This window comes from Mauremys mutica, chromosome 7 (genome assembly GCF_020497125.1).
Source record: "Mauremys mutica isolate MM-2020 ecotype Southern chromosome 7, ASM2049712v1, whole genome shotgun sequence".
Lineage (NCBI taxonomy): Eukaryota > Metazoa > Chordata > Testudines > Geoemydidae > Mauremys > Mauremys mutica.
In genome coordinates, this window is record NC_059078.1 from 119,324,880 (window position 1) to 119,396,968 (window position 72,089).

Genomic DNA, 72,089 nt, shown 5'->3' on the forward strand with positions numbered 1-72,089 from the left:
TCTGACAAGAAATTTAGGACTACTTTTTGGAAGCTATCAGAAACAACCAGGATCTGATTCTCTTGCACTGTGTAGTTTTTTAAATCTGTGCAAAGTGGATGAAAAACACTGTTATTCTGATTTGGTAGCACTTTATACCCACTTTGCACAGTCCAAGGCAGTGGATACTCCAACCTTCAGATCGTAATGTAGTAGCAATCCCTTCCATGGATATTTAGCTCAGACTAGGACAAAGGGAGGCTGTGTCTCTAATCCAGGACCTACAAATCCAGAAAGAATTACTGGTACAGGATCTATTTGTGTTTAGCAACCTCAATAAACATTCACTAAACCCAAGTTCTTTCTCCTCTCTGCCATTTGTCTTGAATTTCATGTGATCGTTCTATTTTCAATATAAATCCAGCTTTCAGGACTATTAAGTCATTATAAACAAATATAAACATCATACCACACACTTTTTTCATGCAGTTCTGATTTAGAAGCAAAATTACCATAAACCAGCCAATGTTTCAGCAACATTTGCTTTAGGGATTAAACAATTGCATCACTGACTCAAGTAATAATTTGTTATTAAAATTAGCACATGGGTGATATTACTCCATCCAGGTGATACCAGATTTCTCATGGTTCCTCAAATACATAAAATCATCAGTAAGCAGTTATGCCATTCTATTAAAAACACAACCATTCCCAATGCATTTTTCTCTAAAAGTCTGAACACACTAAGTGATTATTTTTAATCAGTTACCTCATCAATAATTGTCTATTATAGCTAGTGTGCCACGAATGGCCTTATTTTCAGAAGTATTAAGCAAATCAGTGGGAGCTCTGAGTGCTCAACATCTGTGAAAATTGGGCCATAAATTGTCTCTTGCTATATATTTGTATCAAGCCAAGCACGATGGAGCTGGCCCTGATCTTGGTTAGGCCTCAAGCCAGTACTGTAAAACTACTACTAATAAATGTGTGTGTGTGGATTAGTGTTGGAATGGGGAGTGCTGGAATTTGGGCTGGAATGAGGTGTTGGAGAGGCTGGTGTGTGTGTGTGTGTGAGAGATTGGAGGTGCAGTGAGGGGTCAATGGGGAGCTGGAGGATTGGAGGAACTGAGGTGTGTGTAGGGTGGTGGAGGTGCAGTGACAGGGGCAGGGGTCAATGCAGGGCTGGAGGACTGGAGATGCTGGCGTGTGTGGGGTGGGATTGGAAGTGCAGTGATAGGCGGGGTTAATGCGGGGCTGAAGGATTGGAGGGGCCTGAGGCACGTGTTGTGGGTTGAGGTGCAGTGACAGGCGAGCTCAATGCGGGACTGTGGGGTTGAAGGTGTTGGGGTGGGGAGGTTGGAGGTGCTGGGGGGATTGGAAGTGCAGTGACAGGCGGGGGTCAGTGTGGGGCTGGGGGGTTGGAGCTGCAGAGAGAGGCAGGGTCAGTGCGGGGCTGGAGGTACAGAGTCAGGCGGGCTCAGTGTGGGGCTGGTGGGGTTGGAAGTGCAGTAACAGGCGGGGGTCAGTGCGGGGCTGGAGATCCTGGGTCTGCCTAGGGGGCAGAGTTAGAGGAGGGGTGTCTCTGTGTATGTGTGGGGGTGATGCTGCAAGGAGGGGCTGGGGTACCTGGGGGTGCGGGGTTAGAGGAGGGTGTCCGTGTGTGGGGAGTTGATGCTGCAGGGAGGGGCTGGGGGGAGGGTTAGACTAGAGGAGGGTGTCCCTGTGTGTGGGGGGGTTGATGCTGCTGGGGGTGCCGGGGGGGGCGGGGTTAGAGGTCGGTGTCCCGGGGAGGGGGGGGTTGATGCTGCAGGGAGGGGCTGGGGGTTCCTGGGGGGCGGGGTTAGAGGAGGGTGTCCGTGTGTGGGGGGTTGATGCTGCAGGGAGGGGCTGGGGGGCGGGGTTAGACTAGAGGAGGGTGTCCCGGGGAGGGGGGTTGATGCTGCAGGGAGGGGTGCTAGGGGTTCCTGGGGGGCGGGGTTAGAGGCGAGTGTCCCAGGGAGGGGCTGGGGGTGCCTGGGGGGACGGGGTTAGAGGAGGGTGTCCCGGGGAGGGGGGTTGATGCTGCAGGGAGGGGCTGGGGGGCGGGGTTAGACTAGAGGAGGGTGTCCCTGTGTGGGGGGGTTGATGCTGCTGGGGGTTCCTGGGGGGCGGGGTTAGAGGTGGGTGTCCCGGGGAGGGGGGTTGATGCTGCAGGGAGGGGCTAGGGGTGCCTGGGGGCGGGGTTAGAGGAGGGTGTCCCGGGGAGGGGGGTTGATGCTGCAGGGAGGGGCTAGGAGTGCCTGGGGGCGGGGTTAGAGGTGGGTGTCCCGGGGAGGGGGGTTGATGCTGCAGGGAGGGGCTGGGGGTGACTGGGGGGCGGGGTTAGAGGAGGGGGAGGGGCCGGCGTGCGCTCCGCACCATGGAGACGGGCGCTCAGGAATTGCGTCAGGCCCGCGCCCCCGCCGCCAGTCCTCGTGCCAGGCTCTGACAGAGTCTCTGGCGCGGCCGCCGCCGGGAGCGTGCGCAGGAGCCGGGGCCCAGACCCGTGAGTCGCGGGGCGGGGGAGGCTGGGAGCCGGAGTCGGCGAGCTGCAAGCTGCAAGGCGGGCGGTGTGTGCGGGGCCCCGCTGCAGGGTGAGGGGGAAGGTTTCTAAACCGGCAGGAGGGGGCGGGGTAATAACGGGGGCGCAGAGGTAGTAGTGTGGGGGTCCCGGGGAGGATGGTGGAGGTAGTTGGAGGGAGGGTGCAGAGGGACTGGTGGGGGTGTGGCACAAGGGAATAGTGTGGGGGGTTGCAGAGGTGGGGGCAGGGTGACACAAGGGAATAGTGTGGGGGGTTGCAGAGGTGGGGGGCAGTGTGGCACAAGGGAATAGTGTGGGGGGTTGCAGAGGTGGGGGCAGTGTGGCACAAGGGAATAGTGTGGGGGGTTGCAGAGGTGGGGGCAGTGTGGCACAAGGGAATAGTGTGGGGGGTTGCAGAGGTGGGGGCAGTGTGGCACTAGGGAAAAGTTTGGGGGGTTGCAGAGGTGGGGGGCAGTGTGACACAAGGGAATAGTGTGGGGGGTTGCAGAGGTGGGGGCAGGGTGACACAAGGGAATAGTGTGGGGGGTTGCAGAGGTGGGGGCAGTGTGGCACAAGGGAATAGTGTGGGGGGTTGCAGAGGTGGGGGCAGTGTGGCACAAGGGAATAGTGTGGGGGGTTGCAGAGGTGGGGGGCAGTGTGGCACAAGGGAATAGTGGGCGGGGCTTGCAGAGGTGGGGGCAGTGTGGCACAAGGGAATAGTGTGGGGGGTTTGCATAGGTGGGGGCAGTGTGACACAAGGGAATAGTGTGGGGGGTTGCAGAGGTGGGGGGCAGTGTGGCACAAGGGAATAGTGTGGGGGGTTGCAGAGGTGGGGGCAGTGTGGCACAAGGGAATAGTGTGGGGGGTTGCAGAGGTGGGGGCAGGGTGACACAAGGGAATAGTGTGGGGGGTTGCAGAGGTGGGGGCAGGGTGACACAAGGGAATAGTGTGGGGGGTTGCAGAGGTGGGGGCAGGGTGACACAAGGGAATAATGTGGGGGGTTGCAGAGGTGGGGGCAGTGTGACACAAGGGAATAATGTGGGGGGTTGCAGAGGTGGGGGCAGTGTGGCACAAGGGAATAGTGTGGGTGGGGGCACGGATGATAGTGTGTAGTGGCTGTGGGGGATGCATGCTGGGGGTAGAGGCAGGGGGTATAGTGTGTGGGGTGGGGAGGGGTGAGTGGAGGTGGCACAGGGGTCCTAGTGTGGGGGTCCCAGGGAGGATGGGGGGAGGGTACAGAGGGAGTAACATGGGTGGGGTTGTGTGGTACAAGGGAATAGCGTGAGTGGGAGCATGGGGGATAGTGTGTGTGTAGTGGGTGTGGGGGATGCATGCTGGGGGTAGAGGCATGGAGGTATAGTGTGTAGGGTGCAGGGGAAGTTAGTGTGTATTGGAGGGGGGCGGTTATGGGTTGCTTCTGCCTTTCCTGTAGGGCTGGAATGGGATGAAGCATTCAGTGAGCTGCAGAGATTCAAGCTGTACTCCGTATTGAAGATTGGAATTAGATGCTAGGAGCCTTATTAAGATTGGTTTCTTTTTGCCCTCTCATGCACCTTTTTGCTCACTCCATTCCAGACTAATGGAGCCACAAACGTTTATTGCATCTTGTGATTCTGTCATAGCTGTTGCCCAACTCCACCTGAGCTTCAGTAGGACAGTGCAGTTTCATTGCCAGTATGGTCTGCTCTTCCTCTGACATTGCCTCTGTGTGAGCTCAGCGCAGTCCCCTTGGCAATGTGCCCCCCTATTGCTCAGGGACGTTCTACACCACATACTTGTGCTCAGCGTTTGTATTTTTATTTTTGGCAGATCATCTGAGTCTGCTGTGTATTTTTACGCCTTGCTGATTCACATTAGATTGACATATTTATTGAAGCTGGTTCAAGGCATAAGCTGTTCAATGGGGTTTAGGTGCTGGAAGAATTTTTTTTTCTCTGTAGATTTATGTATGAAATTTCCATTTCTTTTTATATCCAGTGTTTGACTTCAAGTGGTTGTGTGTGCACACAAATGTGGCCAAGGTGACCCAGAAGTGAATTAGGGGACATACCTTTCTGAATATGTATGAGCATCGTATTTGTATTTATGGGCTACTTAGCGTATTAGTGTGCTTAAGACCCAGTAAAGCAAAAGGCAAATAAAGTCCATGAACCTGCAATGATTTATTCATGTGTAACTTTTTGTACTCACAATGTGTAAAGTTAAGCATGTGAATAAATCTTTTCAGGATTGGGGCCAAAGGGCCTAATCCTGTAAAATGCCCAAGTTTAAAATTTTCATTGAAGTTGAGAATTTTGTGTGTGGAGTGATTGCAGGATGGGTCCAGGGTTGACTGGTTGTTTAGAATCATAGAAATGTAGGGCTTAAAGGGACTGCTAGACTTCATCTAGTCCATTTCCCTGTGCTGAGGCTGATTGATTGCCTGGGATGGAGATTAAATGAAGTAAAATTTTGGATTAGTGATTTTAGTCTTTGAGCCTGCAAACATTTATAGACAAGAATAAGCCCATTGAGTTCAGTGGAGAGTACTCCTATATGTATTTGCAGGATCTGGGCTTTAAAATATTTCTCTGTGGTAATAAATGAAAGAATCAGCCACTCTTATACATTTATATTCAATATATCCAGTATTATTTTATGAAATATAACTCACAGTTTGTAGTGAATACTACTACTTGATTTCAAAATGTCTGTCTTGTGCAAGTGTTCATTGTAACACTTCTTTTAATGCTTTTGACTTCTTGGCTTATTAATCTTTCATGGGGTGATATTAACTGAATTTATTATATTGATGAAGAAATAGTCTATTTAAAAAGTATTATCTTAATGCAGGCTTCTCCCATGCAACATGGACTTGTGTTGGATTTTTAATATTGTTTATTGCATGCCAGTAATGAGTTTGGAATTATACATGCACATATAGTATGAACCTTGCCCCAAGGAGTTTTAAATCTAGTTTGGACACTTAGTCTAGCTCAGACACATGGAATACACTGGCTGATGGTGCAAGGAGAAAACATTTCTGAAAGACTTTATGGAAGAAAGATGTCCCCCAGAGACAACTGATAAAAGAGGAATGTTGTATAGTATAAGAGGAGTGTGAGTAACTTCTAGAGCAGAGGTATCCTTTGGGTTAGTACAAGGCAATGTGGGCAAGGTGTTAATGGGTCTCTTCATCTAGACGTACTGAGCACGCTATTTTGTCCATTTACTGTGTTGGTACAGCTGCTTGTACCAAAACCCGAGAGAGTCAACCAGGAATTTTGCGAGAGATGCATTGATACAGGAAGCCAATTTATGATTAATTATTTAAAATTGTTAATTACCCTTCACAAAAATACACATTTTACCTTTTAGCCCATGGTCTTAAATTTGTCCTGTGTCATGGATGAGGCTGCTTTGTCCCTTGGAACAATAGATGTTTCCTATTTGTCCTCTTCAGTAGAATATGCTGTCACTAGATGTAAGCACTCTAGTGAAGAATGGGTAAGTAAAAATATGGACATCAGTCCTCAAGATTTGCTTTATTTTTCCTTAAAGTATAAAATGGAATTTTCTTTTCTTTTTTCTTTTCTTTTCGTGAGGAGTGAGGATAAGAATTTTATCTCCTATGTACATTACACAATTTCTTCCAGTACTTGGCTTAGACGTTGGTGATGAACCAAGAGTATAATGCTGTGGCAGAGGCCGGCATTGCTAGGCAGTAGAATGCCTTCATTTTGTCAGGCGTAGAAAGAAATGGTGTTAATGTCCTTAGAGCCTCATAGTATATTTATTAATAATTGGATATAGCTCTTGAAATGGTTTCTTAGAAGAGCTGGAGGGAGCTTGGTGGACATTAATAGAGAGGCTATTGCAGTTGTACAGGATGCTGTGGAAAAGGATTCAGGATTTGGAATATACAAAGTGGGTAGCGAACAGAGTAGGTTGGGAGGAGCATAAGGAGCAATATGGGTGTAGGAGAAGATGATGTAGCAATGTAGGCAGGGTGGAATTGTGCAGTTCTCTAAAGATGAGGAGTTTGAACGTGGAACTTGATACGGAAGAAGAGTTGGAAAATGGTCAGAGTTGAGAGAGAGGATGGGGGCAGGGGGCAGGCTGCAGCAATTGAGACAAGATCATGATAATGGGGATAATGGCATGCACAAGATGGAAAGGAAGGGAATTTGATAGAGAAAGTAGTAACAGGTTTTAGCAAGGGCCTAAATGTGAGGGTTTTGACATCAAGGTTTTGAGCTGGGATGGTGACCGTTTGGTTGTGGTATTGGTAATAGATGGGATTGGTGAAGGGACAGCATTTTGATGCTTATTTCGTTTCTGAAAAAATTTCTTTAGGGTAGGAACATTAGTCAATTCATGCTATTACCTGTTGAACATTTCAATTTTTAATATGAACTTCTGCCTTGCTTTTGACTTTCTGGTTGTTTCTGAATGATGTGGTTTTCTAGCTGAGTGTATGATAACCCATCTTTAGGATTTCTAACATTTATGCTGCTTTGAAGGTACTGGCTGCAGTCTGCTTTGCTCCCCTTTCATGTATCATTTTTAACATATTTGGGCTTATTTTGTTTTTTTCTCTTTTGGGTTATATGGCTGTCCTTTTATATCAATGTTATATCAGATGATTTTGTAATTCCATTGAGTACAATGGTCCTGAGCCAGCATCCACAGGCAAGTAATATTCCCATTGATTTCAGTGGGAATTATGCATGTTTAACCATGTCGCTACTGTAGTTAAGAATGCCATGGCATTGTTTTTCTAATTAATCATAAAAAAGAAAACAGCTTTCTTGTTATTGATTTCCTGTACTTGGGAATCTTTAAAAATCAGCATGAGGAGGTAGTTATTTTTGCATATTACTTTGCATGTGGTTGTTGAAACATAACCTATAAGGACTGTAGAGTTGAAGTTCTTATATAGTCAGTCATCTTACAATTTTACAAGGACATTGTCCGTCAAGTAATTAAAATTCAAATTTCCTTGCTTACATTATGAACATCCCTAAATTATTAAAATGAAATCTGATTTACTGTTCACTATACTTTCTGTTAACTTTTTACACTTCTCTCATTTCTGAACATGAAAATACACTGGTTAATTTCTCATCTGTTTCTAGTTAGCTTAATATCAGTTTCATTTTCAGCTTTGCAAGCATCAGTGCAATAATGCAGCGTTAGGGAAGTAAACAGTGCAGCAGAATATAGGGTGTTTTGTTTGTATTAGTTGGAATTTTAGAAAAAAAATTTATGGAAACATTTCTATTGGCCTTAGGTTTAAAAAAAATAAGTGGTGCCTGGTGGTAGCCTTAAAATCTTTAAATTCTCAATAGTGGATAATTGTGTCATTTTTTTGTGTGTCTTCACACTGAGGTGTGGTGTCGTTTTCCTAGGGAGAGTGCAATTCGAGGCCTACTGTCTTCCGATCTGCGACTTTAAAATGGAAAAAATGGAAGGAGACACTACTGAGCAGAAAAAGGCCATTTGTGGGGCGCTGTTGCTACATGTGTACTCCTCAAAGCCGGGTAAGAAGATTATGAACTGGATTATGTTTGACAATAAGAAGTAGAAACATGATTACAATGTATGGCTTTTCAATAGTTTCCTCACTTTCAAAATTAAGGTCACAATGTTGTTAATCTGTACAGGCAGGCTGATTGTTACTTCTCTTTTGTTTGCTTGATAGTTAAGATTACCTTTCCCAAAACATTATGATAACATTTGGAGATGAAAAAGACCTTTTGTGATGTCTTGTCTGACTTCCAGGGCAGAATTACCTGCACTAAATTCTGTTTGAGAGTTTGGTGAAAAACTCATTTGCTGTGCAAGATTATTTAAAATACATGTTGTTGATGTAAATTTAATACTCATGAAAGGTATTAATCTCCCAAAATGAAATTTTAATGTCTCCTCTGTATCCATAGAATGATTACAGTCTGGCCATTGGTCTTGAAAGCTTCTTGTATTCTCCAATATGCTTCTCCATTGACATGAAGGAACCACATGTAGGTTTGAGAAGACAATGGTGTTTTCAGACCCAGACAATTCTTGGCTTGTCTGCTTAACCATGGCAACAAGAAGTGCCAGTTAGAGTAGTTTTTGTGATTTTTTTTTTTTGTCAATTGGGAGCAGTATCAAGATGCTCAAGTAACAGATGGTCTGCAAGATGACTTTAAAGTGTTCAGCCAGACTTTTTAACTATAGTGAATGAGCTCCCTTTGAAGGTGTGATTGTGTGAAATGGCACATTTTTACTTGTCAGATATGTACTCTATCTTTATTTGATTGTATTTCATAGATTCACAGTGTTCAAGGCCAGAAGGGACCATTAGATTATCTGATTCTAGTCTGACCTCCTTACATTTTATCCAGCTATTACTGTAGTGAGGCCAGTAACTTGTATTTGTCTTTAATAAGTATTTGTTGACGTCAGTGACAAAAGAACACTTTTTCTTCTGTTGACTCCTATTTTCTGGTATTCTATAACACCCATTGCTTTCCCATTTAAGAGATTAGACCGGTTAAACCAGTTTGGATTAAACTAACCTTTCTTTTGTTTTTCTGTGGTTTTTCACTGATTTTCAGTGTTACCACAGTGTTACCACAGTGTTTTTTCAGTAAAAAGTGAGGGTTACTTATACCCATGCTCATTACATTTCCTGATCCTCATCCACTTCCAAGGGGGAGGCACTGTTGAGTTTTCTAGGTGCAGTAAAGTATCGTGGATGAACCGAATGTGCCTGGGCAAAGGTCTGGGAGATAGGGCCTCCTGAGTTTAAATCCCAGCGCTAGTACTGATTTATTCTGTAGTCAAGAACAAGTCACATAACACCTCTGCCACTTTATCTTCATATATGAAGAGGGAAAAACAATTTACATTATTATTAATGTGAAGGAATGACTCTTCTTATATAAGAGAGAAGCTTTCCAATTATTTCTTTTCTCTCCTTTTGTTTTGGTAGGATAAACTTTTCAATGCTAGTATTCCTTCTTTGGGCCTGCGCAATGTCATCTATATCAATGAAACACACACAAGGTAAGTTAAACTATTTCCAGCATAATTAATTACATTTTCTTTGTCTTTCTAACTTAGTGGATCTCTTGGCAGAGAAATCACCAAGAAAGATTTAACCTCTTCCTGAGGCATAGAATGCTTTCTTGGTATGCTTGAATCTGTGTGAATTTATAGCAACAATAAAACCTGTCTTTTTTTGGCACGCTGTTAACTACAGACTGTGTGTGTAAACTGGTTGTATACTTCAGAGCAGTCCCAAGGTTGTCTAGCTACATTGGCTGCATACAAGGAGTGTGAAGATGGCACCTAGTTTGCATAATGTAAAGCAGATTTCAATTTCCTTTGACCGTAAGACATTGGGGTGTGAGTCACAGTGTGCATGCCCCACAGATATTGATCTGAATGGCTAGGCACGCATCCCTGTATTAAAGATGAGAGCAGCAATAGATTAAAGGTGAAAGTGGCTGTTGCATCCTTGAGTTGACTGTGTGACTGCATGCTGCATTGTGGCATTTGCTTACACTTTGGCCACTGTTGGTATACATAGGATAATAGCAGTTATAGGTTGAGCCTGTCCTTCCATGATAGCAAAGTACAGCTCTTTGATACGTGTGTTTCAGGTATTTAACTGGATAATGCATTTTTGTTCCATTTTTATAGTTTTGTCTTAGGGTAATGATACTCTCATTTTGAAGTAAATGAAAAATGTTTCTGTGGCCTGCCTGCCTGCAAAGTTGATTCTCCTGATATCATAATTAACATAAGATTCTGTAGTATTCATTGTAGATTCAGAACAAACAGGGACAGGCTAGTAGACAAGGAAACGAGCCAAAAATGTCTGAGTGAAAGAAAGACAGTGTTGTGCTGTACTTGAGAGAGAGGATAGGCCTGGAGGTTAATACTGGAGACTATTGTCTATTGATATAATTGATTATTTTGTGTGTGTAATCAGTGGTCTACAATACTGAAAAATATCTGAAATTCCATTTAAAATAAAAAAAAAATTAGGTCAAATCCTTGAGTGGTCTCGATAGCTCAGGGTTATGTAATACAGGAATGTAAAACCAATTGATTCATTGAACCATTTTCCCGTAAACAACAAAATGTGTTTAACTCATAGTGTAGTTGTAGTGAACATGTAAATGATTTTTTTTGGGGTCCCATATTTAATCTCTCAATAACTTTCATACCACATTTGCTCATTTTCAAAATCAAAAAAGTGATTTTTCTAACTGCTAGTGAACAGTGACTGTATTCACTGATTTTAATGAATGTTTGTAGTTCAGCCTACCACTTTAAGTTCCTTTGGAACTCCTTAATGAATACCATCCAGTAACAACTTATTCCTTTATCATTTTATTTCAGCCCCTCTTCCTTTTGACAGTGTAGCATTTCCCTTGAATTTAGTATTCTACTGAAATGGAAATCTCAGCCAATCTGATTCGAAGGATGCTAGACAGTTACTGATTCCTAACTACAGTTTTTCCCACAGAAAATCCTTGTGCTCTAATTGGTTGCAGGTATCTAATTTACATAATATACAGTTTATCCCTATGTATACAGTATGCAATTTCCTCTACTGTCTGATGGCCATTTCCCATTTAGAGAGTAGAGATTTGTATGATTATTTATTTCTAAGCCTCATAGTGAATGTGCCAATATTTGACAGGCTTTTGTAATATTTCTGTTCTGATCTGTTGATGTACTCACAATTACTAAGTTGTTTGATAGCAACAAATTTCCCTTCTCAACTTTGCCCTTAAAATTAATTAGGATTGGGCATATGACTGGTCCAAAAATAATTGGTCAATTGACTTGTTAAATATTATCAATTAAGGTAAAAATGGTCAAATATTTTAAAGTGCTAATTTATTAGAACAGTAAGACAAAAGAGTAAGACTTTATGGTCTACAGTAGGCTTAGCATTATATATATATACCCACTCACTCTATGCCTAATTTTTTAAAAAAGGTTACTTGTGTTTCATATTTTTCTGAGTAAAAATAACTCAATGAAATGAAGTTCTAAAAAATTAAAGAATGGCACCATGATGCAATCAGAAATGTAGGCTGCTGATCAGGGCTTTCTTGGTGGAATATTTGACAATATTTGACCATGGTGAAATATGTGGTCAGTTGACATTATTTGACCAGTCAATTGACCATCTTGCCAAGCCTAAGATGAATTTAAAAAGGAAAAGCAATGAAAATGGGGTTGCCAAACAACTGAGAAAAAATGCTTTAAAAGATATAAAAAAAAACCCTTTAACCTATTTTCTTTTTTTCCTTGTCCACAGTTTAGCAAGGCTTTTATCTCCAAAATAACTGTTTGCAAATTCCTATAATTGTTATATGCCTGTTTGCATTGCATGTACATTAAAACAAAACAAAATACCTTGTTAAATATTATAGGAGGAGGTGGCAGGGACCTCTATCTTTAGGTTGCCTGACACTTTCCTTTATAAAAGGTTCTTGAAATCTGTTTTTGGAAGCTGGACCACATCCATATACTTTGGAACAGGATTTTGAAATTTGCTAGAGGAAAACTCTGGGGTCAGAGAAGTGCCTTTTCTTTATCCCATGAAATTCCATTCAGGTTTGACTGTGAGAAGCTTGTGAAAATCACCATTTCTATTCTACAGCAAAATTTGGGCACGATGGCAAATTTAAAAAGTGAACATGAATGGTCTAATTTGTGGCCTCTGTCTCGGTGGTGCCAGAGCACCAGAAACACTATGCGCTGGCAACCGCAGGAGCTGTCAGCCTTTCTGGTAGATAGTCAGAAGACTGGGTTGGACCCTGCGAACAACCCTCCCTCTCATAGCCGAGCACGTAGCCCCTGTGCTCACATCCTCCCTCTTTTTTGGGGGCACCACATCGGGAAGGAGTTCCCCCTATCACCTGGAAGGAAGTGGGGAAGAGAGAGGTTAGGATCCCCTTGACCCTGCCCCTTGTCCACCAGGATAACAGCCTTCTCCTGCTGCCATCTAGTTCAATCACTCTTGTAGCTCAAGTTGTGCTGCACTGCTGAAGGTGAAAGCTTCATATCCTGCTGACAGTGCATGAAGGGGTAGGATTATTACAGCTGCACATAATTTAATTTGTTTTTACCATTTTTCTTTATTTAAGAAAACCTACAACAATGAAAATCAAACCCCCACTTCTAGGACATTACATCCATGTCTGTGTAAAAGAACATTATGAAGTTGTAAAGGTGATTGCTTCTGAGTTAGGGAATGCTAGGTTAGGTTGCCCATGAACTTTAATTCTGCCTCTTGTACCTCATTAATATGATACAGTCTTTAATTATATGAATGCAGGATCCTTGTCTCATTCACTTCAGAGGAAAGATGGTGCCCATGGAGTGGATGAGGGCTGTGTAGTGAATGTGGCTGTTTGGAAGATCCCAGCCTCCAAGATGGGGCTAAATGAGTCAGGGAATTTCAGGAAGAGAGAGGATGATTTTGTGGTTAAGGAAGTTGAATGCCGCCTTAAAGACTGGATTCTGTCCCTTCCTCTGCTTATGTGTTGCTGGGCAACCTGCTTAACTGTCCACTAACTGTGTGTTTCTCATTTTTTTTTGGTGCCAAACTTGAGCTACCTGGAGCCTGATATGCAAAAGTGCTGAGCAGCTGATGATGATAGGAACTGTAGATTCTCAGCACTTGGGGGTTATTTGCATGTAGTGTTAATATATGGTAGTTGTTCTAGGAAGGAGAGATTTTTTGATCTGTGTGAAGGGAAAAGAATTAGGAGAATGGAGGAGGAGAGGAGAGGATCAGAAGGGCTAAAATAATGACTGTCCTGCAAATGCTCGCACATGTGAGGAGCCCAAATGACTACTTGTTGGGACTGCCAGTGCATGTAATTATGATGTGTATAAGTTTTGGCAGGATCAGGGCCAAGGTGCATAAAATGTAAGACGAGGCCTTTGAAAATTTTTGAGAGCAGAAAAGAGAGGCATGAGGTTTGTCTACACATGTGAAGGTTTAATTGCAGGATGGATAGACATATCTGTGCTAGTTTTACTCTAGGTAGTGGGATAACGGTAGTGGTGAGGATGCAGCACCATGGATCCTGGTGCGGACCTGCAGTCTGAATTCATACCAAGACTTCTTCGTGGGGCTGTAATGGAGCAGGCCTACCTGTGCTTGAATCACATCTTCAGCTGCAATTTGGATGTATCCAAATTGTGTGTTGTGTTATCCCTTGGACAATTCCGGCTAGGATTTTCAAAGGCACTTATGGGAGTTAAGTGCCCAAATTCTATTGAATTCTGGTTGAGGATTGACACCTGACTCAAGCAACTTTGAAAAATCTCAGCCTCGATCTTTTTATAAAAAGCTGACAAATGTTAGTTGGATTTATGCTGCTCACAGCAAGGTCACTGATTTGTTTAAAACTTGGCTCTGTGTGAATTGGGCAGACAGCCGAAATGTATGTAAGTTCTGAGATGTAACCAAGGAGAATACCAGTAGATATGTTCTTCTGTAGCAATTTTTTTATGATTGTGCGAAAATGTTGTGACGCCAATGTCCCATAAGTTTGTTGCTTTGGTTTGGGTTTCCTTCCCACGTAGCTTGTAATATGTATATATTTTGTCCGTAACACTGTTAATTTTCTGATGTATTAGAAAATACAGAAGCTATTTGGTAGCTGTTCAAAGAATTTTACCTACTTTTGTAACCTTTTATTGGATGTATGTGAATGTTTGACAATAAAATTATTCTTTTACAAGTTGACAATGTTTTGGGGACACATTTTGATAATTAACTTTCTTATGTTGTAGGTACAGAGGGTGGCTGGCAAGACGGCTCTGTTATGTTCTTTTTGTGCAAGAACGAGATGTGCATAAGAGTATGTTTGCCAGCAATGTGACAGAAAATGTGTTGAACAGCAGCAGGTAAGATGTGCTAAATAAGCCAACATTGTGTTTTTGTGTCTGTTTCCAGTTTCATGCATAATATTACCTTTTAATCAAAAATTGTTACAGAATGACAACACAGCAAATTCAGAAAGCTAGAATATTTAGAATAATAGATGGAACAGTATCTGTATTACAGCCCATTCCTCAAATTTAAGCCAGATAACTTTTGTATAGAATAGTTATGGGAGGGTGGGGTTTTTACATTTCAGCCTCCATATCTTTGGAGTGACTGCTGGAACAGATACAATAAACTTAATATTAAGGGCTTGTCTGCATGGGACATTAGTGCATAGCAAGCTGGTGTGCTATAGGTTCACGTTAACATCCCGTGTGGACAAGCCCTGAGTATAATAAACTATTATGGAGCCCTTTGCAGCTTTTGGTACCAGGTTCATAGTAGAGCTATATAACTAGGGCCCTATCAAATTCACGGTCCATTACGGTCAATTTCACAGCCATAGGATTTGAAAATTGGTAAATTTTACATTTTCAGATGTTTAAATCTGAAATTTCACAGTGTTGTAACTGTGGGGGTCTGGACCCAAAAGGGGATTGGGGTCTGTGTCACAAACCTGTTGTAGGGGGCTCATGGGATTGCCACCCTCACTTCTGTGCTGCCTTCCAAGCTGGACTCAGAAGGCAGCAACTGTGGAGCTTCCTATAGCCGCAGAAGGTTCCCAGAGGTGGAGGTGGGTCTGATCTCCCCCATGCTGCTGGGAGTGGCATAGCCAGGGGCTCCTAGCTGCTAGTCCTGGCTGCCCTGGGGAGGGACAAGACTTGCTCTTCCTCTGCACGGCTGCTCTTGGTGCCTCTCCTGCTTGCAGAAAGCTCTGCAACACCCCCTTTCACTTCTTGCCCACATTGCTCCGTAGAGGGAGGGATTACTGTACAGGGTGCACCCCCCCACTTCCAGATGCAATTATTAGCTTGTTTCAATAAAATAAAGGACACATGAACTTGACAGGATTTATTGATTGACACTTTACAGCAGCAAATAACACTCAGGGCTCAACTCCCTGATTGGTAGATACAGGCATCTGAGACACTTTAGTATGGTAGTGAGCTCAACTGGTAGCTTCAAACTTGAGAACCACAGCCTTAAGATCTCTCTCTCTCACTCTCACACACACACGTACATACGTACGTTCTGGTTTCAAATGTCATTTATTGAATGTCAGCATGGAGCATCTAGCAACAGTGTCTTTCTTCATTCCCTGTCTCTGTACTGAACACCTGCCTGTGTTTAGACACTGCTCTCTCTGCATCCCTGGAGTTCGTTGGAATTGTCAGACAGTGCCAAGCCTGCCTTGCAAGATGGGGGATTCTGCCTTCCACTGAGTTCCAAAACTGTAGCACAGGCAAACTACAGTCCAGGTCTTTCACAATAGTTTTGTGAGCAGGCATCTCCAGCTTACTGTTCATATCAAAGCCAGGGATTGCATTAAGCAAGGTTAAATCCACCAACAACAGGTGTGTTTGTGCATGGTCAAAAATATACACTGCTTTTAGGAACCCTGCTGCAAGTTGTTGAAACTTTTGAGCCATTTTTGCTACATCACTTGACTCTTCCCCATAGCAGTAGTTATTGTCTGAGCTTCTTTGCTATTTAAGAAAACACCTGCTGAGCACTGGCATTTAACTCAGCATTGTCAGAGTAATTTTCGTTTGCCTGTGCTTTAGCCCAGAACAGTACATCCATTACTTTGTTGTACGCTTGGTGGATTGTGACATGTTGAGATTCAAACCAAGTGATTAAGTTCATGAGTCCTATGGCATTCTTGGCAACGAACTGAACTTCCTCATTCAGCTGAGCATCATTTAGAAGGGTTGACAGTTCTGTTAAAACCTACATTTTTGGTGTAAGTGTCAGCTCTTCTGAGACTAACTCAGAGGAGTACTTCAGGTGAGCTGTATGGTTTTGTACAGCCCAAAACCAGGAGTTCCAACGAGTCATTACTGGCTCTTGGGGCAGTGCAATTCTTTGTTGCCCAATTTCAGTCATTTCAGTTGTGTTTGCAATGTGCTGCCTTTATCAAAGTTTGCAGCTAGGGCAGTGTTTGAAGATTTTTTTAATGTAGCTGACCAGTTTCTCAGCTTTACCAAACTCACATCTCCACAGCTCCCAGACAAGAGAGATTATATGTGCATTACCTCTAATATGGGCAGTATTTGGCATTAGACATTGGAGAACCAATCTGAAAGATTTTGTCATGTAAGTTGCATTGGTGGGAGGGATAGCTCAGTGGTTTGAGCTATTGGCCTGCTAAACCCAGGGTTGTGAGTTCAGTCCTTGAGGGGGCCACTTAGCGATCTGGGGCAAAATCAGTACTTGGTCTTGCTAGTGAAGGCAGGGGGCTGGACTCAGTGACCTTTTGGGATCCCTTCCAGTTCTATGAGAGAGAGAGAGAGAGATACCTAACAGATACAGTGCAAACTTTGACAAAGTATTTTAAGACAGTTTTAATTATCGCTTGGGAAACTGTAGTTTAGTTCAAAGCATCCAAATAAATGCAGTCAGCCAACATTGTTGTTAGCTTTCCTGTCAGTATATCTTTGGCCTTGTCAGAAATAAAATCAAACCAAACATGCAGTACCTAGTTGTCTTGCTCATCTGTGGACTCATCCAAAATAATTGCAAAAGACTCTTTGGATGGTAGTCCTGTCATAGCTTATTTGCACTTTGTAAGCAACCGACATTTTGTACGTTCCGTTGAATGAACTCACGCAGCTTTGGGTGATTGTGTTTATCCAATGGCATATTAACACTTGCAAATGCATCCACCTAAATGTCAAGTCTTGGAGCTCTCTGTCACCTTCTTAAAAAGAGAAGAAATGTGTTTTTTTTTTAATTTTTTGTTTACCAGTAATGCACTATCTGCAGCCCTCTTTCTGCTTTGATGGGTTTCTGAGTCTGTGGTGCTGAACCATTGCCCGGCATGTGTGATCCAACGAAACATTGCAGCTTGTACAAAATAGTTTGTCACCATCAGCATGTAGAATTTGGTCTCCAAATCCTTTCACAGGATCCGCTGCAGTAATCACTTTTGAGGTTTTTGTTTTACTTTGGACAATCAATTTACAGTAATTGCACATGGCTTTTTATAGACAGTCAATTGAGATCACTACACTGCAAAACCTCCCCAGTGTTCATTTCTTCCAGTCAGTGAGTTGAGCCCTGTGTGTGATTTGCTGCTCTAAAGTGTCAATGTCCCCTCCCCAGGCAGCTGCAAAGGGAGGGGGACAGGAAGCAAGTGGGGTGGAGGTGGTGTGGAGCTCTCTGCATTTGGGAGAGATGCTCTTTCCCTGCAGGGCTGTTCTTGGGTAAGTGCTGTCCTGCCCCCTCAGCCCTGCCTGGACTAGCAGCTAGGAGCTGGGGTGCTCCCAGCAGCACAGGGAAGATCGGACCCAACTCTGTCCCAGAGCGTCCTGCAGCAGGGGGAGGCACCCGAGGTGGGTCTGGTCTCTTCCCTCTCCCCTCCTCCCCCGAGTAGCTGTGCAAGGGATGGCTGAGTCTCATAGACTTTAAGGTCAGAAGGGACCATTATGATCATCTAGTCTGACCTCCTGCACAATGCAGGCCACAGAATCTCACCCACCCACTCCTGTAACAAACCCCTAACCTATGTCTGAGTTATTGAAGTCCTTAAATTGTGGTTTGAAGACCTCAAGCTGCAGAGTATCCTCCAGTCCTGTCCCTCCCCAGCCCAACTGGAGCTAGGAACCTTGTTGGCTGCGGGGGTCCTAGCATCAGGGGGAAATTGGATTTCATGGGGAAGGGCTTATTTCATGGTCTGTGGCGCGTTTTTTTTACGGCCGTGAAATTGGTAGGGCCCTATTTATAGCTTTCCAGCTAATAATGAATGATCAGCTGAGATGATCGTAAGCTGAAAAATTTAAAAATAATAGGAAAGTGGCATTTCACATAACAGTCTGGAGCAATCTAGATCAAAGTTCATAATGTGTCAGATATTCTTAGTGTAACTGGAATGAAGGCTTGTAAAAGGGGAAACGTTCATTGTATTCTAATCCCCAAGAACTACTTTCATGGAATTTGTTCTGAATTTTTGGGAAGGATCTTTTAGAGATAATTCTCTTCGGTCTCCGATAATATACTCCAAATGAAAGATCAAGCTAATTGTTAACTCAGGATTTGTTCCCCTCTAGTACTATAACTGGATTAAAAAGAAGCAAAAGAAACTCTACACCACATTCACTCTTTCAGTCCAATTCTGCAAAAGGCTTAGCATGTTTTACTCCCCTTGAAATCAGTGGGAGTGCTCAGCACTTTCCAGGGTTGGGCCGTACCTGAGAAATTTTTTTGAAGTACAAGACAGGTTGTTGGGTGATTAGTGTTCTGTTGCCACAGATTTGCTGTGTGATCTTGGACAAGTACGGAAGCTCACTTAGTTCCTTAATCTCTTGCTTCATTTCCCCCTTCTCCCCCCCCCCCCCCATTAAAGCGAACCTATTTCACTGATTTTTGTGAAGTTTGATTAATATTTGTAAAGCACTTTGGGAACCTAACATGGCACGTGCTCTAGAAGTGTAAACTATTAACTGCATGAATCTTTCAGTTAAGATAAGTGGAGTTTGCTAAATCAGTAAAAACGAAAAATAGAAATATTGTCTTTTTATTTAATTACAGATTTTTTAAAAAAATCTCTGCACAAAACAAGAGGCAACCATAATAGGCCCTACTTCTTCTATCAAGAGGTGGATCTACAGTTTATGCGCTCAGTCTGTAGTAGCTTTTTGAGCTAATGTTTATAGTTGGATTCCTAATTCACTCAGTTTCTGAGCCGACTTCCATAATATCCAGGAATACTTGCACAAATTTAAGGAATGCTTTGATCAGCCATTGATCTGAGAGCTCTCAGACCCTTGCTTATAAAATTTTATATTCCATAGATGTGTTGTTAGAATGGAGAAACTTATTAAAGGCCAGCACTTGCCATACTCTGTCAAGAGTTAACTTTGATAGCCAGTGATATTTGCCTCTGTATTTATAACTTTTAATATGTATCTGCAAATCATTGACCAGCTGATACCAGTTTACCTGTGGATTGGTCCATTTCATTTTACAAGTATTTAACCAAAACTTAGATGACCATTGAATTTCAGTGTATGGCAAATGAAACACAAAGCATGTTGATCTACGTTTCCTTTCATCTTCAAACTTACTATGATAGTTATACCATAGATTTGCCCTAGTTCATTCCTTCTAGCAACTGTCAATAAGCTGTACTCATTTGTTACAGAACTGTCTTGTGTTTTATTTTTAAAATCAGAGTGCAGAAAGCCATTGTAGAGGAGGCTTCTGTATTAAGTGCTGCAGGTACTCAGCCAGACCTCAAGGCCATCAGCAAAGTGAAGAAAAAAGCTAGAAGGATTCTCCAAGAAATGGTAGCAAACATCTCACCTGCTTTGATCAGGTAATAAAAATAGTTCACCAAACTATGGTTATGTTTCCCTAGCATCGGGGGAAGGATCCCCAGTCTTTGCCCTTATACATGAGCACAGCAGTCACTTCCTGCCTAAGATTACTATTTTAATGCTGACCCTAATGCCACCCCAAAACACGAGGGTTATAGGTTTTAGCCTTAAAAATGAAGTGTAATCATACTCTCATATTTGAACACGAAGAATCTGTGGGCTTTCAAGTTGCAAATAGTATGATAAAATATACTTTTTTTTTTTCTGAATTAAGCTGCTTGCTATCAGCCCAAAGGTACCCTCTATTGTTTTTGCCTAAATCAGCTTAAGCATCTTGCTGCAGTAACTTACCATCATTAGTCCATTTAACAATATTTTTCTTTAGTTATGAATCTTAAGATAGGAATGGTCAAATTTCATGCTTCAGTGTGCAAGCTGATCACTAGAGATGTTAGGAAGGAATTCTCCCTGATTATGCCCACAACAACTCCACTGACCAGCTGGTGTTGCAAACTCTACATCTCTGTGTGACAGTATTGGTTATAAAAGCAATACAACAGGAAGGCCACTTTGAATGAAACTTAAACTTCTCTTGGGTTTAACATTTTTCACCCTTAGGTTGACTGGTTGGGTGTTACTGAAATTATTTAACAGCTTCTTTTGGAACATTCAGATCCACAAAGGCCAATTGGAGATGGTCAAAGCAGCCACCAAGGTAAGAAAATTACATAAACTCTTAAGACATGGGGAAACTTCTGATGGTTTTTTCACTGTAAATCAGGAGTGACTCCATTGAAGTCAATGAAGTTATACCAGTCTAAATGACATCAGAATCAGGCCCCAGTTCAGATCCTATTCTGTACAGCAGCCCCATTTCTATTAGATAATCCTAGATACACCTCTACCCCGATATAACGCTGTCCTTGGGAGCCAAAAAATATTACCATGTTATAGGTGAAACAGCGTTACATTGAACTTGCTTTGATCTGCTGAAGCGCACAGCCCTGCCCCCCCCGAGCACTGCTTTACTGCATTATATCCGAATTCGTGTTATATTGGACTGTGTTATATCGGGGTAGAGGTGTACTATAGATATTTGTGCTCTTTCCGCTGTGTGTTCTCATCACTCTAAAAGACCAAGCCAAGTTCTGGTTTTGTTTCAAGTTTCAGGATCATTTTTTAGTGTTATGTCTGATGTGACCCACTGTAGAATGTTTTCCTTCTCCTCCCCCAGGCTGATACAGCTGCAGGCTAATATATGTATAAAAAGTTTAGTAATTTATTTAGACTTCACGGAATAACCTGGTCTTCATACTTGTTTGCAAAGTGCCTCACCTACTGCTTGCTTATTTATTTAAATTTATTATAAGCATCCTTTCAAGTTCTGCCAGTCTCCTTACCCCTCCCATTTCACAATATCCTGAAATTTCTACACCTTTCATGCAGAATTTACCATAGAAAGGTGCTATATGACCCATTGCACTGAAATGAGAGAGAGGCACCATTGATTTCTAAGGAACTTTACTGAGAGTATTTGGAGACTTTGTGCAACATTGCATAGTTAGTATGCAGTGACAATAAAATTGTAGTTTTTTTCTTTATGTAATCAGTTACCCTGTTAGCATTTTGGAGTATAATGCCTGGGAAAATTGCTATAGATAAAGTTAAGTTACCTTTTTACAAAACAAGTCAACAACCTGTTTACAATGACAGTGGAAAATTTTGGCACATCTCAAATAATTGTCTTGTACTTGCATTATACTGTAAGTCTGAAAAACCTGCTAATGTTGTTCTACTGCTCCCTGCAATGCCTACAGTTCAAACATTGCTAGTGGAATTGCCTAGTCTGTTCTCACTGCCAAAGCAAATAAGTGGAGAAGTGTAAACTGAAATTCCTTCAGTTTTACTAATCTAAGGTGTTACTCGGTAAAGAAATTTTAGAAGACAAAATTCTTCGAGAGGTGTCCCTGTGGGTGCTCCACTCCAGGTGTAGGTGCATCCCTGCGCCTTTGCTCGGAGAATTTTACAGCAGTGCCCGTATGGGTCGTGCACGCGCAATGCCTGGCTCACACGCTGTTGTCTGTTGAAGTGTCGCGTGCACGACCCGAATTCCTCTGGCCTGAGACGGAACTCCACAGTCCTGTTCATATCTAGTTTTTAATCAGGTTAGTAAATAGTTATTTAGTGTAAGCCAGTTTATATAATTGGTATTTTAGTGCCAAGTTTCATTTCTTTCTTTATTCCTCTCTGCGCCCCCCTCTTCCCCCCTTTTTTTTTTCTTTCAACCCATAGTTAGATACTAGCCACTTTTATGCCAGGCTCACCAGGTTTCCAACGGTGTACCTCATGTAGAGAGGCAACGTAGAGACAATGTGTTCGCTGTCTGGGTGAATTTCAAGTTCCCTGGAAGTGTGCCCATTGCAGCAAACTTAAAGCCAGGGCACGAAGAGACAGGGACCTGAGGCTGAAACTCATACTCATGGAGAAGTTCCTGAGACCGGCCTCCGACCCAGGACAACAGCCCCCTAGGTCAGCGGCTCCTTCATTACCTAGGTCCCCAAAATAACACTTTCTGTATTGTCTCATAGAGTGCAGACCAGTAAAAAACGGTCACCAATGAGCTCACTCTCATCAGTGCTGACAGCACTTCTGGCACCGTCCGCAAGATGACTTCCATCGGCACCGTCTACCCCGGTACTGAGGCTAATGGCTTCAAGTTGTCAGGCTCCACCACAGCACCGCTGGCGCCTCTTACGGAGATGGCACTGGCGACCGCTCCTGCCTCGGCGCAGCAACCTAAAACCTCCAGAACCACAGTGCCAACATCAGCGTAACTGGCACCCACGCAGCCCTCCGTACTGACGGTGCAGATAACACTTCTCATGGCACCCACACCATCGGTGCCACTCCTTTTTCTCTATCATAGGGATTTGTCTCATCCATTCCACAGTCTCCTCTCTTTGGTACCGACATTTCCCCGAGCCCATCAGTTCTACATCAGCACCTATCTCCAATTCCATTGTGATTCTCCAGTGATGAGGGCGATGAGGCTGAAGGGGTATTCTCCCCTCACCACTCTTCCCTTGTCAGAACACCCATGACTGCTACACCACAGTCATCCTATGACCATGACATGCCTCCCTGGATGGGACCTCTCATGCCCTATCCAGGCCATTGGTCTTATTGGAGCCCTTGGTGGACATATAGAAGACATCACAGCAGAGACCCTACTCCTCATAGGGAAGCATCTAAATCCTGCCTCCACCTTCATACAGGGCAGAGGAGGACATATGGGGGACCCCATGGCAGAGCAGGCAGTAGATACTACCTCGGACACCTTGCCACCCACTAATTCCTCCTCTTCTCCTGATGAAGCTATAATTCCTCCACTACCTATGATAGCTGATGATTTTTCTCAGTTTCAGGACCTGTTTAAAAGAGTGGCTGACGAACTTAAGATCGCCTTTGAGGAGGTGTTGGAAACTGAGCATGAAATAACCGACATCTTACAAACTTCTTCCTCCTCTAAAATAGCACTCCCCATCAATGCTACTATCGTGGACCTGATAAAAACAGTTTGGCAAACACTATCTACCTGTAAAAGGGCTGATCAAAAATACTACATCCCATCTAAGGGATCCAGATTTTTATTTACACATCCAATTCCTAATTCACTGGTGGTAGAGGTGGCCAACCGAAGGGGCAAGCAACAACATTTCAGATCTACCCCTTGGGACAAGGACAGCAAGAGGCTAGACCTCTTCCGACAAAAAGTCTCTGCTTCCTCTACTCTCCAATTCAGAGTGTCCAACAATTCGACCTAGTATGACCATAAGAACTATGCTAAGTTTAATGATTTTATTGATGTCATTCTGGCGGCGAAGAGACAACCGTTCAAATAATTAGTCTCTGAAGGCCAAACCATTGCTAGATGCTGCTGACACTGCAGCCAGATCCAGAGCCATAGTCATGCGGAGGGTGTCGCGGTTCACATCTTCCACGTTCCCTTGTGAAATACAGAATACAGTGGAGGACCTCCCATTAGATGGAGAGAAGCTGTTCGCTGCTAAGACCGACGAGGTTCTTCACACTATGAAGGAATCGCGAGCCACACTCTGGTCCCTTGGCATCCATGCCCCTGCTACAAGGAGAAGACAATACAGGTATCAACCATACCAACACCCCAGATATGCTTCTTATACTCGGCAGAGACCATACAAGCAGCAACAACAACAGCTGTGAAGACAAAGCCCACAACGTCATCACCCACCACCAGCAGTGGCGTCTCAGCCTTCTTCCTCCAATAAACAAATTTGAAGCTTTAGTTGAAGGCCTAGAAGACCTCTCACCGGTTCCAACGCACGGTACTATCATCTATCTCTTTGGAGACTGTTTACGCCCCTTCTACATCAAGTGGGCAGCTATTACCACTGACCCTAGAAGTCATCCACTTGGGCTATACATCACTTTCCTTTCCATACTCCCCACTCACCCCTTCAGGGACCCCTCTCACGAACGACTGTTGCACCAAGAGGTAGAACATTTCCTCCAATTGGCGGCAGTAGAGTTGGTCCCCAAACAACACAAGGGAAAAGGATTTTACTCCCACTACTTTTTAATGCAAAAGAAAAGCAGGGACAATGACCCATCCTTGACCTCAGGTGATTAAACAAGTCCATAAGGAAGCAAAGATTTTGGATGGTCACTCTAACAACTATAATATCAGCGCTGGAACAGGGGGACTGGTTTTCAGCCCTTGACCTCCAAGATGCCTATTTTCATGTGGTGATATACCCCGCTCACAGGCGGTTTCTCAGATTTACGTTAGGCATGGACCACTACCAATACAAGGTGCTACCCTTTGGCCAGTCAACAGCACCCCATGTCTTTTCCAAGATCCTTGCAGTGGCAACAGCGCATCTGAGGAAGCAAGGAGTAATTATATTCTCTTACCTGGACGATTGTCTCCTCAAGGCGCTCACTCGATTGGAAGCCGTTCACTCCACGCAAATGGCAATAAGCTGTTTCCACAGCCTTGGCCTACAAATAAACACACGGAAATCAACGATAGAACCAACAGTTGGTATTCTTCAGTGCCTATCTCGATTCCACAACAGTGAGGGCATCGCTCCCGCGGGATAGATTCGACTCCATACAAACAATCATAGCCACAGTGCGCAGCAGCCCACAAACCCCGGCTCACGAATGCATACAACTTTTGGGCCAAATAGCAGCATGCACACTTGTGGTCAAACATGCATGTTTGCACATGCATTGCCTGCAGGGATGGCTATCAACTGTGTACAAACCAAACAAGCACAACATGAACATTCTCTTAACAGTGCCCCCATAAGATCAAGAAATCATTAACCCGGTGGACTCACCCACATAACCTGTGCTCGGGGATCCTGTTTACACAGGACCCCCTGTCACAATTGCTCACAACAGATGCCTTCCTCGTGGGGTAGGGAGCACACATGCAACATCGCACAGCTCAGGGGCTATGGTCCACAACAGAGACCGGGTTACCCACATCTCCTGGAACTTCACGCTGTGCGCAATGCCTGCCTCCACTTCCTACCATTCATACAAAACCAACACGTAGAGTGATGGCCAACAACATCGCTTGTATGTTTTATATAAACAGACGAGGGGAGCCAGATCCCATTCACTCTGCACTGAGGCTATCAAGCTCTGGAATCTGTGCATCCATCACAATATCGACATTTCCGCTGCATATCTACCTGGCTGCGAGAACACCATGACAGATGATCTCAGCAGATGGTTTCCTCACGACCATGAATGGGAACAGAGCAACCTAGTACTTCAACATGTATTCCAACAGTGGGGTCACCCACGTATAGACCGTTTTGCCACAGCCAGCAACAGCAAATGTCCCCTATTCTGTTCTAGAGCAGTCCTGGGGAAACACTCTCGGGGAGATACATTCTTAATCAACTGGATCGCAGACCTTCTATATGTTTCCACTGATGTATGACCCTGGCAAGCAGTGCTATATAGAAAATAAGGACCGACAGAGCCAGAGTCATCCTAATAGCCTCATCTGGCTAATAGCCTTCAGACATTTTAATCCGGCCCTCGAGCTCTCGCTGGGGAGTGGGGTCTGGGTCTTGCCCTGCTCCTGCGCTCCGGTCAGGGAGCGGGGTTGGGGGCTTGCCCTGCTCTGCATGTGCCATGGCTTTACTTGGCTCCCGGATGCAGCGGCATGTCCCCCCTTCTGGCTCCTATGTGTAGGGGCAGCCAATGGTGCCCCCACCTCAAGCACCGTCCCCACAGCTGCCATTGGCCAGGAATCACGGATGGGGGTGCAGGCTTCTGCGGATGGGGCAGAGTTGCCTGGCTGCACCTCCGCATAGGAGCTGGAGGGGGGACATGCAGCTGCTTCCAGGAGCTGCTTGGGGTAAGTGCCACCCAGAGCCTGCACCCCAACCCCCTGCCCCAGCCCTGATCCCCCTCCCGCCCTCCAAACCCCTCGGTCCCAGCCTGGAGCCCCACCCCAGAGCCTGCATCCCCATCCGGAGCCCTCACCCCCTCCCACACCCTAACCCCCAGTTTCATGAGCATTCAGGGCCCGCCATACAATTTTCATACCCAGCCATGTCCCTCGGGCTAAAAAGTTTGACCATCCCTCTAATAGCCCCTACATGGCCGAGATAGCCATGGTATCCCTTCTTGACAGGCATGTCAGGACAACCCCGATCACTCTTCCCCTCCACCCAGACCTACTTACACAACGGGAGGGACAATTGCAGCACTCCAACTTGCAATGCTACAGCTCAAGGTGTGGCTGCTTTATGGCTCTCTCATGACGAACTAACTTGCTCAGAACAGGTTGAACAGGTTCCTCCACAGTAGAAAGCTCTCCACGCGCTCCACTTACATACACAAGTGGAAGAGATTCATGACATGGTGCACCACAAAACAAGCATATGCTGCATCTGCTCCTCTCCTGTTGATACTACACTATCTCTTAGAATTTAACCAGCTGAGCCTTTCCATTAGCTCACTGAAGGTTTACTTAGCGGCAATCACTGCTTTCCATCAAAAGATTGATGACGCCTCAATCTTTGCTCACCCTATCACCAAACAATTCCTCAAAGGCATCCACACCCTCTGTCCGGACATGAGACCACCTACTACTTTGGGACTTAAATCTTGTGCTAACTGCCCTGACTTATCAACTGTTTGAACCTTTGGCAACTTGCTCCTTGTTACATCTATCCATGAAAGTTTCCTTTCTGGTTGCCATCACATCCATAAGACGTGTGGGGGAGATAGAGGCGCTTATGGCCAACCCCCTTTATACTATCTTTCTTAAGGACAAAGTTATGTTACGCACCCTGTGACGGGTTGGATCACAGAAAGCCCCTTGGGAACTGCCAACTGATGTGCCAAGACTACTTCTGCCCCTGCTTTCCCTGCCAGCCTGGGAATCCGGCACCCAGTCCTGTTGAGCCAGACATGCCAGTCTGCTCCAACAGAGAGACCCAGGGTCTGAACCATGTGCCCCAAAGCTGCAGACTTAACTGAAAGCAAACTACAGAAGTATTTTTGTCTTTAACACTCAGATGCCCAACTCCCAATGGGGTCTAAACCCCAAATAAATCCGTTTTACCCTGTATAAAGCGTATACAGGTAAACTGATAAATTGTTTGCCCTCTATAACACTGATAGAGAGCTATGCACAGCTGTTTGCCCCCTTCCCCCCCCCCCAGGTATTAATACATACTCGGAGTTAATTAACAAGTAAAAAGTGATTTTATTAAATACAGAAAGTAGGATTTAAGTGGTTCCAAGTAGTAGCAGACAGAACACAGTGAATTACCAAGTGAAATAAAATAGAACGCGCAAATCTAAGCCTAATACAGTAATACAACCGAGTACAGATAAAATCTCACCCTGAGAGATGTTTCAATAAGTTTCTTTCACAGACTGGACACCTTCCAGGTCTGGGCACAGTCCTTTCCCCTGGTACAGCCCTTGTTCCAGCTCAGGTGGTAGCTAGGGGATGCCTCATGATGGCTGCCTCCTCTGTTCTCTTCCACCCATTTATACATCTTTTGCATAAGGCGGGAATCCTTTGTCTCTCTGGGTTCCCATCCTTCCTTCTCAATGGAAAAGCACCAGGTTAAAGATGGATTCCAGTTCAGGTGACATGATCACATGTCACTGTAAGACTTCATTACCCACTTGCCAGCACACACACATACAGGAAGACTTACCAGTAAAACAGAGCCATCTAAAGACAATTGTCCTGATTAATGGGAGTCATCGAGAGTCCAAACCACCATTAATAGCTCACGCTTTGCATAATTACAATAGGCCCTCGGAGTTATATTTCATATTTCTAGTTTCAGATATGAGTGATACATTTGTACAAATAGGTTGACCATGCACAGTAGTTTATAAGCTTTGTAATGATACTTTACAAGAGACTTTTGCATGAAGTATATTTCAGTTACATTATATTTAAACTCATTAGCATATTTTCATAAAATCGTATAGAGTGAAACGTCATACACCTATCCTAAATTTTTACCCAAGGTGCACTCATCCTTCCACATTAATGAACCTCTGCAGCTCCCAACTTTCTTCCCCAAGCTACACGCGAATTCGTTCGAGGCAACTATGCACATGCTGGATGTTAGAAGGGCTTTGGCCTTTTATCTGGACAGAACTAAACCATTTCAGGCTACTCCTAAACTCTTCGTATCCATAGCGGAACGGTCCAAGGGAGCTCCCATATCCACACAGCGGCTCTCTAAATTGATATAAGGATGCATTTGACTATGTTATCAGCTAAAAGGCGCTCAGCTTCCAGCAACCATTAGGGTGCATTCCACGAGGTCCCTGTCAATGTCCACGGCGTTTCTAAACAATGTCCCATTGATAGACATTTGCAAGGCTGCCACCAGGGCATCCAAACACACTTTTGCCAAACATTATGCTGTCATGAAAGGCCGTAAAACAGAGACTCAACTTGGCCGAGTGGTACTTTCCGCTGTTGTATTTCCTATTCCGAAGCCCCTGCCATCCTAAAGGGCACTGCTTTACTGTCACCTGGAATGGAGCACCCTCAGGGACATCTCTTGAAGAAGAGAAGATTACTCACTTTGTGCAGTAACTGAGGTTCTTGGAGATGAGTGTCCCTGTGAGTGCTCCACTATGCATCCTCCTCCCTCTGCTTCGGAGCTGGATACAGGCTTTGAGGCGGAGATGGAACTGAGAAGTATGTGTCGGACACGCGACACTTCAACAGACAACAGTGCACAAGTGCGCGACCCATATGAGCACTGCTGTAAAACTCTCTCCGAGTGAAGGTGCAGGGATGCATCTACAGCTGGAGTGCAGCACCCACAGGGACACTCATCTCGAAGAACCTCAGTTACTTCACAAGGTGAGTAATCTTCTCTTTGCTCCAGAGTATCCCATTAATTTTGTTTCATCTTTTTTCTCCCTTCCCCGAATAGATGAATTTGCCTCTTATCTTCTTGCCTGTTCACAAATCTCACATCGACTATTTGCTCCTTACATTTGTGCTTTTCTGCCATAACATCAAAGCACCGTACATTGCTGCAGGGAATAACCTCAACATCCCCATCTTCAGGTAAGGATAATATGCTGAGCTAAACTATAACTTGCTCTAAAAAATAAAGCCAAAGGGGCATATGCTCAGTTGGTGTATATTGTCATAGCTCCACACTAGCTGAGGATCTGCCCCAAATGTTTAGGATTTGTGATAAGGGAATTTAGTCATTGTGGTCATACCTTGGAATTTACTTCGGTCCTATCTAGCTTTACTTTGGTCTTATTTGGTATTATTCAAGAGAGAGTCTTGCAAAATCCTTTAGAGACATTCTTTGTTAAGGAAATTGGAAAAGGAAGAATATTGTGTTGAAACTTAGTTACTGAGTCGTTCTGAGGAAGGGGTGTATGAAGAAATCCTGATAAATGGAGGATAGCACAAGTTTAAGAGCATTTGTTCCCCTTCATCTATGGAGACTCATTGGGATTTGGGGGAAATTGTGTATTCAGTTGGTGGCAGGCAACACAGAACTTTGAACACTGAGGGCTGTTTAAGTTATAAAGATGAGGGCTGCAGTATTTAAGTTATGTCAAGTGCTGAAAGATTGAGAACACTCACATAAGCTTTTGAAATTTGGCTGTAATGTGGGGACTAGAATTCTCGCAGAGCACTCCCTATCTGTCTATTTTCGGTATTTATATGGCTCCCATCACTATTGAATTTGAGCACCATAGAATTTGTAATGTATTTATCCTCTCAACATCCCTGTGAGGGAAGGCAGTGCTCTTAATCCCATTTGACAGGGTCACACAGGGAGTTTGGCAGAACAGGGAATTGAACCTGGGTCCTAGACTAGTGCCCTAACCACTTGAACATTCTTCCTCTCTTTCATTTGAGGGAGAATGGCTGAGATATGCATGTTGTTCTGCCTCATCTAATTTTTTCCTGAAGCTGTTGGCTGGTTTATACATTCCACTCTTCTCATATTTGACTAAAATCAGTGAATAGAATCATTTGTTGATTTGTAGCACATTGATCCGCAAGCTGGGAGGCTTTTTCATTCGGAGGAGGTTGGATGAGAACCCTAATGGACGTAAAGATGTCCTTTATAGAGCTTTGCTGTATGTGGTATGTATCTTTTCTTAATTTGCAAATATGCAATTTGAATCGTCACAGAGATGGGAAAATGTAAGTTTGTTCTCTGTAACTTCATTAATTTGAACAGCATTGCCTGATGAGAAAGTTAAATTGTTTATTATCTTGATTTTAGCGTGTGTGTGTGTATGTGTGTGTGTTACATTAGAGACAAAATGTAAATTCTGTGCTGAGTGAGGTCCTGAATCTATGAAGTGCATGAGAGTTGAGGGTATTCAGCACCTGTCAGGATCAAATTTTTCCCGTGTGAGTCTCTAATGGGGATATGAGATTGCCCTCAGTGTAAATTAACACTAAAATTAGGCCTACTGGGATAGTTTCTGATTTCACTTATATGAAGGTAAATCTAGAGCAGCAGTTCCCAAATTGTATTTGTTCATATACTTAATTGGTGTTTGAAGTACCACATGCGCACACTTTTCCACATTTGCTTTAGGCCTCAGTAGGTTTAATTTAAATATATTTTACCATAGAGTCTAGAAATATCTCTAAAGAAGCCTAAAATGTTCAATTATAATTAGGGCTGGCATGAAAGCAAGAATTTCATTTTGTGAAAAATGTTGAGGTTTTGCCATTTGTTTATATTCTGATGTGGCATGAAATCAAGACAGTTCAAAATTTTGTAATGAAAAAAGAGACCACTCTAGAATAGCCAGTAGCCCTACGGTTAGACCACACATCTGGGATCTGGAAAGCCTAAATTCAAGTTTCTAGCCTAAAAGGCAGAGTGCCCTAATACTAGATTATGCAATTCTGGGGTCTCTCATATTGATCAGAAACTTCATGATGGAAAACCTTCCTGGTGAAAGTTGAATTGAAACTGCTGTGTTTCCATGAAGTTTTGGTTTTGTCAAATCAGCATTTTCCATAAAAGGTTTAATCTAAAAGTTCCCAACCAGCTGTACTTATAACATCCTTTGTAAACATTTCAAGTTTTTAGACAGTGCATCAAAAAGAAACACAATGAGGCAGCCGTTATTTCTTTCATGTTAAACAATTAAATGTCATAAATGCTGTCTTGATATGCTATGATATGCCATTAACTACACTCAGTGGATTGACTCTTTTTAACTTGTCTAATCTAAATTTTAAACTCCTGCTAATTTTATCGGGATTATTATTGAACAGTAGCCAGAATTCACTTTGCTTCCTGTCTTACAAAATTTAAATTGAGAAAAATATGAAATATTTTGAGATGCTCTGGGAGAGAATAAGAGAAGCGCCATTACAAAGAAGGGTGCACGTGTGCAAAAGGGCAGAGGGCTCAGAGGGCAGATATAGAGAGATGTGGGGAGTCTTGGCTGCAATTGGAGGGGCTTCAGCCCCACGAAGCATCTTGCTCCTCAGCAGAATGCTGGGCATGCTGCACAGTGGCTCCACCTGCTGAGAGGAGGCTCAAATTATAGCCAGCTGCCTGTTGTCCTGGTGAACAGACAGGCAGCTCTCCTTAGTCCTGTAGCCAGGCTTTTATCCACTGCATCTGGCCAATAATCCTTCCTTCTCGACTTCCTGCAGCAGCTCCCTGCATGGGGGCCTTTTTATCTCACGCTCCCTGCAACTGTAGGTTTTGCAGTGGCTCTGCACTCAGGTGTCTTTTCAGATGAGAGAAGCTCTGGCACTGTGATATGGAACTTTGCAAAATCTCCCCAAGTAGCTCGAGCTGTATGGTTTGGTGCAAGCTGAAGGCAAAAAGCTACCCAGCAAAAAGCTACCCAGCTGTGCACCACCTGAGAGTACAGTTACCACAGCATTCAACACACTGCTAAATAAAGCTATTATGATGACATGGTAATAGAGTGTTACTCATCAAAATTGCTGAAAGTGTCCAGGAGAGTGTTTGTTTCTCAGGCATTGTAGGATGTACTGCAATGCATGGAATGACTTTTTTTTATTTGAAACCAAAATACTTTTTTAAAGCATTTTGGTACATCATTTCCAGCAAGCTCTCATGCCACCCTGCCATACATGTACAAAAGTTTGGGAACTCCTGAGAGTAACCCCTACTGACATTGTTGACATTTTGTTTGTTTGCTTGCTTATGTATGTGCAGATGTTGTGCTTGGCACTATTCAAGATACAAAAAGAAAGATGTACTTGCAATTTAGAAGATGGGCCATACTGGGAAATCCAGAGAAGAGAATAATTTAGTTGTCTTTAAAATATTTAATTATTATTAGGTTGCTTCTTTTTGGTTTTGCAGCTGGTGTGACCTTTTAAAGTCCGTGGCATTACTTTGTAAATACATTAGTGTAACTGATCAGAATTTGGTTGTGTAAAACACTAATTTCCTGTTATAATTCATGCAGATTTGTATTGATCTCCGCTCCAGTTTTGTAAAGAGGATTCTATTGCTGATAAGGAACAATGCCTTTCTATGTGGATATGTCTGTATCATTAGTTGTTTTTTTTTTTCTTTTACTCACTATCCCTTTAGCACATAGAGGAGTTGCTTAGACAGCAGCAGTTCTTAGAGATATTCCTGGAAGGCACACGTTCTCGGAGTGGAAAAACATCTTGTGCCAGAGCAGGTCTCTTATCTGTGGTGGTAGATGCTCTCTTCACAAATGCCACCCCTGACATACTAATTATACCTGTGGGAATCTCCTATGATCGCATCATTGAAGGTCACTATAACAATGAACAGCTGGTAAGGAGCAACTGAAAACTTATTGCCTTGCCTAGGGGATTTTCTGTTTGTTAAATAAAAATGTATCTAATTTTTGTGCTAGTGCTGCTGTACCATGAGTGCTTAAACTTTTTGTGTCAGATTTAAAAATGCAAAGTAATATGAATCATGAAAGTCCTTGACCTAGAAAGCTATCTTGACTTTTGAGTCTTGTATATCACTGGATACAAATTCATCACTTAGCAAATACAAATAATAAAAAGCCATATGATTCCCTAGGCTTTTGTCATGGCTCTACTCTTTGACTTTTAAAGCTGCATGTCAAAAGACTTGGATTTATTGTAACTGTGGTTATGCTTCCGTTAAATATCAATGAACTTTTAACTGCAAATGAACATTGGTTTTGCTTTTCAATGTTTTGCAGGGGAAGCCTAAGAAGAACGAAAGTCTTTGGAGCGTAGCCAGAGGAGTCTTCAGAATGCTGCGGAAGAATTACGGATGTGTCAGAGTAGACTTTGCACAACCATTTTCCTTAAAAGTAAGTTTCATATCCATAAAAACACTTTAAGTTCTTATGAATTCTTAGCTGCTTTAAAATGCAGGAAACCACAACTAAACTTTTGGCACAGAAGTACTGTTTTCAGCCTATCAATGCAATGAAGCTGTTTTTCCAAAAAATCACTGTTTGATACCCCTGAGAAGATTCATAGGGTGTCCATCCATGGTGTGAAGTCCAATACAGATGCGAGTGTTACAACATAATGTCAGACAGACTGGGTCATTGGACATAAAGCCAGCATCTTTCTTCCAGCAGTGATCAATAATAGCGGAAAGTAAAAATTCCCAATGAGGCATCTGATCAATTGTGTATTGGTGTACAAAAAAAAAAAATGGGGAAATATATTTCCTGTACAATAGTTGACTGTCAAATAGTTTTTTATTTTTAGGTCTTATTCAGCAATATGTATTAAAATGTACAGAATTTCAGTTTGAAAAACAAGGCTAATTTTGGCATCCCAGACATTGCCGCTCAACCTGGGTTTATAGAAAGTAGACACAGTCAAATTAATTGGATATCTTTTTGCTGAGATTGAGTTTGATAACGGAAATGATGTTGATGTAATATACATATACTACTGTAAGGTATTTGTGAGCATGTGGTGTAAGCTGAGTAGAGAGCTGTCTGTGAAAATTTACCCCAAATTATTTAAGGACCTTTGCTTGAAGGTAAATGTTTTTGCCGAACCAGTCTTTATAGGAACCAGAAGAAAAATAATGTCCTGAAGTCAGAGTAACTTAAGTGGTAACCTTTAAAGACAGAAGTTTTAGTTATTTGTTAAAAGCGTAGAATTCTTGTGGTCCAGTCATGTGCTGTACCTCCTGAGAAACACAACACAGAAGATACAGCCAAGAGGATGGGGGGCAAAGGTGGTTTTTAGACACCGTCCTGCTGCCTGGATTCTGGGAAGCAGTCTCCCCATTGTTGCCTGTAGTTTCACTGCCAGAATTTCTGTAGTGGTGTTCATCTGTGGAGATGCCCAGTATGCTAGAGTCTGTGAGGAGGGCAGTATAAGACTGTTAATGTCATCCATATGCTGCTCCTCCACTGGGGACTTGATATTGCTCCCATTCAAATCAATGGAAAAACTCCCATTCACTTTAACGGTGCAGGAGCTATCCCCAAGGCAGTTCCTGCCAAAGTGGTACAAGGGAATTTTTCTCTTGTGGCTTTTTTTTTTTTAATTGCAATATTTTCCCCAACTAAGAATTCTATTCAGAGGGAAAGCTTCTCCTCTACCTGATGCCAACTCCAGACAGAACCACCAATGCACCAGTGAAGAAACTGTAGTGATCTTCCCACTGTCTCATCTTTATTTTTTTATACTCACTCTTTCATGGTTGCTTCTTATTTATTTATTTATTTCTTTTTTGGATTGGTACAAATAAGATAGCAAAATTAGCTGTTGGATGCTACAATTAATGGGAAAATGTACAAATAAGTATTATATTTACAGGAATACCTAGACAGCCAAAGTCAAAAACCTATGCCTGCCATGCTATCTTTGGAGCAAGCTCTGTTACCAGCTATACTTCCTTCACGGTAGGATGTTTTTCTGGAACTTTTTTGGTAGTATTTTTGGATTAATATCTATTTCTAGTAGTGTCTGGTAGTTATGTCCTTATGAATAATTAAATTGTTTCCCATGTAACCCTTATGGAAAAATCCTGTAAAATAGAAAATTTAACTCTAGGATTTTTAAACTATCCTATACAATTCTAAGACATTGAAGAATATATCCCTGCTATAGAATCCTGTTCAAATAAACTATAGGAATGCTATCATTCTCTCTCAAATTCTGTATAGTTTTAGAATAATTTCAAGTGAACTTTATTGGTTTAAATAAATTTTAAATTCTATAAGAGTGTTGTACAAGGAAAGAAAATGACAATTTAAAAACATATCTTTTTTTAACTCTCCCACATAATCCAGTTATTATTTCTAATTACTCTAAGTTGAAAGGCACATATTCATTCACTCACTAACGATTTCTGATTCAGCACTATACAGTGACTGACAGGGCTATTGTCAGTGAGCGCCCGTCTGTTAATTACTTTTGCTCAAAATGTGAAACTGTGTTGTGGAGATATTCCTGAATTTTAGACTATTTTATATTTAATTTGAGTAATTTGCATGGCTTGTCTAAGCCTGTGTGGTACTAATTGGTTCCTGTAAAGAGAATTTGAGTAAGTCATTTGTCTTTAAAGCATTGTCATGCCATGCCATACCCTTGCTTTGATATGCAAAAGAGCTGGACTGAAAACTCTATTCTAAAAAGGTTTGCATAATATGTTTTTGTTGCTCTTATCATTAAAGGAAAGGGTTGTGGGACATGTCTGATGTAATGGAGAAGTCTGAATAGCCAAAGAACAAAGTGAATAACTCTGTGTTGCTTTTGTTAGAGGGTCTAGGAATATGTGTTTAACATGAAGAAAGAGTCTGGAATATGTTGAGAAAAGTAGTTAATGAGAACTTTGTGGGACTTGTACTGCTTAAAGACGTTTTTGTATCCTTGTTAGAATGTCTGATTTTTATTTGTGCATTATAGTTGATTTAATGTATGTAAATGATGATAATGTAGGTTAGTTTGACAAGACTTGGATGTTTTCACACCGTACGTTATTTTTATGCTTTCTTCAGCCCTAATGATGTTGTGGATGAAGGTACGGAGGTTGCACTGGGTGATTCCAGGGATTTATCCAATGAGCCCTTTAGAAGACAGTTGATAGCCAACTTGGCTGAACATATATTGTTCAGTAAGTATAGAATCAATCATATGTATTGACTGTATATCTTGGTCCTCTGACTGCATTAACTAATTTACCATTTGATAGCATTTTTACTAGGCTGAGGGTGATTTCTTTTCAGGTAAGAATTTTGTTTACTTAAACACTTAAAATCTGATCCCTTTTTAAATGAAATTGTCTCTCTGTGGCATTCTTATTTCATTTGCTTTGATACATTTACGTTCTTTAGGTCTGTATCCTGGGATGCTTCTGACTTGCTATAAGTGTTTGCGTCAACTGGTGTGCATTTACATTCCTTTTGGCAATAAGTAGGAAATTGCCCCCAGTGGTAGAGCTGTTGAAATCACCGTCTTTAAAGAATTAATTGAGTTTGTGTATCTGCTTATAGAGCCATTGTCTGGTTTTGTAGGTTCTATAATACACAGTTTAGGCACCAGATATGATGTGTGAACAAAAATATAGCTATAAATAATGGTACGTAGTTATATATTTTAGCAAATGTTTGAGACTGACTTCTTCACTCATGCTTATTAATTAAAACCACTTTGGTCAGTTAATGTCTTACATTTCTAAAGTACTACAAAACATTGAGTAATCATCTCAGCACTTTCGCTAGCTAGGTATGTGTAATCACCCCATGTTACACATGAAGAAAATGAGATACTGAGAGTTGGGGTGACTTGCCAAAGGCCACATGGCAAGTTAGTGATAGGGTAGGTAGGAACTCTAGAGTTCCTGGCTTCTTGCTCTTTGATTAGTCCCTTAAGGTACACTACAGCTTATTGAAAATGTAAAGCCCTATAGAAATGTGTAATTATAATTATTAGTTGATTCATGCTATTGTCATTTTATGCCATATTAATGACTTGTTAAGCATTTCAGATGCTTAATAGGTCAGCATAGTTTTTTTTGTTTGTTTCTAGCTGCTAACAAGTCATGTGCTGTGATGTCAACACACATAGTTGCCTGTTTGCTGCTCTACCGACACAGGAAGGTAAGGCTATATTGCTGCTGAAATAGCCATATGGTACCTTCATGCAGAATAGCAAAATTCCAGAGGTGAGAAAAGTGTGCACTTCAATATTACATTGAAATAATACTTGAAAGAGATTTCAGCTAGCTTATTATAATAGGTGTTCCAGTTAATGGTCCAGTTAAAGATACTGTGCTACTTTGATTTCGGTTATCATTAAGCTTGGTAGAATTCAATTTTTATTTCTTTATAATTTTGACAGATAATATTGATGGCTTTTAAAAGCATTTTTTAGGTTTTTATCAAAATTTTCAGTTGTGGAAAATTATGACGTGTGGTAATGGGGCGTGGGGAAGTCTAATTATTTAATGACAGTAGATGCTGAGATTCAAAAAGGTAAAATGTTATAACCATTCAAACACAAATTGTCAACATTACATGTCAAAATATACAAAGTAAATATCCTTAAATCAAACTCTAATAAGTTCTCAAATTATTCATTGCTACACTCTCTCTTTTCCATTTTATTTAAAATCCCTCATCACTGCACCAATCCAGAGTTCTAGGTACATGTTCAGAAATTAAAATAATAAATACAAATTAGAAGAAATGGTCAAAATATAGATTCCCCACAAACTAGGGTACTATCACTTTCCAGTTCAATCCAATCATTCCCCTTTCCTATAGAGAGACTCTGGGAGAACAGATGTGCTTTGCAACAGGATCTGAAGCTCAGCAAATATGGCTTATGGTAAACTGAGAAGGGAAGCAAGTTCCAGAGTTGAGAAAATGTTCTTCCTCAAGTCTCCTATCAATTAAATAATAGGTCTGTTAGCAAAAATATCTCAGGTGATCATATGATACAACGGCAGGTGAGGGAGATGAGATTTCTAAAGTGCACAGGTTCTGCACTTTATAAAGCCTGCGAGATGCACTACTGAGCAAGCAAAGCAGTCACATCTTGCACTAGCTGTAGTTTCTGGGTGGTTTTGAGGTATAGCCCCATGTAAAGCATTTTGCAGCAGTCCAGTTGGAGGTGGCACAGTCATGGATTACTTTGGCCATGTGTGCTTTGGAAGAAAAGATTTGTTCGGGTGATAAGTGGTGCTTTGGGTTATTACAAATTAATTATGCATTTGACTTATTTACTGTGTTTGGAGATTGCAGGTAAATTTAACCTGTCCTCTTAAAATGTTGTCTCGGGTTAGGGTTACATTATTTAATCTTGTGACCCTGCTTCTTCAGGGAATTGACCTTTCCAAGCTGGTGGAAGACTTCTTCTCTATGAAGGAGGAGGTCTTGGCCCGTGACTTTGACTTGGGATTTTCAGGAAATTCTGAAGATGTTGTCATGCATGCCATCCACCTGTTGGGGAACTGTGTAAATATCACAAACACCAGCCAAAACAATGAGTTCTTCATCACTCCCAGCACAGCTATTCCTGCTGTCTTTGAACTCAACTTCTACAGCAATGGTGTACTGCATGTCTTCATCAAAGAGGCCATTATTGGTATGTACTAGTTTTTAGCAGGAGATTTGTTTGTATGGAGGCTTTATTTTTTTAAAATCGTTTCTTCCTCAAAAGTAATATATGAAATAAAACCATCTGTACAGAAAGAACCAATTTCCAAACAACTAAGTTATCTGGGGTCAGAAAATTATTCCACCTGCCCTTTACCCCATATTCACCATTAAACAAATAGCTGAATGAATGCAGTGTGGTTTTTTCATTCTTCTTGGCAGTCTCCGTGTATTGGCCACCGCCAGAAACAGAGACTTAGCTTTATGGACAAGTGATCTGATCCAGCATGGCAGATGTTCCTATCTTGAAAATTTTAATAAGATTTTGCTTTAGTGTTACGTTAACTGATCACTAATGCGATAGTGACTTCCTCTTCTTTCTTCTGTTCCAGGGGTAGGGTATATGTTGACTGTTTTTAATTCTTGTTAATGGTTGGATCAGAATCACAGTTCAGAGTTTCATTATTTAACTTTTACACATGGTGGTATAATCTTTTTTATTTTTAGTAGCTTTATCATCTTTTAAAATCTGTTTTCTTCAGTTGTGCACCATTGTAGTTCATGTATATGGGATGATTTTGCTTTTGTCAATTGATAGGTTTCAGTTATGTGTAATAGTTGTCAGTTTTTAAGCTTGTATAACTCTCCTGTTAATAAACCTAAGTCTCCCTTATTTAAAAGCTCTGTAGGAAAACTAACCACCCTTGTATTCACATTTCTGCGCTAGCCTGCAGTCTTCATGCAGTGCAGAGTAAAAGGTATAGAAATGGCATCAATGGCGTTTCTCCCAACCTGATTAGCCAAGAACAACTGGTCCGCAAAGCTGCCAGCTTGTGCCACCTGCTTTCCAATGAAGGTGCTATATCCTTGGTAAGTGAAGTTCATCATAGTGCTTGTCCATAACTCCAACTCCGTTCTGTTAATGTCTGTCTTCATTGTTCTAAATAGAATGGATTTTTTGTTTTTTAACTGCACTCTGTTTCTAATGTAGTTGTTCGGTCTTAATATATTTACTTTAAATAAAACTTATTCCATCCATAGCATGGCTGAGGGTGGGACTTCCATGTAAAGAGGGAAATACCATAGTTTTAATTTGCTTCAACAAAATGTCTCTACTTCTCAATTATGTGGTTGAATTAGTCTAGCTCACTTGAAACCATTTCTAGACAAATAACATGAATGATGTGAGCTTGAGAAGTCAATTCATTAGCTGAGATTTTCTGAGCTAGGGGAGACATCAATCAACATGGTGCTCATGATATGGTTTAGATGTTTGCTATGTGTGTAGTGAATACCTGTTGCTCATGCAGGTGAGAAACTGATAGTACTGGCAATGATCTTGGAATACTTCTGCTATTCTAGTACTAGGCCTCTCCTGCGAAGAGACTGCTTGACAGACTATACAGTGACTTTGTTCTAAACAAACTTAAACTGTGAAATCAAGACTACCAAACTCTTTGCGTGTGTGACTGGAATCAAATCGAAATCAGGTCTCCAGATTTTAAAGGCATTTTCCCAAGTTATAGAGTACCTCAGTCCTCATACTGCACATCATCAAATATTTATCAGCCATCTTACCCATGACTTGACATGCCTTATTCAAATGTAAACCAATAAAGGAACAGTGGCAAATACTGCGGTTTTAACTTTATAAATACACTGATTGTTTTTGTTGTTTTTAAAAGATAATGTGTTTCCTGCTGTTTTCAATAAGTGTCTGCTTAGAATCTTAGAAATACGTGTCCTCTTATAGATTTAGTTCTGATATTAGGAAACTTTGCTGCAGTTTCCCAGCCCTCTCTTCCTTTCTTGTTGTTTGAATGGAACATAAATTATGTTTGATTTCTTGTCTGGGTGCAGTGCAGTTTGATGAATAGAGCTGATTAACAAATTTATGCTCCTTATTCTGCCTTTGAGGTTAATGATTTTGTTTTTTCTTAATCTGGTGGACATTCCCCACCAGATTATAACCTCTGAGAAGTAGGGCAGTTTTGATTCTAAGCTTCTTCTAGGAGTTTCTTTAAACTTTAGGAGAATTTATGGAATAGGTCATTAATATAAAAGCTGCAAGAAGTTTTTGTTCCAAACTGCTCAATGATTAGCATTTATTCATGTTAACAAAATAATAGTAATAAGATATAAAAGTCCTGTTAGGTCACATGGTCCAGCTCCTTGCCAGTGCAAGATTTTCCACATCTCAAATGCTTTGTCCAGTCTAATTTTAAACATCCCACTCATGGATTTTTTAATTTTCTTTTTAAGTGTACATGACTGCGAGAAAAGAATAAAGCATGCACTAATGGAGTGGGAGCATTGATAAGAATTGAGAAACTTGCTTAAAAAGGACATTGTTGTGTCTAAAAAAATATTCTGGTTGACTAGGGAAGGAATTTATAAAGGATTAACTTTTTAACTCTCTTTATTTTTGTTAAGCCTTGTCAGATGTTATACCAAGTTTGCCATGAGGCAGTCGAAAGGTTTATACAATATGGCATTCTTTTGGTGGCAGAGGTAAGATGATTAAATTTTTTTTGTTCTCCACTTTGCCTGCAGTCATAGAATCCTTTGCTTCTCTCTAAGTATATATCCTTAATCCAAGTATCTAAACTGGCACTTTTTCACTTGAAGTGCATAACTACTAAGGAAATCCTAAACTGAAATGTCTATTCTTTTATTTTAAAGCACAAAGTATTTTGGCAGAATCACTTTTTGATGTTGTGGATGACAACATATATGGGACCAGGATCTTAATAAAGCTAGTGCTGCTTATGATGATTACACCAACTCTTAAAGTGAGCTGTGGTGATATAGTTTAATATTGAAGTCCTTGTAAATTTCAGTTTACAGCTCATCCTTAGCTCCCATATGGTCCCTTTGCTCTGGTACAGCAGCTCAAAGGGACCAGGTGTAACTGGGAATTCCCCTGATATGTGGGAATCCGCAGGTGATACAACTATAAGGCAGCTCTAGTTTGCACCAGGATCTCCTGGTGGTCTCAGGGATTGGGGAATTGCAGTGTCAAGGTATCTTTACTTCCCACGTTCTATGGTGCTGCAGCAAATGCAGCAGGGCAGACCTAAGAATGGAGGCAATTTCTGTCTTCCAGATTTGTGTCCATCAGGGAATCTCCTAACACAATATTTTTTTGGTAGGTGAGTAAAAAGATTAATGCATCATGTTGCGTTTTTTTCCATGTCAGAATCCTATCACAGCTCCATGACAATTATCAATTATAAAGTAGCGGGAAAAATACAACGGTTAAATATAGTTGGCTGTTTCCTTCTTTTAGTTCTCCTGTTTGAAGGGAAGCTATATCCACATCTGTGCTTTGATGACCCTTGTTCAGCTCCATTCCGTTGCACCTCTTGTGGGTATCCCAAGTTCCCCTTTTAATGTGCAGTTTCATAGATAGAATTCACTTCACCTGTTTTCTGGAGACAGATTTTCCTGGCTCTAAAACTCTCTTGTTTTCTGGATGTGTTACCTACATTTATACATAAAATGTTGGCATATAATCATGTATTACAATGCAGTCTCTACATGAAGCATTTCTTGTCCTCTGAATCCTATTCTTATTTACTTAATGTTCCAGGCTCCAGGAAAAAAAATAGGTGTGTATAATGGCATAAATGTGTGTTTATGTCTTTGCCTCTCAAAGCATGTGTCTTGTTTTAGGGGCTTTCTTATAAACCTATATCGTCCGTCTCCCATCCTGTCATTACCATCAATAACTGGGATAGAAGTGGCTTACAGGTCATATATAATGCTTGTCTGTCTTCTCTTGACTTGATTGTCTTATATCTGATTTCTCAGCGTGTTTTTTTCCATATCTGTTTGCTGTGTAAAACTTTCTTACAGTCATGACACTCATAAGTACCAAGACATGATCTGTCTTGGTTTTTATATTAGGCCCCTCCATTGTGGTATCTGAATGCCAGACAAACAGAACACCATCCTATCCTCTGATACTAAGAAATCAAATGATACTGTTATTTCCTGTTTCTTCTGCACAGGCTTGGATAATTCTGCTATTGCCTTAGCTGAAATTTTAGATACCTTGCTCATTTTCAGGTACTTTCCATGACCAGAACTATTAGGTTGGGTTGTTCTACCTTAGTCCGTTTGCCCATTCAATTCAGACTAACAGGATTATTTCCTAATCTCTCAGATACTCTACAGTTTTCCCAATACAATCTCACCATCACTTTCTGCAAGATTTATTTCAAGTATTGTCTCCAGGCAGTACCACTGCTCATGTCAGTTGTGTGTGTGTATATATACTAATGTTTTCTCTTTTTTTTTTTTTTTTGATGCTGTCTCTCCTATCAGTCCCATTTGCTGCACCTTGCATCCTTCTAACTCATTTCTCTGTATAATCCTGAGGACTATCTAATCTGTTTTTTCCCTGAGACACACAGCAAGTCCATTATACAGTGTGGAGATCTTCTATATACCAGGCGAAAGAGAACAACTAGTGACTTCATGTTTAATACAATTAAGAAGTATACATTATTAGTGGCAAATTGTGGGGAATAATCACCATTTCCCTGTTTACGACAGTTGAGGTATATTGTCTTTTCAAATTTAGCCTCTGAGAAACTTATATCTGTAATCAACAAAAGCCTGTCAGTTGTCTCTGGCTTCTGCATCAACTTGTTTTTATTTTTATTTGTTCCAGTTTATTTCTTTACAGCTGATACCTGTACATTTAGGTCTTTCTGACTGCCATGTTAGTTTGAACATTATTTTGTCATCCTTAGCTTTTCATGGTTCATCTTTTTCCTTTTGACTTCACTGTCCTCTCCTGTTGAACATTATGAGCTGAAACTCTCCTAACACGTCATATCTCTTTAGTTCATTTTTCCTTTATCATTGACTTTGTTACTTGATTTAAAATAAAATCCTCAATTAGAGTAAGATTGGACAGATATTACTTCATTTTCTACAAAGACCCGTCAGTGTCTCTCATGGATGGCATGAAGGTGAACACTTTGTACTCTGTTATACTAGTGTTTTGAATCCTGCCAAGCAGGAATAGGATTAATCTCATTTTAATCACATCTCTCAGCATAAGAATTCTTGTAGAGTCTTAGTCCAGCTGCTTCGCATTCATGAGATCTTGAAGCAATTCTCTACTATGTTTCTTACCCATGTGTGATTGTGAGTCAATGAGACTCAAGTCCCCTTTTACTTTTGAGCATCTACTTGAAATTTCTAGGGCTTCATGCTTCTGAGGACATGTGATAATTTCTAATTTACTCTATTACTACTACAGTGATTTTGTTCATCAGACTAGTAAAGCTGATGTCAGATGTCAATTTGTGTCTGTCCCCTTTTTTAATAATCTTTCCTAGTTAAGGGTGGGTTCGTCTGAGTCAGTCATATTTTACTTCAACTTCTCAGCCATGCTACCTGCCTGATTACTGAACAGAATTGCCACTTGACTTCTTTGTAAGCCCCTTCTTTGAATCTTAACACAGCAATGTTCAGAATCCTAAGCTGTCACATCCTTGATTATTTTCACCAAGATTTGAGGAAGCTTTTGTAATATAAACCCTCTCTCTGGCTGATTATAATCCTTCTGAAGATATATTTTTACCAACAGTTTGTCCTTTTTGGAAAATTTCTCCAAAATGGCTCCTACCTGAATACATTGATCTGTTAGATGGAGCATTTCTGGCACATCTCAGTCTCCATGTGATGATAGTAAATCACTGTCTAAGAAGGTATAATGTATAGAGCCTTGTCGCTTCTCTGTTGCAGGTTAGTTCTTTACGCACCTGCATAGGGAGTGTCAGATTGGTAGAATTCCTTTTTGGTGAGATGGGTTCCTCGGTATACCAGATGAATTCCTCCTACAGATACTTCTACGCTATCTGAACCTGACCATCCCCAGTCTTGCCTTGAAACTCTTTCAGTACTAGTTAACTTGGTCTGACCTTAACGCACTCTCATGCCTTTAATTCATTTTGTAAGACCATAGTCTCCTTCTTAATTATATTGATATTATGCTGATCCCACACAAGCTCCTAAGTATTTGCACAGGTCTTTGTAAAGTGCCAAGTCCAGTGGCAATAATAGACTAAGTGTCATGGTCAAGTTTTGTTGCTTCCTTCTCTCTTTCTAGTCGGAAAAGAAACTGAATATCTTTCCTGTTGTAGGTAGATATTTCCCTGTCTGTGACATACAAGAGTCAACCTCTAACCAAATGCTGCCTAACCCCAATTAAGTAAATTAATGTTTCTACATATGTAGCCAACTCAGTTAAGGGTTCAATATGTTGAAACCTCAGCCACTGCGGTTCATTTCAGCTAAAAAGTGAACTTGGAAAAAAAAAACAACAGGAATATAAAAATAAACCCCCTTATTCAACCAGGATGACCTCCCCAGAGCGGATAAAATACTCATTGGAGAATGGTACATTCCTCTTACTGAAAATGTAAGACATTCAGAGTGATACAGGCCTGGAAACGAGAGCAAGTAGAACATGGAGTTATGCTACAGCACTTCCAGATGAAACCTATGTTGTCAGAAATTATCTAACTGTAAACTTCAGTGTCTTTCTTATGGTAGCTGATTTAGCATATATACAATTTTTGTGTGTGCTTTCTTCGTCATTTTTAGATTTCTAAACATGTCTCTATCCTTTCCCATGGACACATGCATATTGCAAATATTAACAAATTTTACAAGAAAATAAGCCAGAGACAAATTAACTCTCCTAAGCCCTTCATGATGGCAGAATAAGCGCTACCTCATTGACACTCTTGCTAACATATGCTTCTCTCAAAAGTCCTGAGGAAACGTATATTTTGCATCATGTTCTGATAGTCCGACTCAGAGCTTCTTACCGCAAATGGGGAAGTGAGTTTGAGTGAAGGACACTTCTCTGTAAATGCACTGCCAGCAGTCCCCTCCTAAGTTAAACTGAGCGCTGTTAACTAAGGTAGCTCAGCTGATCTGATACTACACTAGGAGAGAAGTGGTATCTCAGGGATTCAGAACAAATCATTTAGAACTTTTTAGATTAAAACCAACTCTTTGAATTTTCAACCAGCACAGAGAGTATGGAGACAAATACAAAAAGCACATGATTACAAGAGGTAAGTAGCATTTAACAAACCTGCTGCTGAATTCTGTACTACCTTGAAATTTTCAATTGGTCTTCAAGTATAACAGCACGTAAAGCGAATTGAGTAATCCATCCTAGAGTTGATAAAGTTATAGATCACTGTAGTGAAATCCACATCCAAAATATAAAGTCCTACCTCCTAGTGAAACACAGGTGAAGAAAATGTTCTCTTGACCTCTTCTGCCTCCTGAAGTTCCGGTCCTGAGTGAGGATCCAGCAAGACTCCCCAACTTCAGCCCCTCTCTTTCATGTGATGGGAAAACATCAAGGGAGAAGAAACAACTTTTACCAATGCTTCTGATTTGTTTCTGTCCACTTACTTCAGCCTTGTGTGGATTGGGTCTTGGCCAGCTCATCCTCATTGTGAGCCCCAGTGTGTTAAGTACTGGTAAATCACTAAACTGTGTTATCAGGTCACCTGATATTAAAATATAGTGCTGGTTGTCACCTGGATTTGTTTCTCTGAATAGTTACCTTCTCTCTTCTCCCCCTCCCCTTTTCTGATTTAAGCAAGATGATCAGGAGGATGTTAGCCCTAGCCTTACAGAGCAGCAGTGGAGTAAAAAGCTTCCTGAACCCTTGTCTTGGAGAAGTGATGAGGAGGATGAAGACAGTGACTTTGGAGAAGAACAGAGGGATTGCTACCTGAAGGTACTGTATACAAGGCTAACAGTAATAGTCAGGCCTATTATGTTAAAGTTAAGTAAATCTTAGTTTACAAGTTCAGTTGGGGAAAATAATAAGATTTCTTTTTCTGATCATTCCCAGCATTAAAGTCGGCAATAGTCTGCTACAATCAGTAAATCATCCTTTTTTTCCCCCCTGAAAAAGACCAGCTCTGTGAGGAAACTTCAAATAGTCTGCTGGCAAAGTCTACATAACTGGGGTGGAATGGCCATTATGGTGAAAACTACTACAGGCTTTAGTATCCTACAGGGTCCTAAAGTTTGTACTGTATTATTAATAACACAGTGTACCAAAGGTGGGCATATACTGCTAGTGCATATTTTTCTGAGTCAAATGTGGTGTATTGTTCTTTGTGTACAGTGTTTTTGTGCATGTGTGTACATTTTTAATTTGTGACCCAAGACATGCCAGAAGATACGATTTCTTGATACAAAAAGCTACTACATAGTCCCCTTCTGTGGTCAGCCTATAGTTTCCTTGCTAGAAGTTCAATTATATTGTTTCTTCTTGGAAAGCAAATTGCCAGTTTTGTCCTTGGTTTGTTTGCTTGTTTTTATAGTGGTGACACTTGTTTTGGGTTTTGGAAACTGATGCTCATCTCTGTGAAAGAATGAACTGCGATTGTGCTACTTATTGCAAAGCAACATGACCTTTTAAAGTGGTGAAAACAGATGCTACGCTGTTAATGTCCTGGGGAAAAACTAGTGAAAGTGGGATTTGTAGAGCAGTTTTTCATACGTCAGACCACTTTTGGCTTTGCTATAATAACGCACTGTTGTAATTCGTGCCCCTCCTCCTGTTCTCCCGAGTGATTGTCTTTATCCAGTGTTTTGGCTTTTACTGTGTAGCTGGCCGTCTTTCACTTCTGCAAGCTTCATTCACTCTCATTTCTGCTGCTCTAACTTAGGTGAACCAATCCCAAGAACACCAGCAGTACATCACCTTCCTGCAAAGGTTACTGGGGCCTTTACTCGAAGCCTACAGCTCAGCTGCCATCTTTATGCACAACTTCAGTGGTCCTGTGTCAGAAACCGAATACCTTCATAAGTTACACAAGTACCTAATAACCAGGACAGAAAAGAGTGTTGCAGTGTATGGTACGTCAAGCAGTGTGGCTCTGGATAAAACAGAGCCAATATTTCAGTTACTGATGCAGAACTCTCATTTTTCCAAGTACCAGTGTTTTATATTTGACCTGAAATGCGTGTTTATTTATTTCCCTCTCCCCACCCCCAACAGCTGAGAGTGCCACCTATTGTCTTGTGAAAAATGCAGTGAAGGTCTTTAAGGATATTGGGGTAAGTGTTTTGTAATCAAAGGTTTCTCCTCTTCAGTTGAAACTGTTGGGGCCCTTTTAATGTGAGTGACTCAAAGGCAAACTTTGGGTAGTGCATGAGTGCTGTGCAATATCAGCCTTTGCTAATGTTTTTCAAGAAAATGCTTCTGCATATGTCTTCCTCTTGTGCTTTGTAAGTGTTTACCTGTCTTTTGACGTTTAGGGCTGCAGAGGAAGTGTAAGTTGCACTTCTGCTTTTGTACTTTCTACTGCTAAGAGAAATTGACTAGTATGGCAGGATGCCAGCCCTTTCTCTCTGTATAGGTAGAGTACTTCTGTATTGGACTGTGTTGATACCACTCCTCAGTGTGCTCAGGGGGAAGGATGGAAGGCAATCTGTCTATTTGTATGTCTATTTACTGACATACATAGCACAATAGTAATTAAGCACTTCCCCATGGTATTAAAAACGTACAGAAATATTAGCCATCAGATTTTGGATCATTATTTTCCATCACTTTCCAAGCCCTCCAGCAGATTTTTCCTGCACTAACAGCCATAAAATTAACATTCCATCCAAATCCTGAATGCACAGAAAGACAATGCCAGATGCCGACTCTCCAGGACTGTCACAGTGACTGAGAGAGCTCTTCTGCCATTCCTAAATAACTGTATTCAAGACAGCAGTAGCAGCAGTGTCCCAGTGAACCTGAAATGTCAGGAGATACCATGAAGATAGAGATGCTCCCTGACATAACTGGATGAAGCTGGAGTTTCCATACTATCACTAGCACCTTGATAGTTTTGGTTTTTTTAATTGTACCCCTCAATTTTTTTAAAGCTGTATGACATTAAGATCATACTGAATATTGCCTTTTTATGTTGAAAGGTACAAAACAAAGAATATTTCTGGATAGAGGTTACTGAATGCCTCTCAGTTCTTTGGCCATGACTTCCTAAGTACTAAGCTGGCTATTAGAATGAAGGAAAATTTCTACAGTTTGTTAAATGCCCTTTGGGATGCTGCCTTATGAATGCATTTATCAAATGCAGCATATTTATTCTAATATGCCGTGCTGCTAGGGTAGTGGAACTAGCTGACATCTGTTACTTGCATCTGCTCATAATATTTAATTCTGATTTTTGTTTTTGAAACTAAATATGGCACAGTTTGAGGGGTTTTTTCTTTAATCACATTGTTTCCTGTTATTTGTCTGATTATCATACACGGCATACTTTTTAATACATATGATGTATGCAGATGGATACAAGTAGTTCTGTTGTGTTAACTAAAAGCTGACCATTTGCTCTTGAATCATCTCATCCTTTTGAATACTTCTGTTTCCATTAACAAATGTTAATGTTTCTGCACTTAAGAATAAGCCTGTAAAGAATCTCCCCACAAAAGATTGGTCTTTTCAGACCTCTCTTCCAAATTATAGCTTGTATCTCTGGAATAATCACTCTTTCCTCCTCCATGCTACTTAAAATCCCAACAATACCTGGATTCTTAAGATATCTAAAAGGAGTGTCATCCATGATGGTGCTAGAAAGAAAGAAAAATCTTTGCAGTTGGTTCTAGTAAACAGTCATTTGTTCTTTATCGCATGCATGAAATCACAGCAAACAGAATTCTCTTAAGGGTTTGCATGGAATAATATCCTTATGGTGTATGATGTACTAGAGTGAAGAAGGGATTCTAGAGATGACTGACTAGCCTTTTGACTTCCACCTGTTATAACTTTCAGCAACCGCATGATTTCAATGCTTGAATGTTTATTGTAGGCCCAAGGTCTTAATTAGAATAGATCATCAACTGCTGTACATTATTCATTACAAATAAGTGACTCTGCTTGAAGATGTTAATGAAGATCATGTCTTCATCCTTCCCTTTAGGTTTTCAAGGAGACAAAACAAAAGAGAGAGACTTTTTTGGAACTGAGCAGTACTTTCCTACCTCAGCGCAACCGGCAAAAACTACTGGAATTCATCCTGAGCTTCATTGTACTGTAGACCACGTTTAGTACCTTTTGCCAGGGAGACGAAGACAGGTTCTGAGATTTGTGTCAATGCCTGAAGGCATTTGCTAGTCCTTCAGAGTATAAGGCCTTATCTGACTTGAACCACTGGAAGACAGTGCCTTCTTATGTATGCATTTATGGATTTCTGATGGTCTCAATCCTGTGAAAATACAGCAGGTGACACTGTGGATGCAAACGATCAGTCATGTTTGCAGTAAAAAAAAAAATTTAAAAAAAAATTAAAACTAGATTTAAAATGAAAACTGACATTTTATCAGTGTTACATTTTACATAATTACTTTTAAAGACTAATGACTGTGACAGGTGCACAAATGCAGATAGCTAGCCCTGAGATCTTGAATTTAGTGGAAATACTGCTTATGACAAAAAAAAAAAAGTAAAGTGAAAGCTGTTACTTCAGACAGGAAGGGGATGACAAATTTTCTGGTTTATTGTTTAAAATAAATGGTTTATAAAGATATGCATGGACAATGCATACTTTATGGGAAAAGCCATAGTTTTTCATAATTGTTAGCATCTAGAATAAATGCCAAAATCTTAATGAGAATAACAATCAATTGCGTAGCTAACTAGTGCTATCGGGACTGGTAAATTGCACTAAACGCTATTGTCACGGTAGAATGTGATAGCACAATTTTATTTGGGCTTTCTGTCCCTTATCCTTCCTAGAAATAGGGAATTAATTTGCCTAAAACATGAATGTATTCTAACCACTTAAATTTTGTATATAATAAAAAAAAGTTGTTTAGTTAATACAGTGACAGTCTTTTTGTTTTAAAAAGAGAATTTAAGGATAGCTGGCAAACCAGAAGGTTTTTTTCCCCAGTGCTGTTACCTGTTGGTAGGCATTTATTTTGTGAAGTTACTTTAATTTTGGCTCTAAAATTTTCAGCAATAACACGGCAGTCTTGTGGAACTGAACTCTCTAATCCCTTTTAAACTGAAGAAAAGTATGTTCCCATTCTGTTTTCTGTTGCTGAGTTACAAAGTCAGCAGTTTTAAATTGCTTTGACCTCTGGAAACAGAAAAATGTGGTAATGTTTCATCTTTGGTTTTGTTCCAATTGGGAACTTTAAATTAATATTGGGGGTTCTAGCTTAAAAAAAAAAATAGGGCCCTGATCTTTCACTGTTATCCTTGGGATTGGTCCTCTGTGCCCATGTGGGGCCCCGTGGACTTCACTTTGACTCCCCAGGGGTGCAGATCGGACTGCAGGCCCTAATTCTGCAGTGCAGTCTCACTCAGCTGATACTAGCTGAAGCAATAAATCTATGGGATGTGGAGCTGGTTTGTTGGTGAAATGTGTGTTCTCTTTTGGATTGCCTTTTTCTTTTTCCCCCCACGTGAGAAATCAAACATTTCAATCAGTGTAGTGTTTCATTTAACTCCTCCATCCTGCCCTCACAGGTAAAACAAGCACTATAGTTACAAAATCTGTGGTTTAATTTAATCATCTGTAATAATGGGAAAAGCTCACTTGAATGACAAAGGCATTGCACAGTCACTCCAGCATAGAACTGCTGCATGCAGTTTGAATCCACTTTAGGAATAACTTGTTTTTACTGCACATTTGTTAATTAAAAAGTTCTATAAATCTACTGATTAAATGCTATTAATATTGAAAATTTCAGAGTATAGTTTTAGTATTATCGCTTCTCTTTTGTGAGAGGAACTATTATGCATGTTTTCTGTCACTAAGCAGGTTCTTTAAAACATTTTACAAGAAGAAATTCTGAACCAAAGTTGCATTGATTTAGAGATAAAAGCTGACCATAAAATTGCTTTTGTTTTTATGTACGTCTGCTTTGTTCGTCAGGATAGTGGCTGAAATATACGCCTTCCTAGGAAAATCGACCAGCTGTTTATAGTACAGGTTTATCTCACCCTAGTTAATATGCACTATTTGTTAACCAGATATAGTCTCTGCTTAGCAGTTAAGATTGCTGTTGGCTTCCATTTAAGGTCAAACAGATGAGGTGCTTGTAAATAAATAACTTCTCACAGTTCACTGAACTTCAGTAAATCTGAAGTGTATACTATACTGAAGACTGTGTGCTAACTAAATGGGTGTGGAGGGGGAAGCAATATGAAGCAGTTGAAACTTGGCTAATTTTAATGAAAATGTTCTGCCTAATTTAGATAGATATGGGGTGTAGGGACCAGTGTGTCTGTAACTGCTAGGTGTCACAATTAAAGATGATTTCTGGATTCGATTATTAAAATTCCACTTTGTATAAAGTGGTGAGTGGGTGAGATAACATGCCTGTGAGAACAGTAATACCTACAGTAAACAGAGGGGGAATGTGCTTTTAAAAACCTGCAATTTGAAAACCTCAGCATATGGGGAAATGATGTATTATGAATGTGCTGACACAGGAAGTTTTTGCTTTCTGCAGTGGATGTGTGTATATGTTTGTCTATAGGCATGTGTAGTTAGGGCATGCACTGGTTATGCTTTTCCCTGAAGATAATTCATAGATTAAAAACTTGACTGTCCGTAACACTACAGAATTTTTACACTGGATATGGGCCTCTAGAGTCTTTAAGCTCTCCAGCCTCCTTGGCTGATATATAGAAAGGATTCTGAGTTCATAATTTTTTATCAATATAAATAAGCATTTGGACCTGAAATGCTACAATACTTTGAAGACTTACTCACACAAATCACCTTACTCACATGAGCATAGTTACTCAGGCGCTTAAGTCTTTGCAGGATAAGGGTCTATCAACGAAGTATAAACATGATAACAAATCTTTCCACATAATGTCCTGTGAACTTTATTTGTTGGTTGAAGTGTAGAGCTTCCCCCTCCTATCCCCTCCCCCCTTTTTTTTTTCAGGGTCTGTATGTTTGTTAGCATATTTAATCTCTACCAATGACTGCATATTAAGCATATATCTCTTGTCTTTGATAGTATGTAAAAGCAGCAAAGAGTCCTGTGGCACCTTATAGACTAACAGACGCAGTGGAGCATGAGCTTTCGTCGACGAAGTGGGCATTCACCCACGAAAGCTCACGCTCCAATACGTCTGTTAGTCTATAAGGTGCCACAGGACTCACTGCTGCTTTTACAGATCCAGACTAACATGGCTACCCCTCTGATATTTGATAGTATGGGCATTATTCTAATATCTTTAGCTCAAAAGTGCATTTGAGCATTAACTAACTGCCCGCTTTGTAAAGGAGTATCAGAATCATACTATTTAAAACAAAAATGATCTTGCAAGATGCTATGCAGTGTCAGTCCCGGGATATTAGAGAGGTAAATTGGGTGAGGTAATATCTTTTACTGGACCAAATTCTGTTGGTGTAGTATAGATGCTACAGATCATTGTCTTAATAAATACACTAGATTTATGGTTTATTACAACAATCCGTAACCCAATAATTCCCTCCCCCCTTTTGTCTTATGACTAGAGGTGTTAACTGGCCACTTCACCTTGAATGATCTCTTAGATTAGCACAAGCAGTTAGCACATATTGTATCTGTTCAATCTTGTATTTAGCTGTGACATTGAGTACATTTCCCAGACTGAAGAAGAGCTCTGTGTAACTCGAAAGCTTGTGTCTCTGACCAACAGAAGTTGGTCCAGTAAAAGAGATTACCTCACCCACCTTGTTTCTCTTGTAAGGCGCTGTAAAATATAGCTACTGTGTGTCTGTATTTGTGAGTCCTTCCTATACTACTTTGAAACTAACACATTTCTTTGCCTGTTACATGTAACACTGTATCTGTCGTAAGAAGCACAGAGACGTACTGTAGTTTTATTTTAATAAATGAATTAAAGTGCTTTTTGTGCTAGCATGACACTGAACAACTTTTTGTAGATTTAAAAAAGTGGTAAAATAAACAATTCTCTCTCTATATAACTTCTTTCCCCACCAAATATTTTCTTAAGTTAAACATATGGAAGTCTGCTTTTATAAGTATTGTGAGTTAATGGAAACGAATGAATTTAGCACTTTGGATGGGGGACTAGGGAGATTCCTAATATAAATTACTAATCCTCATCTTGGGCATTGATTATTCCCTAACTGCCTACTGCAGGATTTCTTCCTCTGAAACAGCAGGCACTAGCAATCATCAGAATGGGGTATTAGGCTAGAAGACCAATGTCTGTTCTAGTGTAACCATTCCTATATTTGTATGATGAGGAGAATAATGTAGGATGGTACAAGGAATAATGAGAAACCAATAAGAAAAGATGCATTTAAGCTGAGAGCATCAAGAAAAATCTCTTCTTTGGATTAATTTTCCAAAGAAAATGGAGTGAGTCTTATCACTTGAGATATGTAAAACTAGGCTGGACCAAAGCACTGTGTTCTGTTGGGAGCAACCCCATGTTGGCAGAGAGATGGACTAAATGACCCTTTACACAAATTCCATGAATAATTTGTATGATCAAATGTTGAGGCACTGTGCAATAGACCCAACAGCCATTCTGTTACTCTTGCATGGGCCTTGTGGACTGAGGAGTTTTATGGTCAGCCTGTTTTCATCTGAGTGGTGGGCTTATGCCCACACATTTTGTCATACCCAGAAATACGGCTAAGAGTTTGTCATGGTTATTTTTAGTAAAAGTCACAGGCGATAAACAAAAATTCACAGAAGCTGTGACCTGTCCGTGACTTTTGCTGCTGCAGCTCCATGGTTTCTTCTGCCACCATGATAGCTGGGAGCTGTGGGGTCTGTCCCCCCCACGAGGCTGTCACCCTTTGCTGGAACCCTGAGGAGGCTGTCGCCTGTCACTGGAACCCTGCAGGGGGAACCCCTGCCAAGGCCCCATTGGCTGCCAGCTCCAGTCCCGAGGCCCCGGTGCGGAAGCTGGGGGGGCTGTCTCTGAAAGTCACAGATTCCATGACCTCCAGGACCTAGATGTAGCCTTACCCATAAATAATCTATGTTTAAACATCAGAGCCATCTGATATACACGCAGTTCACCTGGGGTTTTTGCTGTAAATGTATTTACATCATACTATGTTGAAGGTAGCCAGTTGCTCTGTAGGGATGGATGAAGTGGCTTAAAATAAGAATAAAACTTTTACCTAAAGCTAGTTCAACCCTTTTTTTTTTTTTTTTGGTCCATGACCTTTAAAAGTCAATCATCCCATGACCCACCATTTTCTACCAAGGATTGTGGAATGTGGGTAAGAACAGGAGACCTCAGGTTGGGGTTGGGACTCATGCTGCAGCAGTGGGAGAAGGGTTGATGGTTGCTAAGTTAGATCATAGATGAGGGGGCCTCTTTCTTCTATAGCGGGGGTGTGTACAGGAGCTGAATGGTCTCAGGCTGCAGGGTTGGCTACGCATCCTCTTGAGTTGCTGCTGCATATTGTGTCCCAGAACAGAGTGCTTCCATTTTGTCTCTTTCTCCCCTGTGCACAAAGGCTCTGTTTCACACTTCTGTTGCTCCCTTTTGGAGGCTGTAAGTTCTGCTTGCTTGGCCAAAACTGGCCACTGCACTTCTACACAGGTTGAGTCTGTTGCTTTCCCCTGCCACACTCCAAACTGGTCTGAGAGTATGTCTACATAATGAAAGTTCTGCATGGGCTAGCTTACTCAAACTGGCTTGAATCTAGCTAATGCAGATACCAATAGCAGTGAAGACACAGCAGCACAGATAGTATAAGCTTGGTGTGGACCCTGGATATGTACTCAGCTTGCTAGCCTGCCCTGAAGCGCTCATGGCCCTGTTTTTATTGCTATTGTTACCGACCTTAGCTGGATTCAAGCTAGCTTGGGTAAGCTAGCCAAGGTAGACATCACTTTTGTGTTTAGACTCACAGTTCTGATCCTACTGATCAGCCTTTTATATAGGGATAATTGCAAACTGTTTTACAAACTAATATTTTATGTTGTGTTTTAAGGTAATACTGCCAGCACCCTGCCAATACATGAATAAGCCTGAATAGGACTTTAATGTAATATACTTACCTAGCAGATTTTTACCCAAAGGGTGTTTGTTTCACTCCGAGTGCAAAACAATTGAACTTTTATCCACACCTGATTTTGTAAGAGGCCTCTAGGTACACATTCACATGCAGGCGAGGTGCAGAAGAAATTAATTGGGAACAGTAGGCTTAGGTGGGAAACTAAAATGCAATTATTGTTAATGGCTTGTATAAAACATAATGTTTATCGGTAATAACCTTATATAGAGGTTATTCTCTGTTTAAATGTCTTGCATCTTCTCAATCTTTTAAAACCCAAGATGTTGGATTAAACCCTTTATCTCTGAATTAAGCAAAAATTCAGTTTTGCTTGTAATAAAATCTTGTCATGCTGATTTAAAAGGATCTTTTGATTTGAGTCCTGTGGTGTTCTCTGGTATACAAAACCTTGTTTCAGTAGCCCTTGGCTTTTAAGAGGTTAAAGATCCCTATCTCACTCATTGACCTGAATGATACTTAGAGAGGACTTTTCTTCAAATTGCTTTACAAACATTAATTAGGCCTCTCACTTGCTAGGCAAACTACTATTCCTATTTCAGGGATGGGGCAGCTCACCAGAAAAGACATGTAACTTCCCCAAGAAGAGAGAAATTTCTGTCTTGAGAATAATCCTCTCCCTTGCATGAATTAGTAGGTGACATTCTGTGGCCTCCATTATGCAGGCGGTTGAACTAGATGGTCAGCTAAGTCCCTTTTTCCTGAAAGTTACAGAAAGAAAAGCAGAGTGTAGATAACCATACAATGCATGATTTCAAGCAAATGCTAATGGTATAATTGCTACAAGTAGTTTGCATAAATAATTATAGCACTTATACTGATAGCATATTTTTATCAAATGCATTAAAAAGCAGTAGCATTTTGCAGCTGGGGCTACCTGCCAAGGTTAGTGATGGCTAGCTCAGTGCCTTACCCTTTTTCATATGATCTCTGTAGTGGGGTGGTCACCCGCTCTGGCCCTGAAGGGGTTAAATCAGCCCAGGGAAGGGGCTGAGGCTGTGAGAGGGCTGCTGGGGTAGGTGGCAAGCCTGGGCTGAAAGGGGAAACAGCCACAGCTGAGGCCATGCCCCAATCAGGGCCCAGCTGGCCCTTATAAAAGGGCTGTGGGCCAGGGGCTCAGAGAGAGTCTCTCTCTCTCTAGCTTGCTGAGAGAAGAGGGCCTGGCTGCTGGGAGCTGAGCAGGGTACCTGAGAGGAGCAGGGCTGGGGAAAGGCCAGGGGAGCTGGGGAGCTCCAGCCTGGAAACTCCCCAGGCTGCAGGCCTTGCTAAAGGCTGGAAAGGTACTGGGGGTGCAGAGGGGCAGCCCAAGGGTAGGCACAGGCAGCAGGTCCAACCCCTCCCCTGCCTGTGATGAGTGGCTTTTACACTGCGGTCTGCCCCGGTGAGTGGGGGCTAGATGATGACTGGAAGTAGCCCAAGACTGGTGAGGTGAGGTGAGGGTTGGGGGTTCCCCTGGGAGGTGAGACCCAGAGAGCTGGAGGGGTACTGCCAAGGGGCAGCACCCAAGGGAAAGGGGCACCGGGGTCCGCGAGGGACACGGGGCCAGTGACAGGTGAGACTTGGGCCTGCAGAAGCTGCTCCAAAGGCTGGAGAGCTAATTCCCTGGATGACCAGCAGGAGGCGCCACAGGGTGAGTCGTCACCCCGTTACAGTCTCCTATGTGACATAGGAGCGAAGAGCAATAACTCAGATGATTTTGCTACTTGGGTGTCAGATTCCGTAAGAAAAGTAGCTGAGTGTCCAGATATTTGATCACTTTCTTCATGTGTTCTCCATCACCTGGTACCCAGAGTGGGACTAGGAAGGTTATACAATTGGGCTGCAATGATAAGCCTGCTGGTGAGCAGTATAAAGTACATGGAAAGGTTCACCTTTCTGCAAGGATGCTCATTGGCTACATGCAGTAAAGCAATATACAGATGGATTTGTATGAGAGAGCCTAGGAGGGTCAGGCTGCTTTGGCTGTTTGTTCCAAGGAGATCTGAACTGAACAGCCCTATCATATATTGAAAGGTGCCAACTGGATCATAAAATCTGTAGCATTGATTTCCATTTTATGTAGTTTTTATAAGACAAGTTCTTTGCTATTCCATATTAAGATGCTTGATAAAGTAGTTTATTATTTGTACAGAGGTAGCACCTAGAGGCCAGGGCTCCCTTATTCTAGGCACTGTACAAAACCATGACAGAGACAGTCCTTTACCCAAAGACCTTGCAATCTGTCTGTCCCTATACATAAAATTTGTCAATCTGCAGTATTTCCAAATTGCCAATGAGGGCTTTTTTTTTTTTTTAACACAAGATGAACTTTTTTGCAAGTCTGCCATTGTTTTCATGATTGTTTTGTCTCAAGACTTCAGCCTCTTTGTTTGGGCACCCAGGTGTCATTATTTATAAGAAAATCACAAAGTTGCAATTGTGCTACTTCAGCATCCTACATTTTGTTTCCTATGTTCAAGCTGGATCCACACCCACTTAGCCAGGAATTCATATGAACCGCATGGAGGCCAAAGGTATCCCAATTCTCAAACTAGGAAATATATCCACCTGCAGGAAATAAAGAAGTGTGGCAGAAGGGAGAAAATAGGAGCATATTTGAGAATTTTAGTTGCTTTCAGCCGGATAGTGTAATTCCCATGGATTTGTAAATTTAGATCTAATGTAATTAGACTATGGTAAATAAGGAATATAGTCTAATAGTGTAGACCTGCTCCATAATGATCCAGTGTTGTTTTTTAATTCTTGTACCAAAACAATATGCAGCCAAACAAACAAGTCAGGAAAGTTAAAACTCTCACTAGCTTTTTTTTTTTTTTTTTTAAATGTAACAGTTCCTCTGGTATTTTTCTCTCCCTTCTCTTCCCAAGCCAATTGCGATAAGTTATTTTGCAGTCTCTTAAGATTGCTCAAAAGCCATTCTTGGAAGGCCCTGAACAAGATCATTTGAACAGGGGAGAACATTCATTTTAAATTATACCAAGTCTAGAATATCAGGATAAGCTGAGATTGTTCAATAAGCTTTTTGTAGATGTTTCGCCAGAGAAGGGTGCTTTATGAAGGTTTGAGGGTTGGCTGGATGTGCACTCCAAAATATTTGCTAGAAGCTGAATAGTCAGGCATGTCCTCTTTAGAAAAACCTTTAGGCAGTCCCTCTTTTAGAATGAAGCCACAGAGAGTACCAAAAGCTGATGTATTAGTTACTTGGGTCATCTGCATACAGGGATCAGTATTTTCCCATCTAATACTATTTATTTACCTATTAGCATAAATTCTTTGAGCCAGGCATTCAGCCATTCTGTAGCAAGCATAAAGAATGAAAGAAAAGGAATGACCTCATGACACGTGTTTAAAGTGAAACTCCAGGGCTCCATTCCATCGATAAGAATTCTCGCTGATGGAAGGCGAGTAACATCTCTCAATCCAAGCCATAAATATAGGGATAAATCCCAGTTTCAGGATCTGAAAACAATATCACCCTCTTCCACACCACCTTAGACTTTTTATACTCCCAGGTACGTAATCACGTTTAGTGCTTTCCACCTATAGAGAGCAGAACACTTTAAGAGGTGGGGGAAATACCAGCTATACCATTTGATTTATTAACAGTACCCAAAAGTCTTCTAGGTAATTTACAGATCATAAAAAGACAATGGGTAAGATTTTCAAACCCGGTGAATGAGTAGATTTAGCTATGCAAATCTCATCAAAATTAGTGGGAGCTGTATGGCTAAATTCTGTAGCCAGGTTTGTCCCTGTTTTGAAGAATTTACAATCTATTAATAGACAAGCAATTGACATTTGTAAGTGAATTATTAAATTCATCCTTTGAGGTGGAAGGGGTTGAATCTCTCTTAATTGTTCAGAAAAGAGGGAAGGATGAAAATGAAACAAAAATAGCTGTATTTATAAAGTGCAAAAATAAGGAGAGAAACCATTTCAAGGCACAGCTGGAGATCGGGACATGACATTTAAAGCTGCACACGCTTTCTCTGATGCATGTGTGAAGTTTAAAGATATTTTTTAATGATCGTTGCTTCCTAATTTAGAAATAAACCTTTTTTCAGCTGGCTTGTTAATGCAGTATATGCCAGGTGTAGTGGGTGTGAGTGCTTTGAAATGTTCTTCCTCCTATTTTTGGATTTGAGGCCTGGTCTACACTAGGAGTTTACACTGGTATAGCTAAGTCTTCAGGGGTGTGAAAAATCCACACCTCTGAGAGCTGTATCTATGCTGAGCTGCCCGCTGGTGTAGATAGTGCCAGGTGGATGCAGAATTCTTCCGTTGACCCAACTACTGCTTCGTGGGGAGATGGATTATCTACTCTGACGGGAGAATCTCTCCTGTCCCTGTGCTGCTGTAGCATTTAAGGTCTAGGTGTATCCTGCGTCTTACACAGAGGAGTGAAGGTGTATATTGCACTAGTATCTAACGGTCAGGTCTTTGGAGGCAGGGACTGCTTTTGTGTTCATAGTGTGCTTAGAACAATAGGGTCCCGAGGCCAGATTTCTAAAGGTATTTAAGTGGTTAAAGATGCAGAGGTGCCTAGTGGGATTTTCAGTTACCTAGGCACCTAACTCCCATTAGGAGTTAGGCATATTTAAAAGTCCCACCTTGCATCTGTCTGCATCTTTAGGCATCTAATTACCTTTGAAAATCTGGCCCCTGATCCGTGACTGGTGCTGCTACAATAAAATAGTATTCAGCAAAAAAATCTTTAAGCAGCAGTTGAGCCTCAGCTGCGTCGATTTTATTGGTGATTGACCCATCTCTGTCATGCTTGTCAGGTTCAAATTAGTTTTTCTAAGTAACTGGATCCACCTTTATTCCCCCACATTCACCTCATCCCTTTTCTAGTCACCCAAACAGAAGAATGGGGGGAGGGATAGCTCAGTGGTTTGAGCATTGGCCTGCTAAACCCAGGGTTGGGAGTTCAGGGGGCCACTTAAGGATCTGGGGCAAAAATCAGTACTTGGTCCTGTTAGTGAAGGCAGGGGGCTGGACTCAATGACCTTTCAAGGCCCCTTCCAGTTCTAGGAGATAGGTATATCTCCAATTATTAAAAAAATAAAATATTAAAAAAAAAAAGAGTAGTGCTAGCCACATCCAAGCTAACTCTCCTGCCTTTGTGTGTTCAGGATTCATATGGGAATGAGAAAGGGCTGCTAAGCCATTGGTTGTGAGTTTTTTTCTTTCAGCTAAGCAGTTTGCTTGTGGTAGTCTGTGGAAAGTTTTTGCAGCCTCGCCTTCTGGATATATTAGCATGTGTTTCCCTAAATTTAGCTGATGCCTAATTATGGTAGCAATGTACTTAGGCACCTTCTGGAATCAGGCTTCCTATGTTACTTTGCAGGATGGGAACTACCAGTCACAAGTCTTTAAAAGCCCTTTTCAATGTTGATATTCCCTCTTAATTACAGTTAATCATCAGGAACTCTGCTGTTCTCATTCTGTCCTGCCATTTATAGCCTCCAGTTCCCACAGCTAAATCCTCTCTTCCTTCTTGCCATAGGGTTAGTCTCTCAGCATCGTCATGATGATTTATCTAACTGCTCCTCGTTTGAGTTACATACTTGTCTCTCTGTTGCAGCTCTTTGCTTTAGTTACCCAACAATTTAGCATTGCAATTTGGGGACCTAAACTCACTTCATTGTAATCAAGGCTGGTCGATTACTTTTTAAAATCTAAATAAATATTTTTCTGTCAAAAATGCAGTTTTAGAAAAGCGGGTGAAATAACATTTTAATTTAATTTCTGGCAAATATTTTTGAAAGGAAAAGAAAATTTTTGTTTCAGATTTTAAAACTCCAAATTTCACAATCGAGGGCTTAGTCAGATCTAAAGAAACTAAATTAATGGTAATTTTTTAAAACTAAACCAAAACAAAAATTTCAATATGAAGCAAATGTTTATTTCATTTTGAATTTTTCATTTTAAAATATCACTTTGTTCTATGAAAAATTTAAACTAAATAATTTCATTCAAAATTATTTCCAAAAAGAAAATTGAATTTTTTTGACCGATTCTAACTGAAATGACATTCATACTCTATGTATATGCTTTTCTTTTATGGAAAGATCCAGACCAATCTAGTCACATATTTTTTTTTTCCTGAATAAAACGTTAAGTTTTAAAATATAACACATGGATAGAGGAAAGGAGTCTGAAAATTACATAGGTGTTTGTTATCAGAAAGATAACAGTAAGTAATGCCGACTGCGTTGCTTGGGGAAGCAATGATACATTGCCCGATATATACTTGCATGACACCTTTGGAGTATCTCAAAAAACTGATGGCTATTAAAGCACATGTTGAAATAAATATTCTACGGATGGGGAAGTTGAGGCACAGGGCGGTGAAGTGACTTGCCTAAACTTTATAGTCATTGGTAGATGATCTGGCACGTTCACCGATGTTTCAAAATGCAGTTCTGCTGTTGTGAATATAGCATCATGGCTCTTGACTATTGAGAGCGCTGTGGCAACTGATCTTTGCAATCTCTGTTACCTTTTCCCTCCTCATTCAGCCTCCTACTTGTTAGTTTATTCACCTGTTGTGTACTGTCTAAAGCTTACGTTGAGAGCTTTCTGGAGCAGGGATTGTCTGTGCTATTCATGCAGTGCCTCGTACAATGGGTTCCTAATCTCTGGAGTCCTCAGGTGGCTAATGCAATAGAAATACTAAATAATACTTGTAAGGAATGGATTCAGAATGCCAGGGTACAGAATGTTTTCTAGTCCACATCTCACAGTTCAGCTGCACTTGACAGTATTCACTCATGTTGTGGGGAATAGAGCCTTGCAATGCAACGGGACCAGACTACAAGTGTAGGATTTGGGTCAGTCTGAAATCAGCCCAACCCTCTCAAGCTTGATTAAAGTTGTCTCTGATCATGTTCTCTTGCCCACGGGGTCAGTGCAGCAGCAGCTGAGTGTCCACTGTCACATTGTGCGCTCTGTGTGCTGTACAGTGAGTGTGCTGACAAGCTGCAACGCCTTTCACTTCATCCCACACACAGTGCAGCCAGCAAGTGTGGGGCACATAGCTGCTTCCCCCATCTACCCCATAGGCAGGAGGCGACCAGAGATGGATTGTGGGAAACCCCTATGAGGCTGAGGCTGAAGGACCAGGCAGTTGCGGCAGTGCTGATACCTGTTTGGGGAGAAGTGTCGGGTCCGGGTTGGGTCTGAAAAGGACTCAACACTCATGGGTCAGGTTTGACTCAGCTGTGCCCTGGTTGGGTTCGGGTCCAGCTTTAAAAATAGGACCAAGCAGACCTGTACTAGGGTGAGCAATTTCCTCCACCGCAAGACTCACTGGATGAAATTCTGTGGCCTGTGTCATGTAGGAGGTTGGGCTAAATTATCATGATCTGTCTGGCCTTAAAATCTATGACATCCCAGAGTCCTGGGGTGAAGTTGTGGCCCCACTGATGTCAAGGGGAGGTTTGCCATTCACTTTAAAGGGTACAGAATTTCAGCCTTGATTCACAGTCCTATTCTTTAACCATCAGATAAATCCCTGCTTAAAAGAGACATGGGGTAAAATTTTTAAAAGCAGCTAAGCAACTAAGGAACCTAAGTCCCATTTTCAAAAGTGACCATAGGTACTTAGGATATTAAGAGTAACATTTTTAGAAGCATGTAAGTCCTTTTTGGAAATGGGACTTAAGCTCTTCAGTAGAGCTGGTTGGAAAAAAATTGATAGGATAGTTTTTCCTGGGAAAATGCAGTATCATGGGAATTAAAACATTTCATGGGAATGTGTCAGTTTTGACAACATTTTCGACAGGAAAAAGTCTAATGAATCATTGCAAGTTTCCTGTTTTGATAACGTTGAAACATTTTGTTTTAGTGAGGTAAATGTTTAATTTTTACTTTATAGTAAAATATTTGAACATGATAAAATAAATATGTTAATATCTCTATATAGTCTAATATTACATGATAGTATAGCTAATATTTTATATTACATTTTGGCATTCTTGAAACAACATTTTGATCATTCCTAATTGAAATTTTTCAGAATTGTGGTTTCATGGAAAATTTCAAAAATTTTGGCTTTTTGTTCCATACAAGAACAAATTTTGGAATGTTGTAATTTTCCACAGATCAGAAATGCTTGTTTCTGACCAGTTCTAGCCCTAAATCACTTTGGCATTTTTTTTTTTTTTTAAATTTCACCCTTATTTAGCTATAAAAAAATCCAAATATTTGGTAAATAAATCTGAAACAAAGATGTATAGCTAGATTAGAGGATAAACTACTGTTTTTGGATACACCCATCTACTCATTATTTGAAGAGTTAATGCTGAGTTTATTTTGCATTGATTATATAAAATGTTCCCTTTGCTGGTTCAGTAGGCAATGTAATTGAACAATGTTGAACTCTTCATCCTAATGACACATGTAGTTCATCTCCTGTACTAAGTAAATTAAGTACAAATTGGCTATTAATATTTAAGAGCAAAAGATAAATGCTAGCTAGAAATTGGAGCAATTTGTACATCCATTCCAGCCATTAAAAGATTAGTCTGAGCAATGCACTCTGTGGTTCACTTATCTTTTATTAATGCCTTGCTTCTTTATTTTATTAAGGAATTTGATCAAAACTATGTAACAGGGTTTGGACATTGCTGTTCCAATAGCCTTGTGCATTCTGCACTACTGAAAACTCAGGATAAACTAGAAAGCGAATCAATGCTACACATTTGGAATGAGCTGAAAGGCTGAGGTACAGCATGGACATCAGGCATCAGAATACAGAGGCTTTTGCAGTTTAGGTACGTGGTTGAAATCTAGCTCAAGTGGATAACTGCCAAAGTAGTTATCATCATTATTATTATAGGGCGTGGTGCTAAGAATGCTGGCGCTTCCTGGACGTGCAAAAAGATAGTCCCTACCTCTGGGGGTTTATTACCTATGCAGGCCACACACAAATACAGGGATGCAACAAAAAGCAATATGCCTGGGCAGTGATACATAGCACATGTCTTGTTAGTGCCGTGATTTTTGCTGCTGTTATTAAATGGCTGTTGAATGTGCCTCCCTGAGGGGAGAGCCAGAGTTTATAGGCTTGTTGGAAGAGGTGTAGTGTAAGAAGGGGCTGAAAGGCTGGTCCTGTGGCTGAGGCACTCAGCTGGGACTCGGAGGATATGAGGTTCAATTCCTGGTTCTACCACAGACTCCTTGTCTGAGCTATGGCAAGTCACCTGATCTCATTGCCTTGATTCCCCATCTATAACATGGAGATCATGGGTGCAAGTCTCTAAAGCACCTAAGGCCCATTTTCAAAAGTGGCAGGCAGTTAGGAGCCTTTGACTCCTCATAAGCCAGTGGGATTTAGTTCTTAAGTGCCTTAGTATCATTTTCAAAAGGTACTTAAGGGCCAGATTTTCAAATGTATTTAGGCACCTACAGACGTAGATAGGGATTTTCAAATGCTTCTAAGCAAGTGAGACACCTACCCTGCTTAGGCACTTTTGAAAATGCTGCTGTTCTGTATAGGTTATCATACTGCCCTCAGCACCATAGTCTCTGAGCACCTTGTACTAGTGCATTAAGCAACGTGACTAACGCATGTCAGGTGTCTGTTCCCTTGCATCCTCTCTAGAGCGGGAGAATGTGTGCATTTTTAGGCACCAGAATACTTTTGATAGCCTGGCCCTTAGGTTCCCATGTCACTCAGGTTTTAAATTTTTACTCAGTAAGACTTGCTTCCTCCCACACTTTGTCTGTTTTGTCTATTTGACTGAGCTGTTCAGGGCAGGGACCCTCCCTCGCTCTTATAAGGGGACACCAATCTCCGTTGTGGCCCATAGGTGCTCCTATAACACAAGGAATAGTTGAAGAGCGCATGGCAGCACTTGTACAGGTCACACATTCGGGTTCTATCCGCTGGCAGCCCCAATTCCCGTCTGCGCTGTACACAGCACCTCCCTACACAATCTAAAACACAGGCAAGAGCCAAATCTTGATGCCATTTTAGTCACTGGAAAAATTCCTATTGACTGAAATGGGATGAAGATTCAGTCCGTGTACTTTTTAAATGGCTTTCATCTTTATTAACTCTCTCTCAAAAGGAAAGTTTTCTTTCTTTTTCATGATTCAATTAATTCCAAATAACGCCGCTTAATTTTGCTCCATCCACTAGGTGGCGCTGCAGTTTCATCTAGAGTTGCAGTCCTATCAGCTGGAAGGACAGTAGCAGTACATGTCAGGCTGAAGGCCACTCATTTAAAAAAATAAAGATCCCCTCAATTTATTATGTTCTCGACAACCAGCTACAACGTTTGCTTAACATGGAAAGCGTATGGTTTGGGGCTGATTTTTATCTGTAGCCATTATCGATTTTTAGAAGCACAACAGCCAGGCTGCCTTATGCAAACTGCTTGAGCAATGACACCTTGAAATACCAACTTCCAGGAAAGGAAGAGACCATAACTTCAGCTCCTGCAAATATGGATTTGAATTCTGACTTCTCCATGAGGTAAGAAATAAGTAATACAAACAGAGGCTGGCTGTCTTAGGGACATTTCTTCTCTTTCTCTTTCCGTGTCGCCGTATACATACATGTTTCAGAGATTAATCCCACACCCAAAGCCTGGATCTTAGCACCCCCAAACTGTGAGGTGTTTGAGACCCAAGATCTGAATTTTGTAGCTTAGACCCATTTTGGTCCTTTGCTTTTCCTTTGGATCACGTGAAAGCTGTGACACCGAAACCACATGCAGAGTTACATCGGTTAAATCCTTGCACGTTCTTTTGCAGCATGGGTGAAAGCATCGTAGCGTTGCTGTTTGCCCTGTGATGGGGACACAGCCTTACGGGGGCTGTCAACTCAGGACAACATCCCCAGTCTTATTCTTTTCAGATGAAACCTCCTCACCCAGACATTACCATATTGTAGGAAATGGCAAAGGCTCTGAACACATGGATTCAGGGACTTCTCCTTGGAGTTTTGCGATCTCCAGAGTTTTCTGTAAATTACAAGACTTCATTGGGGGGGGGGGGGGAACAACTCATTATTTATATTAGTGTAGTGCCTAGGGGCACCAGTTACAGACAAGGGCTTCCTTGTGCTGACCCTCTCATTGTGAAGGAACTTTCCAAATGTGAACTTTGTTCTTCAGGCAACCTGGAGCATCGCACTGTGCTGTTTCTTCTGACACCTACTGATGCAAGCGTGCATAGCAGACTGAGATGAGCAGTGAGATCCTCTTGAGGTGGGGAATCTTCAAGTGGAGTAAAGTCAACATCAAGGGCTCTATCTTGTCTCTCTTTGCAGTAAGTAGGTGTGGGAAGGGGGAGTGACCAGAGAGCTGCTATGTTCTGGTAATAGACAGGGGCTGAAATGCCCCTTTGAGGCAGCTAGGCATAACTTAGAGCAGGTTTAAATATCACGGAGGCCTCAACCAGTCTCAAGCTGGCCCCAGAATCGGGAGGTGGGATATAGAAGTGATATAGGCCAGAATCTTTCAGGGCTGGTCCTTGTATATTACAGACAGTGACGTAGTGGTAAAGAAAAAAGAAATTGGTTAATCTAATCTCCATATTCCCTAAATGAGAAGTGGGTAAACTCTATTTACCCGTGACTATACAACTCGTATTAGAAAAACCTTGCCAGAGAGTGCATGGAACTTTGGCTTCTGCTTCCAGGGTCCATAAAGCCAGATATGATTACTGAACTGGGAACAGGGCCGGCTCCCGGCACCAGCCGAGCAAGCTGGTGCTTGGGGCGGCAGATTCCAAGGGGCGGCATTCCGCCCAATCCTCTTTTTTTTTTTTTTTTTGTGCTTCGCTGCTTCCGCCGCCCCTGCAGGCTTTTTCTTTTGGTTTGCTGCTCCTGCCGCCCTATAGGGGGCAGCGGTGCGGAGGAGGGGAGCTGCTGGGAGCAGTGCCAGGTCTGCAGCAAGCCTGGCACGCAGACTGCGTCCTTCCCTGCCTGCCCGCCGGAGCGGCGCGGAGCCCTCCCAGCAGGCGGCGCGGCAGGAGGGCCCGCATGGCGAGTGCCCCGCTTAAGGAAGCCCTGGCCGCCCCCTTCTCTCTTTCCCCCTTCCCCCTGCTAGCTGGGGTGTGCACTTCGCTGCCCGGGGTCTGCAGGGCTGGGAGTCCCCCTGCACCCGTGCTCCCGCCACCCCGCAGGTATTTTTTTTTCTTTTTTCTTTTTTCTTCCCTTTGCTCTTCCGGCCAGCCGGCAGGCAGGTTTGTTTCGTGCCCCCTCCGTCCCCCCCTTCACTGCTCTGGCCGGCAGGTTTGTTTCACACACACCCCCCTTCATCGCTCCGACCGGCTGGCAGGTTTCCTGGAATTCCCCGCCCCCCCTTTGCTGCTCCAGCCGGGCGGCAGGTTGGTTTCCTGCGCACCCCTCCCCCCTTGCTGTTCCAGCCACTGCACAGTTTTTTTTATTTGTTTTTTTTTTGCTTGGGGCGGCAAAAAAGCCAGAGCCGGCCCTGACTGGGAAGGGGCTACATTAGCCCTGCTGGTGATTGTCTTGTCTAACCTGACCACATGCATGTTTATGACCAAATAGGGCTATTTTTCCCCACTGTAAATTGTGTGGGATCAGAATTTTTGTTCTTTTTCAATAAATAATGGGCAATCAGTGATTTGACAATTACATGGATTGTGGAGGAGAAATAGTGGTTTTAATACAAGTCTAACCGTAAAAGGATTTGAATTTCCTCTGCATCTGAAGTATAAAGCCACTTTGCACTAAGCTAATTTTCCTCGGGGGGGAATTTAGGGCTATTACGTTAGCCACTAGAGGGCACCTTTTTAAATCAAGAAGAGCTCTGTGTAAGCTCAAAGCTTGTCTCTCTCACTAACAGAAGTTGGTCCCATAAAAAAGACATTACCTCACCCACTTTGTCTCTCTAATACCCTGGGACAGGGTGGCTACAATAATAATGCAATCAAATTAACTTTTTAACAGCTAATTCCTCCTAGAATTATTCCTGCAGCCCTAATCCTGTTACATCAAACATTCCCTTTTGATATCTAAGGTTTTCCCCCTCTTGTTTCCAGTATTCTCAATGTCAACAGCCCTTTACGTGTCTGGAATCAGAGCCTTCTCAACTCTATTCAGCCCCACCGTTGTGCAACTGACCCTACTTCTAGTGAACGAGCTGCTCTAGCTTTCAGTGCATAGGTCCCCCGAATGCCTGGCTTGCTGTGCTTTTCTCCAGCAATACAGACAGAGCTCTGCATGCTGCAAACCAAACTGTGGCATTAAACCCAATCAGCGATGTGTATTCACAGCAAAGGTGCTTCAAATGCCAACCCAGAGTGAGGGGGAAAGAAAAGATTCTTCCTGTGAAACCAATAAAATGATGAACCAAAGGCAAGTAGAACTAAATGACTCAGCATGACAGGTACTTCAATGACTGCTTACTGAAGAGACGCAGGGGAATGAAGGGAGAAAGAGAATGCCACTTGGACAGTGATATATCCAGTGGTGGCTGAATGGGCTGCCTGCTTATAGAAGGCACAACAGCCTTAGCTAATGTGTCCATGCACTGGTTGCTGACAAGGGACAAAAATTACTGAAAGGGAGTTGCCTGGAACCTTTTGTGTCATTGAAGAAGTTCAAGATGAGTGGAGACGTATCACGCTGCAAGAGTTCAAGCCTGGTCCTGCAATGATCTCTGCATGGGCAGGCCCTGGTGCACGCTCACAACCACAGTGAAATTGTCTGACTTAAAATCTATTTTATGCCATGGCTTCCGTGGCACCGACTTCAGTGGGGCTCTGTGTGTGGGCAGGAGGCTGCCCAGGTGGGGTTCATTGGAGGGTCAGGGCTTTAAACTGTACACATTTGGGGCAAGGGCTCTGTCTTCATCCTCATTTGAAAAGCATCTAGTGCACTGTGGGAGTTACCGCCGTAAGAAGTAGTCAGTATTTTGCTGGGAAGGAGAAAACTTGTGTCTTGTCTGTAAAGTTGCAAGGGGAGCAGTTTGAAAGAGCTCCAGAGATTAAACAGCAGCAGGATACAAACATCATTTTTATTTGCATTAGATCAAATTTATAAAACAAAGACCATTTGATTTCCAAAGCTGCTTTCATGGTCTCGTGCTTTGTCTCTACAAGAAAACACTAGTCTCACAAAAACACAAATTGAATCTATTTCCCCATGTTAAGTATCCTCACACCTTTTTGTCAACTGTCTGAAATGAGCCATCTTGATTATCACTACAAAAGTTTTTTTTTCTCCTGCTGATAATAGCTCATCTTAATTAATTAGCCTCTTAGAGTTGGCATGGCAACTTCCACCTTTTCATGTTCTCTGTATGTATATACATTTCTTACTGTATGTTCCATTCTATGTGTCCGATGAAGTGGGCTGTAGCCTGCGAAAGATTACGCTCAAATAAATGTGTTAGGCTCTAAGGTGCCACAAGTACTCCTGTTCCTTTTGCGAATACAGACTAACACGGCTGCTACTCTAAAAACAGAGAGCTGGATAAAGAAAGGGAGGGAGGGAGGGAATTCAGTTTTTCTGCCCTCTGCCAAGCTTTATTCCAGTCTTCTGCAAGCTATTAAACCCAAGAAACTTGAAAAGGCTTTCTTGTAGCTCGGAAGAACATGGCTAATAAATCTCCACTGTCAGGGACCTTGTGGATTTTTCTTGCTCTGTAGTATTATGCAGAGGTGGCAGGATATATGAGAATGCTCTTGTGGTTAAGGCATAGGAAATGAGTTCAATTCCCAGCTGTGCCACAGCCTTCCATCGTGACCCTTGGGTAAGTCACTTAAGGTGAGGCTGGCATGTTTGGATTTAATGAGCATGAGCCTCTACTGCCTGAGTTAAAGTCAGCAGTAGACTTGTAAAGCCCTCGACATGCGCTAGCCACTGGAGGGGGACAGGTTACATTTGCATCCGCCTTAAGGCTAAAAGAAAAATCAGGTCTGAACCTGAATGACACGGATTCAAATTCCGCGGGCTCATGTCTAACTGAAACAGTTGCTCTCAGCTATTGTATGGGCACTCCACAGCTGCTGATTCTGTTGCTCTTGTGGGCACTGGCATGCTATGGTATCTCAGAGCTTGGGAGAATAACTAGCAAAAGCGTTGGTGCCAGCTGCTAGGCAGTAGCCACGCGTAGGTGATTGAGAAGCTTGGCCTGCGCTGTTCAAAGGTCAGTGCCGTAAACAAAACCAAGGCCAGCTAGCTCTGCGCCAGTCAGCGAGAACGCTGGAAACCAATTCTCTCTCTCTCTCCCTGTGAGAAGCAGCCAAGGCGGAGGCTGTAAAACAAGACTTGGAAATTATGAGCTGTAAATCAAGTCCCGTTAACAAGGCTGATGGCAATGCTGAATGCCACCTGCATCCAGTTTAGCAGGCAATCAGGCATGGCTGATAGTAAAGGCTTAAAGTAATCCATCCCAGAAGCAAGAAAGGCATGAATGAGCGGATGAAGCAATGCATCCTCTGCAGAAAGGCTCCTGCTCTGACTAGCAGAGTTTTGAGAGATAACCGGAGCTTTTCTAATGAAGTGCTAGAAGAGCAGATGGTTGGATTATGTGGCCAGATTCTGCTATTCCATTAAACACCATCCTAATAATAATTTTGCAAGTAGCAGTGTCTCTTTGCTGCGATAATGTGTGACCGCTTTACTTCCTGGTTTTCTAAGCAGCCACAGCCTGTTTCTTCTCTGGAATCTCCAAGGGGGGAAAAAAAGGCTATTCTCAGTAGATTGATACTTTAAACATCCATAATTCCTTTCGTTTAAGGAACTTGGATCCCCTTTCAAACAGCCGGTAAGTTTCCCAGCACTTCTGTTCCCTATAAGACCGATAGGTATTGTCAGACGCAGCTTAAAGAGTGGCTAGCCAGGTTGAAGACCGAGTAAGGCTAACGCTTCCAAATGTGGATACCTAAAATTAGGCACCCATAGTTAAATTCACTCCTATGCAGAGGGTAGGCAAAATCTTTCCACCTGACTCCTGACCAACGCAAACCCTGCCCCCCAAAAAATTTTGTACCCAGAA

At 41.7% G+C, this 72,089-nt stretch overlaps 1 protein-coding gene across 4 annotated transcripts; it reads left to right on the forward strand.

The window, feature by feature from the left end:
* The first annotated feature begins 2,415 nt into the window (after positions 1-2,415).
* Positions 2,416-50,688, forward strand: GPAM (glycerol-3-phosphate acyltransferase, mitochondrial). 4 transcript variants are annotated; one of them, XM_045025212.1, is made up of 21 exons: positions 2,416-2,503; positions 5,876-6,004; positions 7,909-8,040; positions 9,477-9,550; positions 14,318-14,431; positions 19,744-19,887; positions 20,507-20,603; positions 29,380-29,516; positions 30,464-30,563; positions 33,025-33,237; positions 33,641-33,754; positions 35,232-35,317; positions 36,416-36,531; positions 37,446-37,516; positions 38,741-39,005; positions 39,744-39,886; positions 41,450-41,527; positions 46,659-46,799; positions 47,743-47,932; positions 48,075-48,133; positions 50,008-50,688. In XM_045025212.1, exons 2-21 carry the CDS (start codon positions 5,879-5,881, stop codon positions 50,122-50,124), a joined length of 2,517 nt encoding a protein of 838 aa, XP_044881147.1. In that variant the 5' UTR covers positions 2,416-2,503; positions 5,876-5,878; the 3' UTR covers positions 50,125-50,688. The 4 variants fall into 4 exon arrangements, with proteins under 4 accessions (XP_044881147.1, XP_044881149.1, XP_044881148.1 ...); XM_045025213.1 differs by lacking the exons at positions 2,416-2,503; positions 5,876-6,004 and adding exons at positions 6,618-6,854; positions 7,140-7,189; XM_045025214.1 differs by lacking the exons at positions 2,416-2,503; positions 5,876-6,004 and adding an exon at positions 6,451-6,579.
* The last annotated feature ends 21,401 nt before the right edge of the window (positions 50,689-72,089 follow it).

Bases quoted from the DNA above. Each gene is read 5' to 3' on its own strand.
- GPAM (XM_045025212.1), top strand. From the start codon at position 5,879: ATGGTCTTAAATTTGTCCTGTGTCATGGATGAGGCTGCTTTGTCCCTT. The intron at 33,238-33,640 runs GTAAGGAGCAAC...AATGTTTTGCAG, and splicing joins ACTATAACAATGAACAGCTG to GGGAAGCCTAAGAAGAACGA. The intron at 33,755-35,231 runs GTAAGTTTCATA...TTATATTTACAG, and splicing joins CACAACCATTTTCCTTAAAA to GAATACCTAGACAGCCAAAG.